The sequence below is a fragment of the Typopeltis vanoorti genome, chromosome 17, assembly GCF_054136105.1.
Source record: "Typopeltis vanoorti isolate ZY-2024b chromosome 17, IOZ_Tvanoo_1.0, whole genome shotgun sequence".
Classification (NCBI taxonomy): Eukaryota; Metazoa; Arthropoda; class Arachnida; order Uropygi; family Thelyphonidae; genus Typopeltis; species Typopeltis vanoorti.
Window position 1 is genome coordinate 57919276 of NC_143565.1, and position 72089 is coordinate 57991364.

General features: G+C 33.9%; 1 protein-coding gene across 1 annotated transcript; it reads right to left on the reverse strand.

Moving 5' to 3' along the window:
- Positions 1-5754: 5754 nt before the first annotated feature.
- LOC150097430 (uncharacterized) lies at positions 5755-49262 on the reverse strand. Its single transcript, XM_090406913.1, has 9 exons — positions 48730-49262; positions 14762-14894; positions 11914-12026; positions 10583-10728; positions 8729-8901; positions 8527-8631; positions 8027-8126; positions 5928-5997; positions 5755-5821 (listed from the first exon to the last, which is right to left on the reverse strand). The coding sequence occupies exons 1-9, from the start codon at positions 49260-49262 to the stop codon at positions 5755-5757; spliced, it is 1440 nt and encodes a 479-aa protein (XP_090263039.1).
- Positions 49263-72089: the final 22827 nt, after the last annotated feature.

Genomic DNA, 72089 nt, shown 5'->3' on the forward strand with positions numbered 1-72089 from the left:
AGACAAACTAATCTCTGCACAAAACAACATGAAACAAACCTGGCACCAGATTAATGAGACGCTAGATTTTGTTCCCGACACCACCGCCTCCGAAACCATAAAACACAGCTTCATGAAAGACGCAAAACCTATCTAACAACTAGCAAATGACTTTAACCAATACTTTGCAGACTCCATCCAAGAACTGCACAGATATATTCCCCCAATCACAAAATGAGACCCTCTACTTGGACCACAATCAAAACAGACATTATGGTTTCCAACCATAAAAGAAGCAGAACTTCTCTCTGCAATACATCAAATCAAACCAAACAAAGGCCCAGGAATTGCTGGCATTAGACCTAAAGATATAAAGCAACATGCAACTAGTTTAAGTCCTATCCTACTAAACTTAATAAATAAAATATTTAAAACAGGACAGATACCAAGTATGCTAAAGACCGCCATAATCACACTCATATACAAACATGGAAAAAGAAATTTAATCAGCAATTACATATACCCATGACAACATTACCAATTATCAATCAAATTATGAAGCGGATCATACTGAAGAAACTCACAGCATACACTGAGATCTTTCATATCATCCCCAAAACACAATATGGTTTTCAGAAAAATAAGGGAACAACATCTCTCTTGGAGACTTTACAGACGTAATTAATACCGCCTTAGACAAAAGCAAACTTGTCATGGTAGTCTTTATTGATCTAACTAAAGCATTCGATACACTTACTTTTCTGAGGCACAACATGCCTCAGAAAAGCTGAGGCATGTTGGAGTAGACGGGCCTCTTCATAGGTGGTTTACAAACTACCTTCAAAATAGGAAGCATATCACACGTATCGGGTCAAACCGAAGCAGAGAGCTACCAGTAACCTGTGGAGTACCACAGGGAGCTGTACTCTCCCCAACTGTAGTCAACATTTACATCCACAATATTAATCAACTACCACTCAAAGGTAAGAAATTCCAATACGCAGATGATACAGCAATAATATCCATCCATAATAACGCAAGCATAGCCCAGACAAATATTGAACATGACATAAATCTCATCATAGACTAGCTCACGAAAACCTCCATACACCTAAACTCAGAAAAGACCAAATTAATGATATTCAGAAATCCAATGACTCGATTAGTTGATAACAAATATATAACCATCCAACATCCACTTTCCAACATAAAAAACACACAGAACAGCAAAACCACTACAATCACTCAGGTTGAAACAATACGATACCTTGGAATTTACTTCGATGCAGATATGAACTGGAATAGCCACATAAACCATCTACACAACAATCTCCGAACAATAAGTGGCAAACTCTACAGGTTAAAAGACATAGTTTCCATACGCCTAAAAACACTAATATACAAAGCACTATGCCAAAATATACTAAGATACGCTCTAACAACGTATGATTTCTGTGCACCCTACAAATTAAATAGATTAATGTCGCTACAGTACAAAATGATAAAACTTACCTTTTGGGAACAAAGAAAAAATAACGACCTTATAAACATTGCAATGTCAGAACATAAAATACTGAATAGCAAAACATTTATGTCACTATGCAGCCTTGCTTAAACATTATTTCGATGCCAACTACAGGACAGTCAGAAATGCATATCGTATAACAAACCTCAGACTACTAATTATATCACATATAAATACAATAATCATTACGGAAAGGCCACGCGAAACTTCTACATCCCAGACATATAAACTAATTACCTTTTGAATATAGAAACCTTACAAACTATAATTGCCTGACAAGAGTTCTAAGGACATACTATGAACAAGAAACACGCACAATATATTCGTTCAAGCTTCCAGTTCAGTGACGCATCAATACATTCCAAGTTATTGTGTGTGTGTGTGTGTGTGTGTGTGTGTGTGTGTGTGTGTGTGTGTGTGTGTGTGTGTGTGTGTGTGTGTGTGTGTGTGTGTGTGTGAGTGAGAGAGAGAGAGAGAGAGAGAGAGAGAGAGCGAATTTCTCAATCATAGATTTCGTAGCTTCCCAACACAGCAAAAAAAAAACAAAACAATAAATAATAACCAACTGGTGTCATCCTCAGATAAGCTTACATATAAGCTTCGAGGATAAAAGCAGAGAAATTAGTTCTCATCCAAGATGTATCACATGTAAACCAAAGTATGTAATGTATATATTATATGTATACAAATGTATCTAATGTATGTATTATATGTAAACCAATGTATGTATTGTAAGTGTCATATGTAAACAAATGTAAGTAATGTATCAAATGTAATCAAATGTATGTAATAACTGTAACAAAAGTATGCAATATAAAGTGATTATATCCATTGATATTGTATATATATAGAGTGTAAAATTGCAAAGAAACATCTGTAATAATCATGATTATGAATAATATAATAATATATGTTGTAAACAGTTATTGTTATTATTATTATTTTTTAAAAAAACTTTATGTACGAGGAAGTATTTGTTATGCATAAGTGTCTTCATATAATGTATGTAATTTATCTGAGAAATAATAAAAATGTTAAAAAAATATATTATTATATTAAAGACATGGAATAGAATCACGTCTAGGACGGGAAGAACTTTCTTCACGACTTTTCAGGTGAAAGTGAGTTATTAGTTATTGTCAATTTATAGACATAAACTCATTACGACCAACAGTATTATATTAGTTTTATAACATGGTTGTACCTGCCCCATGAGTCTCACTGTCATTGCATGATCATAAGATAAGTAAATTGCCAAAATCGAAATTTCTGGAGAGTGCAAATAACGTATTAAAGATCCGTATAAAGTACATGGTAAATAAATAAATAACACGCCATTTATAAAAAAGAAAAAACAATGAACGCTAATCCAGTTGTTGAAACGTGTGAGAGTTAATCAAAAATAATGCAATTTCGATGTAAGCATAATGCAAAAATTACAAAGTGCTTGCTTAAAATCATCATGTATATTATGTATTTATACACGTCTAAATTTCGTTTCGCCGGTATGGTGTCAATTATGTCTCGTACGATAAATGGCTCGGATCTTTCAAGCTTTATAGAGGAGTTTAGAGCATTATAATGAAAATAATATACGAATGAAACATGATGGGAATATATAAAAGATTCAACAGTTCAGCTCAGAAAACAGCTAAGTCATACTGATGCTGATTTGGAATGGCAAATGACCTATTTGGAAGACTATTAGGAAAATAACAAACTGTGAATGATGCAACATGAACGATACATTGTTAAATTAGCCGCTATTTGTTGGCTTAGTTTTCCAAGGCGGTTTCCGTTAAAAACTACAAAAATTAGAAAAATATAATAAAAATAGAAAACAAATTCTAGTCAGTCATATCCTAATCTATATACGGTTTGCAACCTTTCTACGGTAGGAGTTACATTAAAAAAAAATTTCCAGCATCTGAAACAGTGCTCTTTTGTATCACGAAAGTATTTGACTTCCTTTAGCTGATATTGCCATTGAAAGAACTTAAATTCAAAGTTATTCATCCCCACCATTACACATTCTATCGTGCTCAAGTAGGCATCGCCTTTTCTGTCCTTCGAAACTCATTACCTGGAGTTAATTTTTGCATAAAGATGAAGAAAAATGGACAAGGATGTGTAAAAAAAGTTTGTATGCCAATTGTAAAAAAGAGTTTGTAAAAGCAAGAAAACAACTATGTAGCAAGCAGTAACAAAAGTGTGTATTTCTGATCATACTAATGTTCATCTAATTTCTTAATAAATTTAATTCCTTTTACTTTTTCATTACTTTATGTGAGAAGGTAAATTAAGTATAAATAGTTAAGTTGGTTTTTAAGTCATTTTTTAAATTTTTTATAATACTGTGTTATTAGTATAGACAATTTATACTTACGCAGAAACTCTCCAGAAAGCATGCGTAGACTCCGAATCCCACGACATCTGTAAAAAAAAGTAAATCTTAAAACAACATATTAGCTCTGCTTTAATCAATTGCAAGATTCCCAAAATCAACAAAAAATTAAGTATGGTAGATTATTATGTAGTTTACAAGTTCAGCTTCCAATCAGAATGCAACAACTGTTACACATTAGTTCCATCATTCGTTCTCTCAAGCTTCGCTTAATTGAACACTTTCGACATTGTAATATTCCCATATTTATCTGCCTTCCACCACAAAGAAATAACACACACACACACACACACACACACACACACACACACACACACACACACACACACACACACACACACACACACACACACACACACACACACACACACACACACACACACACACACACACACACACACACACACACACACACACACACACACACACACACAAACGAAATCACCGAAAGAGTTTTCTACTCAAATATCCGTGTATGCAATACAATCTAAACAAACCCCTGAAATCGAAAAGGATATCATAATGGATTTCCAACAAAACTATCCAAATTACGTTGTTCTGAATCGCTAGCAATACGAACAACCCCATGTGCCATAAAAGACCTTATTTAATATCCACCTGTTAGCAACAAAACAAAATAAATTACTTCTCTATATTTCCAAACTAGCCCAATTCCCGAATACATTCCAACCAACCGAACATTCCTAAACAATTTTCACAAAGTGGCCAAGAGGCTGGTTCACAGTTGGTTTTCTGCTTTACTCATCTAATGATCTCTTAAGGTAATGAAACGGCCAGCAACCATCATGTTTGTTGCTGGTTTCCTGAGTATATAGTAAGATTTTAATTATCACTTCTTTCAAAACCCAAAGTTGACAAATTTATCATTTCGGTTTTAAAACTCTTGCCTATTTTCTGCACTTTTTGCTTTCATGTACCAATCCTTTAAACTGCATACCGTCTCGTCTCTAATCAAGTCTTTAGCCAAAGTTTTCACTATCGTTCTTTCAAGACACACGCATCTTAATTAACACTCTTCATTTTAAACTTTATTACATTCAAATTTTAAGGCTAGTCGTTAAAACAAGGGTTTACTTTATTGCCAAAAACAGTTCACCTTCTTCTTTCTTATTTTAACCATTTTAGGAGCAGCATGATTTTCAGTAATATAAAGTACTAATAAAGTTCATTTCAGTTATGTAAATGACAATAATTTGTAATTGCTCGACTGCCAACTCTTCAGGTACCACTGTTGTTTACAATCATGCAAAGAGAGAAATTGGGGCAGCTGGATGCGTCTCCGTTCCCATTACCTTATGCGGTCGTAACAGAGCAATGAGCGATAACTGGGAAATAGAGTAAGGGCAGAGTGATGTTGGTTGCCTGAAAAATATGATTGTCGACGAAGTAAAGCCGTTATTCTGTTGAAAGTAGTGGAGAACTTAGGGTAGGAATGATTAAAGGTGTATGACCACTCTAACACCTACTAGATCTCAATCCTAAAGAGCATCTTTGGTTAGGTATAAGAACGAGATATTTGCAAAAGGAGGCTTACTGTCAGCATATCTAACTGAAATTCAGGAATTTATCGTTTTCCTCCGTTGTACTGTACCTAAGGAATATTTCTGAAACTTGTCTAATTAACGTGATAATGTTCTGCTGAGGCTGTTCTACAGTTGTGCAGTTGTCTGGCATACTAATGGCAAATAATATTTCTAATAACATGGCCATTCAAACGTGCATACATAAGCATCGAAATGATTGGCTCTGATGGTTATCATCAGTGTCAGCCTCAGCTGAAATGCTATATTCTAACGCGCATCAATATTAACTATTACTATCAATACTATTTGCTCATACTTACATTTTCAGTTTCTTGCTCTTCTTTCACAGTGTAGCTGAACTTTTCTTCCCTATAAGAAATCAAGCTATTCATTTAAATATTTATAAAATGAAGTAAGATGAGCTCTAACCCCATTGACGTGTAAGGTAATACACAATACTAATAAATCTACTTACTCGCATGGTTCATTGCAGTGGTTAGGACAATCATCTAAATTCTTTGGATTCGGCTTACAGCGATTTTTACCTGAAAAGAAATGACTGAAATTTAGAAAATGCATTCACTGATTTGAATACAACTAAATTTAAATAAATAAATATATATATATATATATATATATTCAAAAATGTATTTGAATATATTTTAAAAATAATCATGTCTCATACTTAAAATAAGTAAACAGATATGATTATGGTCCGAGAACCATAGATGTGGAATATGCATATTGTACTGTTACAGAATTCTTTGGAAATATCTATATTTTCTTCTCACAAACGCAGAAAATTAGATGCATAGGACAAAGCAGCCAACCATTAAGAGTTGAATTACCATCTTTCAAGCGGGTTGTGAAACTCAAAGTTAGGACTATTGTTGTCTGAAAATTTAGAACCTGAATTAGTTGTATGGAAAAGCAGAAAAATAGTGTTATTATACAATTATTACTTAATACATTTGTGGAATTATCCTTTTGTAATTGTATTCAAAGTATTTATTACTTTTATTTTAACTTTTTTGGCTTAAACGTTTGAATTTTACCATATTCTTATATGATGAAATATTTATTAATACCTTCGTTGGTTGAAATAATCAATAATGGGAAGAAAATGCATGAAATAATGACTTTAAATACTATAGTGGAAATCTAGCACAACTAGCATCTATTGCGGAAAAGGAAATAAATCCCTTTGATACAGAACATGCTTGACCGACTTGGTTAACAATGAACACAACAGTCTTTCAAAACAAATTCAATGATAAACATAGCCTCAGTTCTAATCCCATACGTGTTTCTTTTTGTCTCCATTCTGCAAAATACACACCTACTTTTTAATAGTAAAAACATTCAACGTCCTCAACTACTAATTATTTACTTCCGTTTCAAATTTCGGGCTTGCTCTGGCGTATCATGCCAGAGATAAATTGTCCTGATTTTAAAATGCCACAGTATATCAAATTCAATTAGTACCATTCTAAACCATTCTGAAATCTTTGAATTCTTCTCCTTAAATGTTGATCTTCTTCAGTCCGTCATGCCTACCAGAGAAATTATCTTCCTCGGAGATTTTAATGTTTACACCACAAAGACCAGACTGCCCTTTGTCCAGGAGACATTACTCTTGGCAAATGAAATGGTTGTCACTTTCCTCCAACACTGCGCCTATCACTGTTTCCGCCTGGATGTCGACAAGTCTCTCATGCAAATTAGCAAAATAAGTGACTTCTGCAATAACTGGGTTGCTAGCTTTCTGATGGGATGTACATTGTTGGTGATTGTAAACGGTTCCTTATGTTCTTACTGTAAAATTAATACTGTGGTTCTCTAAGGCTTTGTTCTCTTATCCATTTTCTTCCATCTATATATCAACTTCTCTAGTCCAGATGACTACCAGTCTGATACAGTTTTGCTGATGAAAGCACTCCCTCCTGCTCACTTGACAAAAACCATGCGCCACATAACCACTACATCTAGTAGAGCATAAAACTATACCATTCCAAATTCCAATCTCGAAGCCATTCCTAAAGGGTGTTCGAACACCATTGTCAATTTCGTCACTAGTAAACCACAGTCCTGCGATATTTAATAACAAAATATAACCGTTTTCTTTAATTCCTACTTTTGAGAGCACCCAAATCTCCAGGAAGGATAAGATTTCTCTTTATGAAATTATTCTGACTTAAAAATCGTACACCGCCCAGCTGTTGAATATAACTCTCATGGATATATCAATACGGATGAGAACCGTATTCAAGCTGTTGAGAGGACCTTTGAATATTTTTCATCCTGAACAATATAAACTCGTGCGTGTGTTTTACGATCATTTTATCTGAATTGATGGAATAAAATTTCGCTTTTACTGAAGAAAAGTTTACTTTTCTGAACCAAAGATCACCTCAGACACCCAGAATCGCCAGAAAAAAAAGTGCATTTTATCACCGACTATAGTTTGATGTCGGCGATAAAATGTCGGCTGAAAGATGTCGGCTGTGAAAATTACCACATAACTACTTAGACCAATCTTGTTTCGCTTGTTATAGTTATTAAAGGATAGCTTACCATCAGGACAACGGTTTTCCGAATAAAGATAAAGACTTTCATCACTAACGCATCCACACTCTTCCAGAGCTTTTTGAAGGGCGCATCTTCTCAAGCAATCCTAAAAATTGAACAACAGAAATTTCTTTTAAGAATTTCGATTGCAACTTTAGACAAAATAAAAACGAACAGCAACAGCAAATTATATATGATAATATTTATAAAAAATCTTATCTTTATATAGTAACGATATATTTATAACAATTAACAATATTTCTGAACTCTACAATATTTGGTTCTAATAATTACAATATTTATAAACTGTTCATAAAATTTATAAAATAATAAATAAAATAATTAATAAATCATAAATAATAATATATAAATTATAATAAATAAATTTATAAAATAATAAATAAATTATTAATATAGAAATGGAGGCAGAAATATATTAGCAGCAGCAGTTTAAGTAATTATTTATGTATACAAATAGAAGAAAAAGTGGATCTTAATAAATTTACCTCATATGAGAGGGCGTTATCACCACCACCACCGATTTTCTTCGCCAAATGTAAATAGTCAGTGCAGTTAGAAGGATAGGGCCGAGGAAGTCGGATTTCTCTTATCTATTAAATATTCTTAATATCAGCCAAAACTGGAAAATAATTTAATTATTTTAATATCTGATATGTAAAAGAATTAAGAAAATTGTGGTACACTTACAGTCTGGACTGCGATCGTATACTTCTTCAGAGGTTTTATCACAAATCCATTTATAGATGGATTAGGAGCAGCATATGGTGAGTGGATTAGAACCACAGCTCCAATGTCGAGATATGGAATAAAATAGTCCCCTTTTGAAAACTGAATCCTCAAGTCTAAATACTGGTGTTTATCTGCATATAATTAAATAGGAATTCGTTAAAAATACCAAATGAGATTTATTTAATGGAATATATGAAAAACTGAACTGCATTAAAACTGGGATTTGGTGTGCAGTTAATTTTCTAATAGTGTTAAAGTTTCTATCGCGAATCTAATTTCGCAATTTCTTATAAGAATTACCAACATCCACGAAACCTTGGGGATGCGATATTATATTTAGAAGGGATAGGCGAGGCAGTTTAGCCCTAACTAACTTTTGGTGACTGCGAGGCAGCCAACTCCATCCCTTAGCTAATCAAAGAAGCTGTTCCATGACTACTCGGATTACTGCAACCTCGTAGGTCCCCCATTCCTTTATTATTATTATTATTCGTGACACCTCCAAGGAGTCCGAAGACTCATCGCGGGAGGACAGCCACTATACAACTGTCTCCACCACTACTACCAATAATCTCCATCAACGCCATCTACCGCCCACCACTACAACTAGTATTTTTTGTCTGTAAATTGTGTGTGTTCTGAACGGCCGATTTGTCTGTATGTGGGATGAAAAACCCGAGTTTCCGGGAGAAAAAACCCTGCTACCTCCGTATGAGATCGGCTAACTCACCTTCAATTGAAAACGTCCCCATAACGATTCCTCCCGTCAAGACGAGAATCGAACTTAGGCCTATTCCAATCGAAGGGGGCAATGTACCGTCGTTCTTTCAATTGCGCTACGGAGGCCTTTATACTATTGCCTGACACAGTGTGAGTTCCAGTGGAGTTTGTTGACTTTCGGGATGAAAAATCCCATATGATTACCCTATATTAATCCATGCGAGCGATATTGTATAACTTAGGAACGGGTTGAAGAAAGGCTAAGAAAAAGTTCTTCCGTCGGCGACTAGAATCCAGTTTACAGCTGTGCATCTTCGAGAGGCTTAGCACTATATAATCAAACGTCATTGCAACAGGGCTGTGCAGCAGTTCGTTCGTAATCATTTTGTGCCAAACTTATTTTAACGAATCAGAAATAGTGGATATAACTTTAATTAATTGCACTAAGAAATAATTTAAAAGTATAGATCCGACCACAAATATAATTCGCCTTTTTTAGAAGTTTAATAGAGACATGCGCATTAGTATTTAGTTTTCTAAATGGTATTCTCTAAACAGAAAAATAGAATTCTATTTAGTATTCTTTTTAGTTTTCACTTTCATGTGTGAAGTTGCCATTTAAATAATATTCGCTTTATGGTTTTTTTTTTCTTTGTTACTTATTTTTCTATTTTTTTCAAACTTTTAACCTGAAACTGCTTCCCAATATATATTAGGTATTAAGGGCATTATCATTGTATGTTATTATACTTTTATAATTGCATATGATTATTGAAATGTCTCCGTAAATTTTAGGCATTTACATCCTCTACAACAAGCCAATGTGAGCGCTTTTATGGTAAAAGTTGCCAGGTATCACTAATAGTTTCTTGATCTCATTTTTTCTATTGTTAATGCATCCTCTTAGGGAAAAATTCTACAGCCTCAGTGGATGTCAGTGAGGTAGACAACATCCGTTCAGCACAGTAAACATTGAGGATCAACGACTTATTATCTTGTGCATAAGATATTTTAGTTTAGGTTAACAAGTTAAACACTGATGTGTAATTATACCAATAACGATAACAAATTGAATAACGGGTGCAAACTCACCTCGTTTAAACATTATTCTCTTTTCGGACGATAGTTTGACAGAAAACTTATCCAATGTTGTACTGTTCAGTTTTGAAAATAAAGTGACGCATTTCCTCAATCCTTGAGCAACTCCCATGAACACTACCATGTCTTTCAGATATAGACTTAAAATAAAAAAAAGAAATTCAAGCTTAACAATAGCTCGAATATGTTTTAAATACAAAAAAAATCTAACTTTCATAAAATCAGTAATGTAGTCTGAATGTGGCTTTAAAATAGTGATTCTAGAACTAGAATACCTTTCTCTAAGATATTTAGTTAAAATGTAATAGTGAATATTTAATTACACAAAATATGTATTTAAAAAGTACATGAAGAGCCAAAGGCTTCAATTCGGCGACATGAACTTATTTAAGTTAAGGGATATTACATCCCATATTGTTTCTTAGCCGAATCAGAAACTCAAAGAGTTTCATGCCGAATATAGAAACTATATTAAGTTCGGCGATTCCAAGCGTAAGCAAATACCTGGATAGTGCATCACCTGACCCATTTGGTAGTGCAAGCTGAGGCAACTCATAGCAAGGGTGGAGCAAGATCCAATCACTATTCTTGGTATTTAAAAGTTGTTAGAATAGTGATCAGAGCTTGCCCGGAGACAGGCAAAAACCTACCTCCACTTGGAGGTAGGTTTTTGCCTGTCTCTGAGTGGGGCCAACGCTGAGATTATGGCTCTGCTTGGTGGTGGGGTGAGCCTGCCACTGGGTAGAGCTAATGCTGAGAAGTTCTTCTCGGTGACGGGGTGAGCCTGTCATCGAGTGGAACAACGCTGAGTTGGGCGATCTTTCGGGATCGTCTTATTCTTAGAGCCCGCTTCACCTATACATAAGTTTGAAACCGGTCTGGGTAGTGACCTTTTCTCATAATGTATACAGCTCCTAGGAGCTAAGTTCACATTATAAGTGGATACTAAGAATAGTGATCGGAACTTGCTCCACCCTTGCTATGAGTTGCCTCAGCTTGCACTACCAAATGGGTCAGGTGCTACACTATCCAGGCATTTGCTTACGCTTGGAATCGCCGAACTTTATATATTTTCTATATTCGGCTAAGAAACAATATGGGATGTAATATCCCTTAACTTAAATATGTATTTACATTTATAGTTGCTGTGTTGGGGACATACACGGTAAGTGCATTTAACTAATTCAAACCAAACTTATGGCGAGTTATATCAGTATTGCATTTAGTTTGCTTTTATGCTTCGGATTCAATTAGAAATCCATTAGAATTGTAATACTTTAATTACAATAGAATTATGAAAGCAAAAATGAACATAAAATTCTTACTGGCATGTTTTTTCTTCTGGATAAATAAAGCAATAGTTTATCATTTTACTCTCTCCTAGTCCAAATTGGTCTGCTTCTTCATACGTAATGTATGTGGAGTGCTTCTCTGGAAACTAAAACGAACAGCAAATTTAAATAAAATAAATAAATAAATATAGTAAAAGTTGTTAAATGTTTTCTTTATTATCATAATTATGGGGAAATTCTGATCTCCTCTAATTCTTGAAAGATACTTTAAATCGTATCGAATATCATAAAAGTTAGCTGAAAGTATCGGCATCCAATAATTTAGCTAATTTTTGAAGATGATATTTAAAAAAATTGGAAAGTTGGAATCGGTTCTGATGTGAATACGTGCTCTTATATGCATTCGACTTAAGCAAGGTTCTAATCCTATTAATACCTTGCGAGGGCTAATGGTAAGGTGATCTCAAAACCCTGTCCTGGAGACTAAACACGGAAATATTTGAAGACCACTTCAGACCTCTAATAAGCAGGATCGAGGGCACACACACACACACACACACACACACACACACACACACACACACACACACACACACACACACACACACACACACACACACACACACACACACACACACACACACACACACACACACACACACACACACACACACACACACACACACACACCTGGCCCAACGACCCAATAATTTTCACAAGTATTCATGCCAAGTCGGATATGATCAAAATACAGAGACTGTTGGTTCTGAAACTATCTACTCGGCCAACACCTTTTCTTTTCTTTTCTTTTTCTTTTTTTTTTTTGATTCATCGTTTTTAAATAGTTTAAAAAAGGAATAAGCCAAATTCAAGAATTCAAGCTTATTCCAGATTTTTAATTTCACCGTTTTTTAATAAAACGTGATATTTCAGGGTAAATTCCTGATTAATGGTGGTAAAACCCTTCGTTAATATCAATTAATTAAAGACTAAATGACATAGTTTCCTGTCTTTACTACAAAGGAATTTATAAGAGTGTTATTTAACTAAAAAATAAAATAAAATAAAGATTAAAAATAATATTTTATTTAAATTTTATTTTTAATGTGAATAAAATTTTATTTAGATTGATTAAGAAATTTTTGCTGTTTGAAATCTTATTACATGTAGATCGTAGATCATTTTGCATACACACCTCTTTTATTATCGAAATAAGATATTTCTAGTGACACCTTACTTCTTTATTATTTTTTTTTTAAATGAAATAAAATAAAATGATTTCTGGTTCATTTCTGGAAGCCCGTTTTATAAACTAATTAAAAAAAAAAAACACCTCATATTTACCAGTTTGAATACCCGGAGATATTTTAATCCCTTCATTCCACTTTCAGCTTTCAGAAATAATTTTACTAGAACTAACAAAATATTTTGTAGCTGAATAGAGCTTGCTAACTTTCCAATAAATTTCGAAATTAGTTACAGTTGCTTGCAAGGAATATATTAAAAAAAAATACGGTCTCACAGTCTCCACCTTCCTTATATACTCAGCTGATGCAATTATCATTTAGTCTTCCACCACTGTGCTTCATCTTCTTCTGCCCGACTGCAATCTTTTATCTATGCTACATATTTAGTTGCAATCATCATCAGAGATCGAAATATAGACGTTTCTACATCATTCTTCCTTTATGACACAGTATTATTATTTTTCCTGATTTTAACTATTTCGGTAATATGTATTTATTGCTTTTATATTTATTTATAGATACAATTAGGAATTATAGACACATACAATTAGAAATTATAGACTAATTAACAAAAGAATATTTTAATGTTTTCCAAATATCTCAGTCTGAAACTAACAGACTATCCTCAGTGGCTACATAGGAACAGTTTTTTACAAGGTGGAATACCAACCATTGATCATTATCATTCAAAAGTAGAATGAGCCGCGTGATGTTACACTGCTAAGCATTAAAGAGAGGTAAATTTCATCAGAGTGATGAATAAATTATAGGTATTAATTCACAATTTCTTATAACAATCTTAATTTATAAATTTTATAAATTCAATTAAAAATAACATTAGACTAATGTAAGAATTAAAGGTCTTAATTAAAAAAAAAATTAATGCGTTATCATGAATCGAAATGACTGTATATCCTTGCCAAAAATATGGGAAAGTTTAATCTGGATAACACATTAATATTTTTTTCTTTTTAATCGAGACCTTTAATTCTTACATTAGTCTAATGTTATCTTTAATTGAATTTATAAATTAAGATTGTTATATTAAATTGTGAATTAATACCAATAATTCATCACTCTGATGAAATTTACCTCTCTTTAATGCTTAGCAATGTAACATCACGCTGCTCGTTCAACGTTTGAATGATCAATTGCTGGTACCCTGTAAAAAAATTGTTCCTATGTAGCCACTGAGGATAGTCTGTTAGTTTCAGACTGAAATATTTGGCAAACAATAAAATATTCTTGTGTTAACGTGTCTATAATTCCTAATTTAATGTCACAAGTGTCTCTCAAGAGTAAAATTATAGATACAATGTTATTTAAAGAAAATGAATAGGTAATTCGTATTTTTGTTCTTGTCCATGAATAAGAAAAAACCTCGGTTAAAGAATTAGGTGCTTAATTTAATCATTTCACCTGCAAAACAGCTTTAGCTCACCAAACTTGCTTCAACAAGGAATTGATAAATAGGATAGGCTGCTCTGGAGGAAATTCAGAAAATTTATGTAATTTTTCCTTTTATGCAAATATAACGATATGTTTATTTCAATGGTGTTATAGTTTTCATAATAAGGCAAACAAAAAAATCTTAGAATACAATCGTAGCTATTGCTAAACGGCATTAATCTTACCATAAGTGATTTTTCTGTCATATACTTTTTACCAGCTGTGCAGTATTGGGGAAACGTGTCACAGAACAATGAGATATTCGAAACAGAGCTACATTTTGTAGGAAATTGATCGCAATATGTCCATCTGTTAATTCTGAAAGAAAACAGAGTAAATACTAAACGGGCATTCTTAAGTTTAGTGAAATGTTCCGCTTTTTATTATTATTGTTTTTTTTTTTTTGTCTTTTTTGGTAGTAATAAATCAGTGAAAATATATTATGGCAAAAAAGGTATACTAATTTAGTTTTGAATGAAATATGTCAAAAATACACCATATAAAGTGCGAATTTTATTTATATCTAAAGGAATAAGAACTTTCAAAGATTAGCTGGTTTACAATTTATCAGTGAAGCAATACCCATTATAATAAAGAAAAAAAAATGCTTACCCATTCATATTGCAGATGGTGACAGCAGGTGGTGAAATCTCTTTTTCATATTTCACATTTGTCTCCTGGACTTCGGGATATTCATAATACAAAGTTAAAAATCTCGTTGTTTGATAAATAAAACCTGATAGGCATACAAGCAAAATGAAAATTTTGAAACACTTTCGACAACCACCTTTAGACTTGACTATCTGTGGCACTGCAGTGAAAACTGACTCCTTGTAGAGAGCGGATGCATATTCTTTCGTTGTCATCTTTGGACAATGAACTTCGTCAGGAGTTTTAATATCTTGCATTATAGAATCTCTGAAAATATACAAGATATTTAATATTTCGTTTCTTAAAAGTTCTAGTGAATTACAAAAAATGCATACAACGTTTATTGTTCAAAAAGTCGTTTGTGCAATTACCATAACTTTGTTACCATAATTTCATATTAGATATTCAGTAGAATTTGAATTCTGCTACGACAGCACTGATAAGTGCAATATTAAATTAATCTTTTACCTCAGCGTAAGTCTATAACTTTTTCTCTTTCTTTTTGTAGTGAAGAATTGCATTATGAGAACGTTTTAGAATATACAGTACGTTCCGCATTTATTAAAAATTTTATTTTGCTGTGCTAATGAATTATGGTACTTCTACTCCGCTTTGAAAGCCATTTAAAGTTGATTATTTAAGTTAAAACGATATAGGAATTCCAACTATACCGGATATTAACTATATTGCATTCCGACTACTGTTTACTGGAGCATATCACAGTCACAATCCACTTTCATCAAAATAAAACTTATATCAAAGACGACTACAAGTTCTAAGTGATAAGCTCACGCACTCCCCCCCATCCCGGACACACACTACAGACAATACATACCAAACAGTGAAGAGAAAGTATATGACATGACTATATCCTTTTTATTTGTTTGTTGTTTTCAAATAAAATGATAAGTATTGAATTGTCGTATTTACATTTTCATCAAATTTGTGCGAATTTAAATTCGTTTCAAGTTAGTATCCATTTTCATCAATTATAAAATATTTATAATTGATGAAAATGTTTATACGTAAATGTAGAAAAAAATAGTTTATACAGAAATTTTATAATTATATGTAAATATATTAGTACTACTCTCTTTTGTGAATATGATGCCTTGTTTCCAATAGATTACATTAGCTCTGTACGTACAGTCAAGAATGAAATCATTGGTTACCGATCATCTGTCACGATAAAGTAACGCCTGACAGTTTTAAAATTATTTACACATAGTTTGTTTAGACAGTTTATAGAGATATATTATATGTACTTCAGATGATGTTTTCTGTGGTACCGTTTGCCTAAAATTAGGACTCACCTTCGATATTATCTTCTTATTTTTTTAATTCATAAACATGACTTAGAAAGACAGCTACGCCTAGCCTTATCAAAAATGTGATAGGCAAATAAAATCATAAATAATTAATTACCCAGTGATGACTCAATTATAAAAATTATAACAATCAATTACAAATATATTTATCTATAAAATATATGGTCCGCACGGTTAGCCAATTGGCTATGCGCTTCGCAACCATATGGGAAAGGAGTGTTCTGGGTTCGATTTCCGTCGCCGACGTGAGGAGCTTAAAGATCTTTCTCAGACATAGCCAAGTTAACCGGTCTTGGGCGTGGACAGCAGGGTTTTACTTACCAGTTTATCTGGAGTTTTTCCTCCCTCAAGCAGGCAAACCGGTCCCGTGAACACACGCAGATGCAGCCAGAGAATATACCGGGAGGCATAGGGCTAGTCACCTCATCCTCGGGAGGGGTACGACTTAGAAGGGCTTAAAATAGCTCTGTAACAGGCCAGAGGCATAACACATAGATGGGAGAAGAAGAAGATAAAATATATAATTTTTATTACACAATTCCCATTTCTTCCAAATTCATCGTCATGAATGAAATTCTATCAAATTTTAAATATGGCCTTACATAACAATTTTTGGACCACTTCTGAAATATTTCGTCATCTTCCTGAAAACTAAATACTGTTTTTTCTTTACTATTTTCAAAGTGAGAGTAGTTTTATTATCAGTTATCTATCTTATAAAGTTTGAAGACTGGTAAGAACTACTTTCGATATTAGTGGTTTCTTATTATAAAGTTCATCAACATACGTTTATGTAAAGTCTTATAATTATCCAGTAGACGCGTTACATTTTTCAATAACATACTTTCCATATATCATAATTACTACCATTAGATAATTTAAATCCATTCCTCAGGCAGACTACATAATCAAATGGTTACCAGGCCATTCATTAATATACTTCAGTTATATTTATAACTTCGAACTGTTCGTTTGATATGCTGTATATGCAACATACCTTTTTCTTTCTCAACTCAAATCAAACCTGTATGTTTTTAGCTGGAGTCTCTCTAAATTGCAAAAATCAACTCTACTTTTAAATTATTCACATTATTGTATGTAGAAATAGTCAGATACATCACAATGTATTATTGGAAATAGTCTTCCATAATACATGACTTACAAAAAACACTTTTGGTGTTATTTGTAATTAATACAACTTCTAAAATTAACGTATTTAGAATTATCTAATTAGCCCTTTTTAAAACTAAAAGTATAATTTTTGTGAAATATTAGCATTATTTTTTTAAATTTTGCTCCCGCCCACGAAACGTATTAGGTTTGACTAATTGTTTTTCTATTTTAGTATTTTTGATAATACGTAAATCCAACTCTTGAGACCGAACATGGTACTTTATAAACCACTTCAATCCTTCAATAAGGCGTGTCGGTTTTCTCACACGTGGCAATGAAATTTATCTTCATTTAAAGACACGCCCACAGCGGGATTCGAACTTGTAGCCCATTCGTTATAGAGCAGCTACGCTAACCATTCAGCCAACTTTGCTGACGAATTTATCCTCAGCGAAGTTTTTACTAAATTAAAATTGAAATACCATATTATATTTTGGTTTATTCATTCTCATTTAATGTAATCTTTCATGTATTCTTTTTTTCATGCAATATTTTTTTTTCATCGATATTATACTGACCCACAATGATATTGGCTACAATGGTAATGAGAATTCTGTAGAGGCACTGAATTCTTAAATTCTATTTTGAAGTCTTTTGACTTGTCAGCATTTTTAAAATTTAGGTCTATCATCTTTATTTATTTGATACAAATTTTTATTTATAATTACTTGGTTCCTGAGTGAATACATACACCACTTCAGTTGGAGATTTACGCATATTCCTTTCAAAAATTTATTAATGCAGAAATAACTACATTTCACCGATAACGAATTCTGTATAAACTTGAATATACATATATTGATTGGCTAGACGTTCTGAGGTATTTAATACAATGAAATACAATATGTTCCACTTCCAGTAAATATATATAAATTAATAATATTGTTTTAAAATAATAACTTCTCTCTTCTAAAAATACAGCACCATATGTCTTTTAATTATTTTTTTAAATATAAATATATCAATGAGATAGTTCCATTACTTAATAAAATTTTGCTATTCTGTGAAATCAAGAATGATATGAAACCTAATTTCAGAAAATCTTTACTTGTTTCCAAATATTTTTATCTTTTAGGTACTAGATCAACTGCGTAGACACATATAAGACCTCTTTCTTGTTTGATATGTCTTGCTGTCATCTCGTTTGATATTTTAAGTTCGGATTTCCTTCTGTCCCTATTTTTTTCACCCAGATATCTTATATAATACTTTCTAGGCACCTCAGCTATAAACACCAATTAGTGCATCTTATGCTCAAGAAAAACTTTTAAGATAAGAGTTTTTTAAGTCAAGGTGAGTTTATCTATTCTAATACTGCGTTGGTGGATTTTTTCCCCCCAGAAAGTCTTGATTTTCCTTCACGATAAACCGAACAGAAGAACAAACGTAAATGAAATACATAACACGACTTACCTCAAGATGTAGTTATTTAATGTATTTCATCCAAACTATCAGTCAGATCAAACAAAGTTGACTCTCTGTTACACCTTTTTGTATGGTTCCACGAAAATTGATCGAAAAAACAGTTAATCGAAAGACAATTCATCAAACGACAATTCGTATAAAATGCAATTCATCTTAAAAAACAATTCACTGAAAATTGTAACTAAAATTTCACTAAATTGATCCAACCAAAGCGGAATTGTTAATATCATTTCGAAAGTTTTTTTCGAAAATGTTATGATATAAGTGATACATTTAGAACAAAAACTGAACCGTGCAGACAGCTTCTTGTATCGACAACTTTTACTAATTCCGCTAAGTCAGAAAGTTATTGTAATACATAATTTTGACACGTTATTTTTTGACACGTATATAGCTGAAATGAAAACTGGAGTGGTTCGACATTTTCTTGTAAAAGTTTAATAGCGAATCTGATTCAGATTCGATTTGAAACTTTTATTCATCCTATAATAATTCTAATCCCATTATAATTATTGTGGGATGAATAAAATTCATCCAATAATAATTGCTGTATTGAAGTCGCATATTAATACTAGTAATAATAATAATAATAATAATAATAATAATAATAATGGAGCCTGCGTAGGTTGGACATTTCCTCCCGGAAACAGGCAAATTAGTCCCATGAACAGACATGATATTAGTTATCGGGCAAGAAAGACAATAAGAAAAAATATTGTTCTATAATTATTCCCTATTAAAGTAGCATTGCTTTCTCACTCTGTACGGTTCAGCATTGTTCTAAATGGATCACTTTTATTATAACATTTTCGGAAAGTTAAAATTTTCGGCGAATTGTTTTTTCTACGAATTGCATTTTACGAATTGTCGTTCGTTGAATTGTTCATTCGATTAATTGCATTTTCGTCGAATTGTTGTTGATTAAATTCTTTATTCGATTAATTGCCTTTTCGATGAACTCTCCGGATAGCTTTTGTACACTTTAGCATTTTCAAAATTCTATTTGCTGTTCTTCTTTCCAATTGTTTTCGTTACATATCACAGACATGATTGCATACTGATTGTTTAATTTGTTTTACACCTTTTTTGTCATACGTAATTCCTAATTTTGCTTTCAGTTTTTACCAAACCTGTCTTTATGGTAAAAAGGTATTTAAGATTTTCCGCACAGAAGTTCATTTAAAGCTAAATGTATACGGTTATGTTTCAATGTAATTATGAATATAAGTGTTATTCTACACATAAATTTGATTTTATGAACACCATTTGATCCTATTGGTTAGTTCAGCAGTTTCTTGTATCGACAAGAGTCGAGAGAAAGTGCTTTAATATCAATTTTTGCAGAAAAAACTCAAACTGCTCTTAACAGCATACTCTAATATCTTAATATCCTAATATCATATTCGTATCTTCAAGAAATAAGAGTCAGCAATTTAAGCAAATAAGATTAAAAAATAAAGAAAGAAGGAGAAAATAGTTTAACTTGAAATTCTTCCCTAATTTCATTAATGTTTAAGCGATATTTGTTAACATAATCTGAATCATATTGAAGAATTAATCATGAGTTTTACACCGCATTCTTTCGTTATTAGCATTCTGCAACATTGCTCGAAGAAACAAATTCCCTACAAGAAGTAATGCCACTATCAGCTAAGGCAAATAATCACTGATAACTTACGTTGGCAGACAATCTCCATCGCGTTTCTGTGGATTTTCATCCATTTCTGTGGTACTATTGGCTTCTATCATGAGTTTACTGCTTTCGAAACTTGCTCATTTTGAACTTGCTCAATTCATGCTAGCTACTGTTACGTTCATCTCTCATACAGGAAATGCTTCGTTCGGAAATGAATTATATAATATAAGAGTAGTCATCAACTAATGGAAAAAAGCATAAATATTTCATGATTTTCTGTCCATCTTTATGATGTGTCAACACACGAAAAAAAGACAAATGATATGAGCGGTACAATTAGGAGACTTGGCCCTCTTTTTCAAGTAATTAGCGTTTCTGTGTTTTATATTTTACACCTTTCCCAAACTTTAACGAAGATTGCACAAAATTTGAAGTTGCGAGTTCGCAACTCGAGTTACAGAAAAGGATTACTTTTCAAATTCTAATAATACATTCAACAACTTTAGTAACACTAATCTTTAAAGTATTTACGATTCCATATAGATAGGTAGACTTACATGGAAAGATGAAATGCTTATGTAACATACCAAAGGTATAATTTACTACTCACATACATAGAATCTCTTTCCAAACTCCTTTAAAATTCGGAATTTATTAACAGTTTGTTTCATCGTTACAGTTCTTATATACAAAGTATAAGACACAAATTTTCCTATTGTAGTTTTGCGTGTCCAATCCAAATTAGTGCATTGTTTTGTAATAATCATACTATGAAAGTGATATACCCTCTCGGAAATATGCCGCATAATTTCCCCGAGTGGTGATCTCATAATGGGTGATAATATTCATCTCCCACTTAAAAACAATCACGAAAATTAATGTCTACGGCGCTAGTCGAATCCATAGCCAGTTCTCAAGAATAATTCTCAAGAAAGCAGTTTCGGAAATCATGTCAAATTATTCTTGACAATTAAAATTTTAAGTAGAAAAGCTACAAAAATTGGTAACAAAATGATTTACTGGTTTTAGGACGTGTTGCATGGAGAATTCGAACCGTGTATAATAACGTCACTCAATTAGATTACACGCTAAACTGACTATGATGCCAAAAAGGAACACACACACACACACACACACACACACACACACACACACACACACACACACACACACACACACACACACACACACACACACACACACACACACACACACAGTTTACTTTTTCCCCTCTTTAATATTTGCTTGCTTGATAGCAATACAGCATAGTATTCCAATTCTTCCTACAAATGCACTGTATATATCAACATACCTTTCACTTTGAACTACTATTTAATGAGTTTAGCATTCACAGAACTTCAAGTAGCAGGTCGATGTGCTAGTCAAGGCTGATACAAATGCTGAATTTATCATACTTTCCTGTTTATAAGAAGACACATGTTGTTAGCCGATGCACAAAATTTCCCAGAACAATACAGGAAGTAAATTTTTCGGGAAGTTAAATAAATAGAAATAACATGGCTGAGCTTGCATAAGTGATCTTGAAGAGTTAATTCTTAGTTATTACATTAGAGCTTCTTAAACTTTTTCCACTCGCGACCCCCTTTTCGTCCGAGAAATTTTTACGCGACCCCGGGTATATAGGTATATAAAATAGGTATACAAAGCAAACATTTACTGATGATAAATCATAAAGAAATTTATTTTAAAGCAGTTCTTTGGTATAAATATAATTTTACCATTTACATAAAGAATTACAATACAATAGTCTCGAATCTGAGACGAGGTGTTTCTGGCAGCGTTCGTTGGTTGCGTAGCGTGACGGCATGCGCAGTGCAAAGTGCGCATGTTGTGCCTTCAAACCAAGGCTGCAGTGAACTTGCGCGTTGTTAGTTTAATTTTTGTTTAATTAGTTTAAGTTTAATTTTTGGTCGTTGCGCACTCAGAAACATTTTACTGCTGCCAAATGTTTCGCGACCCCATTTGGGGTCGCAACCTAAGTTTAAGAAGCTCTGACTTAGATAATATCGACTCATTAATAATCAACATCTATTCGCCATCTGGGTACAGAGCAAAATCAGCAAAATTACAACAGTTTTAATAAATACAATTTGAAGGAATACCCAGAAATATTTTAATTACCAAAACCATAATGTTTTTTTAGTATAATTTAGTATTAATAGAGATATCACTCATAGAAACTAGTCTTAGCTGACATTTATTGTAGATATATAGAACCAGCATATATTTCAAATCTAAATTTGGATAAGCATCATTATTAAATTTTAGAAATGCATAAGGTGAGAACATTTAAAAAATCTTACCTGTAAAAATCAGATTACAACACTTTTCACAGTTGTAAAATGTGATTACATTTGCATTGGTAAAAAAAAAAAAAAATTAAAACTACTGATGATGTGGCTTTTATATTTTCCTGTGGTGTGCAGAAAATATTACTTAAACTGCTTTTAATATAATCAGAGCAATTCCTAGTATTAATCTAATTAAACTTAATTTCTAGGATATTGTGTCTACTATAGTGCATATGTGTTTGTGGTAGTTGTCGATAATGACATTTTACGATGCATTTGTCATGAAATCTGGAGAACGTTTCTTCAGTAATTAAGAGAATTAACGAAAGAGTTCCCTAAGAGTGAATCTCAAATACACATCGAAGCAGAATGTCTCGTTAGCCTTGTTAAGTTATTAGCTTCGTGGCTTGCAGCTGGAGGATTATTTCTTATTAATAAAAGTTTTTTATATGCTGTTGTGGGTGCAATTATTACCTACAGTATGGTTGTCCAGATGAATCTCACTGTGACAGCTTCTCTACAACTTTGAAAATGTACAGATTTCACTTGGGTGCAATGGCATACGTACACATCAAGTGTTTTGAACACCAAATAGTTTGTTGTTCGTGCAAACTATAGGAATATGCGAGTTTTTACTTTCATAACTTCGAACAGATAAAGTACTGTATTTGATTCAAGAACAGAAACTGATATTTTCCTCTGACTAGTTGAAAGTGTATAGGTAGAACAAAGCTAAGAAGCGGTGTGAAATGATATGTGACACTAGGATTCTTAAAATAATTAGTATTATAATAAGCCAAAAGGCTATTTTACCGGCGACATAAGTTAAGTTTAAAGGGAGATGGCAAATCCCGTTTTATTTTATAGCCTGGTACGAAACTCGGATCGAAATCCATCGAATCCATAGAGTTTCATGCCGAAAAAACTATTGGCGAGCCCAAGTGTAAGTGATCACTTGGGTAGTACAACACTAGGGCAACTCCAAGCAAAGGTGGAGCAAGCTCCGTCACTAACCTTAATATTCTCTCATAATGTAAAACACAGCTCCTAAGAGATGTATATATATTGTTTTACATTATGAGAAGAGGTCACTACCCAGACTGGTTTCAACCTTTTTTGAGGTCTCATCAGTGAGTAGGTAGACCTGGAATATCAAGGTTATATAGTGACCTCTTCTCATATATAACTTATATATGAGAAGTATATATATATATATATATATATATATATATATATATATATATATATATATATATATATATATATATATATATATATACCTTGATATTCCAGGTCTACCTACTCACTGATGAGACCTCAAAAATGGTTGAAACCGGTCTGGGTAGTGACCTCTTCTCATAATGTAAAACAATGTATATACATCTCTTAGGAGCTGTGTTTTACATTATGAGAGAATATTAAGGTTCGTGACGGAGCTTGCACCACCTTTGCTTGGAGTTGCCCTGGTGTTGTACTACCCAAGTGATCACTTATACTTGGGCTCGTCGATAGTTTTTTTCAGCATGAAACTCTACGGATTCGATGGATTTCGATCCGAGTTTCGTACCCGGCTATAAAATAACACGGGATTTACCATCTCCCTTTAAACTTATAATTAGTATTATATGCTGTTAAAAGTATAAGTGAACTACTACTACTATTTAAATGTAGTAATGTTGGAGGTTTAATGGATTTTTTACAACACTCAGAAAGGATTAAAAAGAATTTAATACTTCCTATATTTCGTCCTAGTCACTAGGACATCTACGGGGATTACAAAAATAACTAATGTAACATAACACAAATACCATACAATACTAAGCCCAACCACATGGGTGATACTCCTATCTAGGTGGAGCGCCATCTAAGGGCGGTTGTAGGTGGCCTGGAATATAAAGTAGGATCTCTGGTGATGAGCGTTTCCCAAATTTTCGAAAGCTTAATGCAACCGTATTTATTAAGATTTGGTTGATTTCTAAGAGCTGCTGCTGCTTCCAAGAATAGTCTCTCTTTCTTGAATTTGCTGTGATGGAGAATGGTGGTTTTCTTCCATGATACTCTGTGGGTGGTGTCCAAGACATGGTCAGCCAAGCCTGAATGACCATAGTTGTGTTTACAGATGTAAGACTTGTGTTCCACTAGGCAGATGGACGCTGATCTGCCTGTCTGTCCAAAGTACGCCAGCTTACAGGAACAGGGTACTTTGTAAACTCCAGGCAGAGAGAGAGGAGGGAGCTGATCTCTTGTAGAACGGATAAGGGTAGCAAGTTTGCGGTGGGGTTTATATGCTGTGTGTAGGTTGTACTTTTTTAGAATCTTGGCTAATTTTTCGGATGTGCCACGGATGTAGGGTATGGTGATGGCATTTTTAAATTCTTGTTAATAAGGACTAGGAATGGGCGAGGAACTAATTTTTTTTTGATACTGTGATCGCTGTAGCCATTGGAGAGGAAAGTGTTGTGTATGTAGTTAAGCTCAGTAGAGAGGGCGGTTCCACTGGAACAAAGATTGTGGGCTCTCTTGGTAAGAGTTTTAATAATGCCATATTGTTGAGAGGGGTGGTGGTGTGAGAATTTGTGAATGTATCTGCCTGTGTGTGTGGGTTTTCTGTATACAGTGAAGGCAAGTGTATCATTAGGCAGGCGTGTGACTAAGGTGTCTAGGAAGGGTAAACAATTGTTCTTTTCCTTTTCCTAGATGGGACTTTAGTGTCATCCACGTGGTTGGGCTTAGTATTGTATGATATTTGTGTTATGTTACATTAGTTATTTTTGTAATCCCCGTAGATGTCCTAGTGACTAGGACGAAATATAGGAAGTATTAAATTCTTTTTAATCCTTTCTGAGTGTTGTAAAAAATCCATTAAACCTCCAACATTATGTCTTCACAGCACTTAAGCCTCTATACACGAATATTTAAATATAGAAATATGCAGAATATATTGTTTGAAACTTTAGTCTTCTCCTACTATAAATTTATATATAATTTACCCAGCATACAAAGAGAAAAGAGAAGGCCGGGGCCGGGTATAACTCCCCCCCCCAAAAAAAAAGATATTAGATGGATAATGCTCTCTCTCTCTCTCTCTCTCTCTCTCTCTCTCTCTCTATATATATATATATATATATATATATATATATATATATATATATATATATATATATAATTGATTTTTTATAAATTATCAATAATTATGATAAACCAATTGATTTTATCTATAATATTTATAAATTATAGATAAAATCAACTGATTAAGAATATCGTATTTTTCAGGTAATAAGGACAATAAGAATGAAAATACCCTGATATTTCTTTGTTTTCAGGTGTTACATGCACATCTCGCTCATGTGAGTTCCTGCTAAACTTTAATGGTCACACATTTAGTAATGATGAAGTTATCGTATATACTTGTTAAGAGCTTTGTGACATTTTGTAGCGGGTAACAGATTAAGCAACGTATTTGTCTAGAATCAGTACACCATTTAATAATTAAGTGCTACTATTCTATAAAGCAGATACAACGTTATTATTAATAATAATAAATGTCATTTAGCATACTACACACTCTGGAATGAATAATGCATATATTTTCATTAAGCTGCATTTCATCATTTTGCCGTGCTCGCATAAAAATTATTATTACATGAACCAACCTCTGAAACTCATTTGAGACCCGCATGGAATGTTTATCATCATTTATCATACGCATAACTTATTTAATAAATTCTCGACGTAGAACTACGTAGTTATTTTTGAAATACCAAAATATTATAGTTGGGATTTGATTTCACCTGATACGAGTTAATAATGGTTGTTTCGGTATTTTTTTTTTTTTTAGAAAAATATTATTATTATGATAGATGTGTGGCACTAAGTTATGAACTGATAATAATAAAGTCAATTGCTGACATATTTATGGTCGGAGAGCAATGCCAATTTGAAGCCTCTAAACTGATGTGTTGTTCACTTAATTACTGTTTGCAATGAATTTTATTTGTTCATTCAGTACTGTGGTACATAGTTTAGCAAGAAAACAAATATATTAGTTTCTCCACAAACATAAAACCGCCTTTGAACATATTTTGGCTTTGAACATATTTTGAACATATTTACGTGTGAATCCTCGTATAAATATGAATTTCTGTATTTCGTAGTTTATGCGATTGCTATCCTAGATAGACATCAGCCCCATGGCGCAAGAATACAGGTCTCATTTGACATAATAAAAAGTAAATTTCATAGAACATTTTCTGTTTCTAAAAAATTACTGAGTATCGCACATTTGAAATTGGGGATATATATTAGTAAATAAGCGTTCTGAAAAGTTTGCCAAAATCTGTGAGGCATTTAAGTAACGAAAGAACAAACATATGTTACGATGTGTCCATAATAGGTTAGGTTAAGAAATTCAGTTTGCTTTCACTTCGCTACTGAAGAACTCTCTAAATAATACGAAAATGAAGATAATTTCATGAATATTTGTAGTGAAATTTTCATAAAGAAATTTCTTTTCGCTCATCATAAAAATATTTCAATAACATAGGCATATACCATTTCTCATTTTTGTTGCAATAACAGCATAAAACTGTATTTTTGAATACATGCTATATTATTAATGTGATGTTAATTTTTTTTTTCTTTTGGAAAACTCAGAAATAATGCAGAAAATCAATAGTCACTTTCAACACCTGGAAGTTTATCAGTCAATCAGTGACTATCAATACAGATCGCAGCATTGATCTTGATATACAGCATTTACTTGCCAACATTACCCATCAGCTGAGTCAAGCTATGGAAATTTTCAGAGAAATTCAGGTGGTCTCTCTATACGGTCCATAATATTTAATTGGGGTTTGTTACCGTTGAAATTTAGTTATCCTTAGTCCGCAAGAGAATGATAGAGAGAAAGAGAGAGAGATTAGGGTTGAGGAAGAGTGTGAAACTTAGAATGTCAGGTGGTACAACTAGTAAAAAAGTACACAGCGTTGTTACTGCAGTGTTGATATGTCTCAGCCCCACTTTTGTTTGAAATACGTTGACTATAGGCATGCTTCTGTCGTGTAGAATACGCTTAGGATTCACATAGGATATGGTAATATGATAACAGATCAGGTGAAGCACAGGCGTTTGAGCACACATGATGGAGTACCAGCAGAACCAGACGGCGCTTTGGTATTTAAGGTATGCAGCATAACTTTCATGTATGTTGCGCGAAAGACGAAAGGAGGCATGATGTGAACTCTTCGTGGTACATTACAAAGTAATTTTCTGTGGACTTGTTATAATTGAAAGCGTAAGAGGAGAAGAATGTTGTCAAGCAGTGCTTGTTTTAATATAATATGCTCTGCACTATGCCATCTGGATACATGAGAGAGAGAGAGTGTTGGAACCATTGAAAATTGAAAATGTGGATGTGAATATCATACCATATTTTATTACCCATTCATTATTTAAAAAGAAATAAAAAAAAATATTGTATACTCTTTATTCGTGATTTTCGTTATTTGCCAGGTCAAACATATGTGATATACTCACAATGCCGATTAACAGGATGTCTTTATGAAACTTCATTATTATTAAACAAAAAAGAGATAATATACTTAAAGAGAAGAACTGAAAATCGCTCCTGCGTAGGAGGGTCCAGTGCCATAGCAAGTCAGCGAGCATAGAGGAAGAAAAAAAAATATATATTTTTTTTTAATGTAACTTCGTCGTATTTAATATTATGCCGTTATTATACTTAATGAATAATCGAGTCATACTGGTTCGACAAGGCCGTATATAACTGTGTTCCTCAGAGACACAACATGAAATAAGAAAAACTATGTATATGAAGATTTAATAGCTAGTATTCTAAATAAAATCCAAATAAGACAAATAAGATCAGAGCAAGGAAATCGACTCTTGTTACAAATACAGACGCATATCGAGTGCAGTTCTGTTGGCATCGATGGCGTCCATTGTACTAGTGCATCTGTAGGAAAAACAATTTGGAACTGTTTAACTCTTCCAATGAAAAAAAAAAAATGGTTGCACATCTGATTCATGCCTTCCATGTATTCGAGAAGATAGTGTAATGTTGTGAACGTAGTGTAGGTTTATTTTCTGGCCAACATTTTCTCTTATTTTCCTCATCAATGTTTAATATCGTGCCAAAGTATTCACTCAAACAATCCGACAAAAATGCATTTAAGAGTAATTAATGATAATGAATACTTGTATTGACTTAGCCTATGTGGGAAACAAATACCAAAAGTGAGAATAACGTTCGATTCTGAGCTTTTTCATCGAATGTTTCTATCTTTCTTTCTTTTTTTGTTCGTTTCACTTGTTAGTGTTACTGTTACAAGGTTGACTGTGATGAACATTCTGGTTTTAAATGACAACAAGGACAAGTTCGATCCAGAGCATTTTAGGATGCTCATAGTCAAAGTGCGGAAGCAACACTCCAGTAAGCATGCAGTTCGAGAGACAAGATAAGATTTCCAGAAGGCGATTTCTTACTACAGTCTCCAGTACTACTGCTTCTACAAGTGACGCACAAGAAATATCTGAGTACCAGCTGGAAAGTTTTATTTGTGCCATTGATTCTGTCGGGCAGCTATGTCAATCTAAATGAAACTAAGGGAATAACAGAAGAAAAATGGTTTAGTTTGCAGTTTCTTTAATTTGTTTGCTCTGCATACAATATTAGCAAATATTTTGCCTGTAAATGAAAATATTCACTGAAACAGAAGTGTGCTATTTGCTATCAGAAGTGCTATATTATTAGTTGGGCACTGCGCTTTCTACAGAAAATTAGCAGCCTTAAAGGAGCCTTCGTTTGTTTGTAAACTGCAATATTTTTATATGAAATAAAAGCTATCACTTGAGAAAAAACAAACAAAAAAAACTATGCTTCGAAATATATCCAAGGATTTTCTACTTCTGTACATTTTTAGCTTCATTTATATCCAGTAGCCGATTATCCAATTATTTAATTGGTTCTTATTGCAATGAATGAAAACTGCTCTATTTGGCACTATTGCCACTGTATATTTCTTGATGATATGCAGTTGTGATACATTTCTTCCAGTGCTCTACGTCTATACAGTGATGATCGTAAAACATCACATTATCAGCTTCATCACTTACATCAGAGATCTGCATCAAGATGAAACAATATTGATTACCGATCACATGCTTAAATCAGATGGATTTATTTTCGTGTTGTTAAACTTATTGATGTTATTGATTCTGTGTTTACCATCATTATGTCTTTGTAGTGCAGCTGAACTATGATTGAATATTATATTATGCCATCATTTAGTTATTTTGAGAATGTTTACATTCATGTGATAGTTGATTTTCATCATGACGTCGATACAGCATTGAGTGTGAACGATAGCATAAAACCTTCTATTTTAGAGGTAGAAGGATTCATAAAGAAGATCTTGAGAGAATAAGGACAACTGCAGTTACACGCAGAAAGTATTTTTAGTCTTGTCCAAGTGGTGCCATGGCAGTTAACTGTAGCTGCATTCATTACGATTAAACTTCTTTTTTTTCTTTCGCTGTGATCGGAGTTATAATCACTTATAACTTTCTGATGTCCCACTGAATTCTTTAGTAGCTGCTTCGCTGATATTTCGAGGTTATAGAAACATTTCTGATCTCGCGGCGATATTAAGAAACTGAGTAAATAGAGAAAAAAGTGTGTGTGTGTGTGTGTGTGTGTGTGTGTGTGTGTGTGTGTGTGTGTGAGAGAGAGAGAGAGAGAGAGAGAGATCCCAAATTACCTGAGATGTATAGAACTTATTAGTCTAATATAACACACTCTTGGATTGCATAATTTATACGTTGTACAACATTCTATGTAAAACTCACTGAGTCGACTGTTAGTAACGCATTTTATTATGTATTTTCAACGTGTTATTACCAAGCTTGGTTCCCATAACATAAAATAAAAATGATATTCAATAATTAAAAAAAAATGGTTGTTTTTAAATGAATTCCATTTTATTTATTTATTTTTACTTAAAAACATTACTAGAAAAAAACGTTCATCTTTATGTCATCCCTGTATTTTACTGAACAAGATTTTTATAAAATCGTCCTTGATATCACTGTTAATATGAACCAAAAATGTTCTCTTTCAACAGGAAGTTATTTGACTCCACACCATTTATTTAGACTTTAAAGCTATTTGAAATGTGCACAAAATTATCACAAATCCACGTAATAAATTGTGCAGGTAATGTTCACAAATGGGTTTTCTCAGATATTTCAATATTACTTGATGTTACGATTTCCTCCACTTGCTTTGCGAAAGCGGAGAGTTAACAACAATATTTAAATTTAGAAAATGATTTTTACATTCTTCTCTACACGAAGTGTATTGGTCATTTGAAATCATGTTCACATGAGTCAGTTATGAAGTAGAGTAAAGATAATTCACTATCGCAAAGAAAACGGCCATCTTCCTGTATGAACAACGACTTTGACGAATACCAATCATTTCCTTTTTCCCAATTTAAAAAATTACTTATTAACTCATTGTACTTTATTTCCAAATTGCTGATGGTGTGAAGTTGGCTGTCTCTTTCAATATAATAAACTAAAAACATATTTTTTTTAAAGATCAAATATATCAAATTGTACTTAGCATGCATGTACTTAGCTTGTAAGTACATACACGTTTCAGTTTGCTTTAAAGAAAAGTAGCATCTCTATAACACATTCAGAAAAACAAAAACATATGAAGGACGTCAGCCGTTTCAAATACTGTATATAGTGTTATTAATACTTATAAGGACATTAATGAAATTTTCCCCTTGTTTGGAAACTTCGATTTTTTCGTAGAAAATAATCAAATAAGAGGAGAATAGATGCGATTATATATAAATATATGTATGTTAAAGATACCAAGAAATTTTATACTTGGTTTCAATTCTTTTCCTAAGTAAGCAAAACAAAGTTTTGCACGTAAAATATGTTATACATTATGCATTGCATTATGCACACCCGAAAGGGGGGGTGCTTTGCATTATGGGATACATACTAAGGCATATATATAATATATACACGCACGGACTCTGAAATTATCAAATTAGAAAAGAATAGAAAAGAATTACAGGGACATAGGTATTACTTTTTATCGTCGTTCGACATGTGGAGTGAACAAAGGGAATTTTTAAGGAAAGATCTTTGTGAATGAGTGTGGAGTATAGATGGGAACAGGTTCTTCAGTGTAGCTTATTCTTTCTAATAGCTCCACGGAGTAATTATGATTATTCTCATTAAAATAAATTACTTTACTTGCAATCCATGTTAAAATCACATACAGTATCAGTTATTTATTTGAACCATAGATGGCTCTAAAATTTTAAATTATATAGCATAGTTTTAATGCCTTTAGCAGACCACTGATTTGAATTGGATTAATGGGCTAGTAAACGCGATTACTAAGCGTTTACTAGCCTGTCCGAATTTATCTTCAGCCAGCATGAACAAAGCTGACTCCTGCAACTTAAAGAAAAGCAATGAAGCGCCAAATCGTCCGCAAAAGAGAATACTTTTGCGGAAATCAAGTGCTGTTAATAGCGAGCTTGAAAACCAAAGTACTGCATAGGAAATGTGTATGATCTGTTGGTGAACAACAAATCCCACAGAGACTTCCAGATCCACCTCACAAAAACAGGTGGTCTCAGATCCAGCCTGAACAATGTACACTTTAAACCTTATTCAAAGTCTTCAAATTCCCACCTGCATTTCTTCACACAATTCTCCAAACTTCAGCCTCTCGAAACACTACCCATCTCGACTTCCCCAGATACACACTCTTCTACACGATAGCTCTGACCTACTATTCTAAAGAGAATTCAACTTTGAATTTCCCGACTATGATCTTCTTCCACTGAAAGTCACTCTGCCACACTGGGTCAAATTACGTTTGTTGTTAATATTGCTCTCTCAATGTCATCATCGTCATTCCTCTAGTTTGTCCTGCAGACTTATGTGGCAGAACTGACTCCTATTCTGTGTCGCCGCTTTGCTCTCTTACTCCAATTGTATCTACTCTACACTTTAAAAATTAACTCATATATAACCTATTCCCCAAACAGGATAGCAAATCTCACCAAGGTACCACCCAATTTCTCCCACTCAGTCCTCTTCAAAGTAATGTAGAGAACCACCAATACTTAATTACTACGCTATCTTGAAATTACTCAACTAATAAACGACCATCAATACGAATTCCGCCAATTCTGTTCAACAGAAGCTCTACCTCACTTATTTCTCCGATCTTTTGATAAGTAGCATGGTAAGGTTGGGCGAATTCCAAGTGCTTGCGCTTGATATCTTCAAGGCTTTCGACAGGGTCTAGCACCAGGGCCTATTATGTAAGCTCCATCATTCGGTCTGGCTTGTAAACTTCCAAACTAGGTTGTCTGATTTTTCACTGGACGTACATTACGTGTAATGGTGGATGGTTCTCTGTCCACCTATGTAGCAAATGCTAGTGTCTGACAAGGTTTGTCATCTCCTTCACTCTCTTTCTTTTATATAGAAATGACCTGCTCCAGTTGACCATCAATCATATACACAATTTAGGTCGACAGTACACTATATTCCTCCTTATTATTTGACAAATGTTGCACTAAAGAAACCACTACAACGCGCAGAGCAACTACAACTAAATTCGGATCTCTACACCATTCTTGGATGGGGCTAGGATAACCTTCCCAATTTTAATATCTGGAAAAAAGTTTTGCCTTATTTCCTAAAAAAACGATCCATATTGTCCCAACCTTACCTCTGACAACACCCAAATCTCTAAGGAAGATGAGCTTTCTCTGCTTGGGATTACCATGACATTAGGACTCTCCTGACATAAATACATTACAACCATTGCTACTTCAACATCCAAAAAAAATTAGGCTCCTCTTTGTTTCAAGGCATTACTTTACATCTGAATAGCTATTAACCCAGTACAATTTACAAATTATCTAATACATTAGCATGTGAGCAATACCTAATGTATTGCTCACATATCTGGGGATTTTACCGCTAAAAGCTTCCTAAAAATTCTCGATGTCTATTATATTATTATATTATTGCGATAGGCAGATGGTTTGGGTTATTTTGTTTTTATTTGGGGTTATTTTACAGTTTGCTGCCCACAGTTGCATTCTTTATAGGAAATGGAGAAATTTCTTTACTGAGAGTGCTGCACGCCACTTCTAGATATAAATTAACTAAATGTCAAAACAAACGTCCGCTAAGAAGAAATGCTCATCATCGTTTTCTAATTCACCAGAATCTGGTTCATACATTTCATATATTCATAACAGCAGAAGTTCTATGATAGTAGAGTTCATTATTTTCTCCAGGAAAGTCTTTGTGTTGCCCGGGATTTCTTTTGTATGTCGTAATCGCTTATGGATACCTAATTTGTTCATCGCAACACTGTATGTGTTACAGAACGATTATCATGAAGTCTCGCAGCATAATCTTTGAAACTGCATTTTTCAGTTACATCTATCCATGCAGTTGAATTCGGTCAGATTAAATTACATTGATATTGTCCAACTGGTTGATGATACACATGGTATCATCAACATTCCAGGATGATCTTTATGTAGTATACTGTAAGTGTGATTGATATCTGTTTTGTAACAACTAGACGTATTCATTTCATCCAAAGACGATTATTGATTATCGCTATGAACATATTAGTCTTGGTTATTTTGTTGCATCTAGTGCGAATGATCTCAGTAGACCTTTTTCTTTCGCAGAAGAAAAATTTAAAAGGCAGATCAACACAGAGAAAATGTAGAACGCATATATGGTCATGTCCAAATGTTGCCATGTCACTTTATATCTTTTTTTTTCTTTTTTTTTTTTTTGAAAGTGACACCAGAATGGTGTCACTTTCAAAGAATTCAAAATCTGAATTGGACATCGATCTAAACATTTTATCACGTTATGTACACTAGTAGTCATCAGTCATTTCCTGTTCCAATTTCTGATTACCAGATTTTGCACGGTAATCGATTATTCTGATCTTCCGGATTGGATATCCAACATTATGACAAGACTATTTTGCTAAGTTAATAAAGAAATCCTGTTATATATTGGGATATTCCGAATTTCTAGATTAGTGACTTCAGAATATCATTTTCTGTACTTGAAACTAAGCATAATCTGCTAATAGATGGCGAAGAGGATGAATACATTTCCTATCATATGAACATTGACAATCCTGACAAGAGTGAAAGAAGAGAACACATGCAGCTTTCATGAATTTATTTGCTGTATATTATTCCTTACTTGAAACCATTTTAATTTATTTCGAGTAAATAATTTAGGGTGTGCTTTGTGGTGCGGATTTGAGCAAATATAATTCAAAAGTGAAATTATGAGTTAACATCGATATGTACTGAATTGTTGACTGATGGTGTTTGTTGAAGGATGAGTGTCGTTGAAAAGTGAAAATTTCACTATTGATTTACAGCCATTTATGCATTACTTCTGCATCGCAAAAATTAAAAGAACAATTAAATATTGAATTAGGAGAAATAATTTAATTTGATTAAGGCAGTTCTAAAATTTCGATTGGTGTGTTTTAACATAATCAGTTATTTCATGCTGGAAATTCTTTAGTAGATGAATTTGCTAATAGCAGATAACAAGCAATGTTCAGTGCTGTTTGACAGAACATTGAGAGAGAGAGAGATATCTTCAGTATTAAATCCAGCATTATTTCAAAGCTGAATGTAGAAACTATGAAAGTTTCGTACGAAATTTGACCAGAGAGAGCTTACGGGAATACATTCGCCGGCATTTACAAGTTGCCCTAGCGCGGACCTTATAGGAGACATGATCGCTTGCACAAGCGTCCATATATTCGCATTCTATTGGTCCATTTTGATAAGGTTTCACTCGCCTGACAGCTGTTTCGAACTGGTAGGTTCTCCTCAGAGACCTGGTCTCTGAGGAGACTGGTTTTCCATATTTTCAGTGAAAAATGCTTTAGCTGATACTGAGGTGGTTTTATATTTCCTCATTTCATGGAGAGTTAAGACGTATTGTATGCCTGCACAGCAATGAGGGAAAAGCGCACCTGCATAGAATAGCTCTGTGTGTGCTGATGATGTATCTTCTGTTAGATGTGGTTACGTTCATATTGCAGAATTAATTTATGCTGCTGATGACGTGCTTTCTTCGATGGTTTTGCTTTGGCATGCCGTAAATGTAATCGAAACCTGTTTTAAAATTACCAGAGCTATTCTCAGTGCGCATAGATTTAATATCTGGAATTTAGTATTGACTGGGATAACTTTACCTTGTGATTGCTGATTTTGTAGCGGCATCGTACATCGTGTCTGGTGTGAATGACTTTAGGATGCCTTGTTGGAAGTAGAAAAAAATTATAAAGAAGATCAGATCCCTGTGAGCTACAAGTGCTAATGTAAGCAGAAGTTATTACCTCTTTTAGCCAAGTGTTATCTTTGCATTTTTACTCTATGCTAGTTCCTTCCTGTTGACAAAAGATTAATATTGAGTATTAAGGTTGTTGTAATCACTTAAAACATTCTGATTATTCAATTAAATCCCATAATTGCAGATTGTTAAAATTTATAAATTCTGAATATTTTGCTACTTCTTAAACATATTTTAGTAAGGTGATACCAAATATGTTTGGCACACGCAATGAATTCAATGTGCACACTATAAGCATTAAAACTATGTTTGCCATACTTCTGTCAGACTTTTTTTTTTTTAAAGTCCAACATCTTCATTGTATTATTAACTACTACATTCTGAATGTCACCTCTGTAGAGTGTGTATTACATTTCCTGTTTAGAACGTATATCTAATTGTGCGTATATCTTTTTTGCATTATTATTTCTGTTATTCAAAAACGTTAAGAATTTTGAATTTCTCTATCTGTCAGTCCTCATAATTACTCGGTTATGACATCATTGGATTTGTAGAGATGCGCTGAACAGAGTCAGGGGAGATGAGAGGTGGAAGAATAATCTGTCTGGCAATAATATAAAACATGAGGCAGGAATTAGATTTCTTCTCACTAAAAGAGGAAGAAAATAACGATTATGATACAAACCAGTAAATGAAAGAATAATTTGCAGATGACATGCTCATTATTGAAGCAAATGAAACTAGAAAGAACAGTACTAAAGTTAAGTGAGCAGGGGGAGAGATAAGGGTTCATAATGTTCATAGCCGACCTGGTTAGCCGAGTGGTTATCGTATCCGCTCTCCAGATAAAAGGCTGCGGGTTCGAATCCCGCCGTGGATGCGCCATGAATGTTTTTGATTGTCTGTGAAAACACTAGTGCTGGTGGTGGTAGAGGACGTTGGTGAAGTTGCGGTTCGTTGTAGTTGGTGAATTGAGTAGTGGAGACAGAATTATAGAGTAGATACCCTCAATCGATGAGTCTTTGGAATCTCCGAAGGTGTGGTGTCATGTAATAATAATAATGAACATCGATAAAACCAAAACAGTGATATTGGGAAAGAAGGGGATGAAAAATACAAATAAAAAATTAATAGGCAAGAGCTGGAAGAGGTTAGGAACGTCACACACATTGGCGCCCCCAGGGAGGGGCCTAGGGGCCCTGGCTCCCCTAAAAGAAAGAGGAGAAAAGACTAGAAAAATTTCCAAAAATCTTTTCCGAATTAAAATTCTTTTTTTTTTTAAATTTATGTTGTGTCGCTTCTTCTATTTCTATACTACTTATGAATTAGTAGTCACATAAGGTGGGAATACCTCTGGCTCTCGAGAATCACGGCCGTTGTGAACAAGGTGAACGAAGTGGTGTTCGGGCGATACTTTGTTTGCCCGAGCAGGCCAGAGATCACGGGTATCATGTATTGGCGATCACTGCAGATGCTCAGTCATAGGTCGTATGCAATGCGTAGTGTATATTCTCAAATCGTCTACTCAACTCGGCCCCCCCCCCCCAAGATTAAATCATGAGTGCTCGTCCCCCCCATATTAAATCTTGAGTTCTCGGCCCCCTCCAAGATTAAATTCTGAGTGAGCCACTGGTCACACACATTAGCCGATTAAGACTGTTAAAGAAATTGACAAATATAATTACCATTTCTGGCATAACCAGAAGTATTGAGAGTGAATTAAAATTAAAGATGGCCACACTTAAAAATCCCAGAGAATAATAATTTTCTCTGGCCATGAAAATAAAGGAAACTATGTAATATTTATTATATTAATATATAATGGACTTTTCACGCATCCGTAAACCCTACACGAAGCTGTACTGTGTATAACGTATTATTGTCATTTCAGAGCAGTTGATTTAAACGATAGTAAATACTGCGCAGCTCTGTGGTCCGCAATGCAGTCCATCGGATCATCACTGTCATACTAGGAATCATAAAACTGTTTTGTAAATTGAATGACATTTCTTTTCTATATTTGCAACATCCCACCCATCGTAGTTCACTGTAACAGCACTTCAAAAATTGTGGATTATTGTGTATGTGCTGGCCGAGTGTTTAGCGTGTCCGCTCTCCAGTCAAGAGGTTGCGGGTTCGAATCCTGCCGTGGGCATGGATGTTTGTGATTGTCTGTGAAAAAACTAGTGGTGTCGGTCGGCAGTAGATGGTGTTGGTGTAGTTGCGGTCAATTGGTGGATTGTGAGTGGTGGAAGCAGATCTGTAAAATAGATGCCTTCCCTCGATGAGTCTTTGGACTCCCTGGAGGTGACAAATAATAATAATCATAATAATTATTATTACGTGACACCTGCAAGGAGTCCAAGGACCCATTGCTCTGGGGGTGGCACTGTACTACTTTATTCTTCAACTACACACAAAGACACTACCGCCGTCTACTGGCCGTCTTCAACAACACTAGTACTTTTCGTCTGTAATTACGTGTTTTCATGGCCTATTTGACTGTACGTGGGATGAAAAACCCAAGCTTTTTTTGGGAGAAAAAAAAACTGCTGCCTGTTGTATCATGTATGTAATCATAACATGAAATTACATAGCTTTCCATTTAAAAATAAAAGTTAAAAATTATTAGTTAAAAACTTATTAGTATTAAGGTATTAAAGTCGTGAATTTAAGTTCTTAATCACGAGGTGATATATTCACGAGTTTTAAGACCTTAAACTCGTGAATATATTATAGTACTGGAAAGATAACATCCTGTGTCTGCATTATAATGACTTGATATACAGTACAATCATTCTGCTGTTTGAATAATTGGAGAGAGAGAGAGAGAGAGAGAGAGAGAGAGAGAGAGAGAGAGAGAGAGAGAGAGAGAGAGCAATGAAATAAAGGACCAAACTCCCAAAAAGAAGACTGAAAATGAGATGAAAGTCTTCACATTCTCGAAAGAACTTTGAATAAGCGAATTTAAAATCTAATTCTCTTAAACTCGTGAATTTAAGAAATGATAGCTATGAATCCAACCAGCTACTTTAAGAAAGAAAAATACAAAAAGTAAAATAATAATAATAATAAATAGATAAAAAGAACAAGAAAATTAAAACTTAACGATCCTTGTATATCATGTTTTTTTCAATTTAAATTCCAATTTATTTCTTCACTTTTGAGATTGAATTTTACTGATTGTTCTTCCATGCCTATTTCCTATAGATTATTTCTGAAGCACGTCTTAAGTAACGTCACCAAAATGATACATTTGTGGTCTTGTCTTCTCCCTAGTGGTCATTATGTACCAGACTTGACTTGCCTGAATATCACGGATTCGGATCCGGGATATTATTATTATTATTATTATTATTATAGGTTAAGAGATTGAGTGGGAGACACAGAAAATTCAAAAATGATATCTTTATTTACAAATAATTAATATTAGTGCAGATTTCAGGTATTCACTTAACAATGTGTGTAAAATGTTTATGTTTCGCAAGCGTTATATAAAAATTTCCATTATGAAGAAACTACATCCTGAAGAGAAGACGACACACAAACTTAACAACAAAGTAAAAGAACTTAACAGTACAAAAATGTCTTTTATTCTCTTCAGGATCACAGGATTTCATGAGAATACACAAAATAGAACAGCTAACTTCAAACCTATAAAGTACGGTTTCTTCTGCTCTCAATACTGTCCATTAAAATATAATACTTAACTCATGCCTGTTTTTCTTCTAAAACAAGGAAACAAATTGTGTACAACTTTTATTAAGTGCAAACGTATTTCTTCTTTCCTATCTTCTGCACAATAGCAGTTCCTTTCTTATTTCCTTGAAATATAAAGATAATTTTGAAGTTCCCTTTTAACTTGTTGGAAACTTCTTCCTTATATCTAAAGAAAAAAAAATCAATCTCTTTTGGGTTTACAGCACTTAACTAGAATACGTTTGCTGCATAACGTATCAAAAGGAATTGTCCGCTGCTTCGAGAGAAATAATATCACTTTTATCTATGCTATAACTTAGTCTCATATATACAGAAATTCATCCGTTCATTTGGGATAACTGTTTGCTTCCCTCATAACTGTTTTTTTTCCGCCTTTATTTTTTTGCTTTAAGAATTCCTTAAACTCATTTTCACCGCAAAGCTTACAACTTTTTAGAGCTTCAAATCTGTTCTAATGAACGCCACAGCTGTTCTATTATACTATGTGTAGTGCACTAATTCAACTTCCCCTTCCAAAGTACAATCTTCGATCAAGGACATTACTACTGCATAGGTAGGTGAGATGAAAGGCTCTTGTAAATAAGACTGCATTTCGTCATTATCGTGAAAACGTCGTCGTAAAGTTCAATATTTTCTTCTCTCAAGTTTACGTTACAGAAATAAAAAATAAATTAGAGATGAGTCCTTTTTAAATAAATGTCGCAATCAAGCAATACAAAGACTTCTTATATAAGTCTTTCTCATTACAATAAATAATGCATTTTTTGCTATACATTTAGAAAATGTTTACATAAATATTAAATAAATAAAAAGTTATCCTTTATTTTTATTTATTTAATAACAATTGGTCGCCGCTAAAAAATAATCCGAAAATAATCTGAAAAAAAAATCTAATTTAAGATAATCTGATATCGCTAAATAGTAGATGCTTAATCATCACCGTCATCACCATACCGAAAATAAGCTTTCCTTATGTTATTTTCATCCATGAAAGTTACTAAACTCATAGAACATTAGCATCGTACTTGGCTAAGAGTTTTTAATAATTTTATGCATACATTTTTCGCATTTAACATAATGCGAAAGAAATCTTCTTTATGTGACCAAACAAGAAAAATTTCCCACCCTTTTCAAGCATCCAATAAGCGTTGCCGTGGTCTCAAACAAAGAGCTTAAATTCTTCTGCTTAAGACAATTACGAAAATTCATGGCTGAGCCTAAATTTGAACCCACAGCCAATTTATTACAGAGAAGATACACTAATCAGTTAGCTAACTTGGCCTCTCTCTCTCTCTCTCTCACACACACAAATAACACGTCATTCGCCTTGGTAAAGTCCGCTTTACGATATTTGAATTCTTCCATTGGTATAAGTGATCCCAAATTTAATTTAACTCAAAAGCAATTGCATTTTATTTACCAGCGTAGGACAAGTTTGGATGTATTCTAGTGGCTGCATTGTGGTAAGGTAAAATTATTTTTAAAAAAATCATTAAATTTGTATGACAAATTCACTGAATTAATAAACTGTTGTGCTATTTATACGTCATTTTTTGTCCAAATATAAAAGCTATAAATTTCGAAAGCTATAAATTTATAAATAAAATGCCAGCAAAATATTTCTGTTCATCAACAACAAAGTTTTTATTTATTAAATTTCAACATTCAAAATTAATTTATAGACACTAAAATATAATATGGAATTTTAAAATAAGACAATGCTGCTTGAACGGTATGAATCTAACTTCTTTTTCTAAGCCACAGAAGATGCATACAGAACTGACTTGAACTATACAACTCTAAAATCGACTATATGAAAGTTAGATGTAAATATGAAAGGTTCAGATGCCACTCGAACCAAGTCCATAAAGCCAAATATTACAAAATGAAAGATTTTATATTCATGGTTAAAAGTTTTACAGGATAATAACTGTAACTACTGACGTAAATTGCTTTCTTAGTGAAACAGAGTAACATTCGAAAACTAAAGGAATCTCAAAATCGTCAAAAAGCAACTTAAATGGATTTAAGACCTATTAATTTCTTTTCAGCTTCAATAGAAATTGTGGATATAATAATTTCATTCTGTTAACTTCAATCATTAAATTAAATCTTATGCTATACAACGTCATTAGAACACTCATGAAGCAGAACGTGACAGAAAACGACCAACTCCATATTTACTCCCAGTTGTATACTGGGCACTATGAACAAGATGTTGATTAGATAAGGAGAAGTGATGAAGTCATTGAGCTGCAGTAAATAAGTGTAAGTGACGTGTTTGAGCGGAAGTAGATACAAGACGTCATTGAATTGAAGTAGAGAAATGACGTCATTTTTGAGATTTAGTTTCGTGCCGTTATTGTAGTGGGCATCTGTGATGTATTTGCGTCGTGCCTGCATGGGTAGTGTGAGCTCTCTTTTTTTGTTCATTTGCATTGGTGCATTATGGGAAATTGTCCGCGTATGAAATTCTTCGTGATGGTTAGAGTATGGAACTTAATAATTAGGCTCTGACCATTAGATACGCTGTATCTAATGGTCAGAGCATGGAATTCTGGGATATGCCCTGATGCCGCCATCTGTCGGTGATGTGTGGTGAGCATTTAGTTCGAGTGTGACATTATGTGTAATGATTAGAGTATGGAATCCTGGAATTTTCCTGGGGATCACATCTCTCTATGATGTCACATTATATCTTTTGGTTCGAGTGTGGAATTCTGCGTAATGGTAAGAGCATGGAATTCTGAGAGGTGGTCTATTGAGTCCAGTTGTCTATGACGTCACATTTTTTCTTTTGGTTCGAGGATGGAATTTGGGGTAATGGTTAGAGCGTGAAATACTGGAATTTGTGCCCTGGTGTCGCCATCTGTCAGTGAAGTAAGGAGATCCTTTGGTTCGAGTGTGGCATTATGTGTAATGATTAGAGATTACAATTTTGGGAAGATATTTGGTCACGAATTGGGGATTTTGGCTTGATTTTGATGTTGTCATGTATTGGGATCTTTGGCCTGATTGTGGAACTATGATTGAATAGTTTTCTATAGGCGGCAGCACTATTTTCCCAATAAAAGGTGTGGTATTTCATTCCTAATTTTGACTATGGAAATTTTTCTAAAATAACTACTGGATATCAGTGGTGTCCCCACCCACGCACGGTTCCTTACGCCCCTACGCACCCACACCCATGCACGCAGCATGCACACACACACACACACACACACCTTTTTTTCCCTGCATTAATTTTCACAGTAGTGTGAACAGATGGCAGTACGAATTTCTTATTTAAGTTGGTATTTCATCCCTAGTTTAGACTATAGGAATTTTTAGTTTAGTGTCAAGAGATATCATCACAATTTTTTTCATTCACATTTTCTTGTCAATAGGTAGCAGTAGACATTTTTCTAAATATTTAATTAGTGGATATTAATGTTCCCCCACTTTTTTGTTTGTTCCCTGCATTAATTTTACATTAGGGATTACACATATCAGAACCGTTTCGTATTTTACTGTGTGTGTGTGTGTGTGTGTGTGTGTATGGTATTTCATATCAACATCTGATAAGAACAGACAGGGATGACAGTGATGTTCCATCCCCAATTTATCCTACTACTATTTGGTTCTTAGAGACAGAATTGTATTAAGGGATAAAGGTATGGATTTATATATAAATTTATAAACAGAATAAGTAAGTAAAAAATCTTAAATATTTTTGCATGCATAATTAAACAGAAATCTCTATGGTTCCAATAATCTTTTTTATATATATAAACTCAAGCAATATTTTGATCTTTGTTAAAGATTCTGCTTAAAGATTCCTTTGTAACTAAATATGAACAAGCGATCCTGTTTAGATGTCATTTTATAGATCTTAAAATTTAATTACCAGTTTTCCTCATTAAATATTAACTTTTTTTTACCATAACTAAACAAAATTGCACTAAGGTATAAAATTATGGATTTATGTATAAACTTCTAGACAGAATAGTGTAATTTGTGAAACTTGTGAAATATTTTTAGGAAATTTTTTCGAATTATTCTCTGTGAATATAGATATAAATAATATTTCAGCAAACTAAAATATGCAATTGTAAACCTAAATGAACAAAGTTTGGTGTGTTTGGAATGTTTTCCATATTTAAGTTACACTAAGGGATTCAGTGCCGAGATGTTAAAGTAACTGCAGAATTTGTTAATTTCATAGCTCATTCTGAAAAAGCAGTTGTTGAAATAGACAAAGTTTTTGACAAGGTTTCAATTATAAAAATAATACTGCAAGATTTAAAAGTAAAATTGAGAAAAACAAGCAATCTGATTGAAGAAATATAGAAGCATATCAGAAGCCCACATCGAATTTTGTTAATTTACTGGTTGCAGTATTCAAAATGATGAAAACAAAATGGCATTGAATGTCAAAAAGTGAATTCAGTTGTGAATTGCTCGGAGTTATATGAACTGATAAAAATGACACTTTTTTTTTAAAAAAGAAAGTTCATTCCTCTGAAAAATATGAATGCTAAAATTAAAGTGAATAAATATTTATTTGATGGTAAACATTTAATTTCTCTTTACAGTTTTTTTTATGGTCGACATTGATGTTGTATAGTGTTTTCAAGAAATATGGTAACCCTACTTTCAGACAGTTGTTAAGTTTAAAGTCTTAAATTCGTGAAAGTAGTCCACTCTATGAAGAATCCTACTGATTAATCTGTTGCAAAAATGCTGAAGTGTTAGCACTCGTGTCGATATATTAATTTTGAAAAATTAATCCATTATTAGAATTATGCTTAAGATATCATATTGGCAATGGTCCATTAATACACAGTAAACGATTATTGGAAACATAAAGATTTCTGTTTAATTATGCATATGAAACATATTTACGAGTGAAAATTTTTAAGTCATAGTGTCATCTGTTCACACTACAGTGTGAAATTAACAGAACAGGATAACGGTGACTTTTACTAAAAAGAAAACGAAAACGCAGAACCCAATCCCTAGTTTGTCTCATTTCCTTTAGTCAATATTCACTAATGCAAAAGATAAATACGACAGCCTAAAGGATAATCTTTAGAAGTTGTGACAGAGGAATTAAGTTGAAACTTATAGTACGAGACGTAATATTCAGTTGAAATAATAATAAATAATTTTTTTTGTTGTAAAAGTACGTAACATAGTAAGGATGAAGAGAATAAAAAACATTTAAATATAGATTAAAAAAAAAACTAAATTTCAGAAATGACTAGCATTATAGATGCACAATTTCTTTATGATGAAGACTGAAATTTTTATTTTAAATGGAATTATTGTCAGAGATACCATGACAAAAACGTGTTGTAGGTGGAATCAATTACCTGATAAGTTAATAAACAGAGATCTTGTTAAAAAACAGAAATGGTTAATTAAATGAACCACCAACTGAAATGGGACATTGGTTCCCTTTCTCTGGAAAAACTAAAGATTGGATAATACAGTCAAGAAGCAAATATCAAATATTACTCACCAAAGGTAGAGAAAAATAGGTAATATTTTCTAAATTAATAGACAGACCTCTTATTGATATGAACAATATTGATTGACCAAATGTGAAGATATAATTAATATCTTATGTTACTGGAAACATAAGAAAGGATTTTGTGCTAATATCAACGTTCAAAAATATATTTATTGTTTTAAAAAAATAAAACCGTATGCATTAATTTTACTACAGAAAAAGTTCCCTCGACAGGGCCAGAGATGAATAAGCTTTTCCCGAGTGATGTCCCAAAGTAGGATAACATCAGTTCAATATCACATCCACAAGCATGCAAAAACATACCCATTAGTCATCTGTGCAAATGTTACATTTTGAAGGAAATGGACAAGACTAGAGTGCATTTCTCAGTTTGCTGCAATCATTCTTTCAGGCCAGAGAGATTGTCTTTGTGTGTGTGTGTGTGTGTGTGTGTGTGTGTGTGTGTGTGTGTGTGTGTGTGTGCGTGCGTGCATGTATTCAGTAAAGTAATATAATTAGTGAGCCGCAAAAGCCTTTGAAAATTTCTTTCTTCAGGAAAATAGCAAGAGACAAAACGCTTCACATAACTCTAAACGGATGGAAACCCTTTATTATTTTGGAAGATAGATACATCATGATGTGGTTATCGAGAAGCACATAGCAAAGATTATGCCGCTGATGGTGTGATATCCTCGGATACTTACAAAAAAGAGCAGATTACGAATTGGACATAGGAGACTGTAATATTCTGAAATGTCAAGATGGTGAACTAATCATCGATGAAACACGAGATGGTGTAAGTAAAGTTTTCTCTATCAGCTGCAAAGATGCTGAGCGATTTTCACCAAAAATGTATGACATTGATAATCGCTTACTATTTTTGGAAACTGAATTCCAGCTATAAGACTAAGGGAGAATTATAGCTACACATCTAAACTCTTCCATGGTTAAAATTAGACTTTCAAGCCTTTATAGAATTCGATAAAGATTCATTATTTTGGGATACTTACGAATACTATTTGAAGACTGCTTGTGTATATCTGGCGACAAAGGAATATACGGAACCGTTATTCAGGCATGGTGTCGTTTCGCCACTAACGCCGTATAAATTTTATGGATCTGTGCTTCCTATGATATCCATTCTTAAGATTCTTTTGTGTGACCAGCTATTTTGATGTACTGTTACCGAAAAAAAAAAGTTAGTGACAAACATTTTTATTATTAAACTCATTGAAAAATGTTAAGAGTGTAAATCAAAACTTGTGAAATATTTGTAGGAAATTACGTTTCGAATTATTCTCTGTGAATGTAGTTGTCACTTGTGCATATTTGGTGACAAAGGAATTTTTAAGCAGAATCTTTAACAAAGATCAAAATACTGCTTTAGTTACCATATTTTTCCGTGTATAAGATGTCCCCATGTGTAAAACAAACCCTACTTTTTCGAACTCAAAATTAAGAAATCAATATTTTAAACATAAAACAGAACACATTTGATATATTTAAGTTAAGGGATATTACATCCCATATCGTTTCTTAGCCGAATAAGAAACTCAAAGAGTTTCATGCCGAACATAGTAGAAACTATATAAAGTTCGGCGATTCCAAGCGTAAGCAAATACCTGGATACTGCAGCAACTGACCCTTAAGGTAATGCAAGCTGAGGCAACTCATGTCAAAGGTGGAGCAAGCTCCGATCACTATTCTTGATATTTATCCATAATGTGAACTTAGCTCCTAGGAGCAGTATTTATGTTCTACATTATGAGAGCTACCCAGACCGGTTTCAACCTTATGTATAGGTGAAGCGGGCTCTAAAAATAAGACGATCCCAAAAGATCGCCCAACTCAGCGTTGTTCCACTCGATGACAGGCTCACCCCGTCACCAAGAAGAACTTCTCAGCATTGGCCCTACCCAGTGGCAGGCTCACCCCACCACCAAGCAGAGCCATAATATGAGCGGTGGCCCCACTCAGAGACAGGCAAAAACCTACTTCTAAGTGGAGCCTCTCAAAGCCAGATCCGCCCTGCACCGGTTTCCACCCTCACTCGGGTCTCATCAGTGAGTAGGTAGAATGGGAGTTCATGTCTTTCATCATCGGCCTTTGGAGTATAAAGATTGCTGAGGGTGGTCAGCAGGTAGTAATAGGGGAAGTTAAAGAAAGGTAGAGTAGGATAGTAGGAGGTAAAAAGAGGCCTGTCAACCTGTTTAGCAGTATAACCCAGAGGTTGTGGCTAAAAGGTCTGTAAAACATAATCTCCTTACACCTGTTTGAAACAACACTTAAAATTTACACTTCACTTTACCCGAAAAACATAACTTTAGATTACATTAATCCAGGTGTCTGGAGACTTCATCTCGTAACCCCTAAAAAAAAAGAAAAATGTTTCTTAAAATTTGGAATTTAGATTATTCTTAAACTATGCCTTACAACTGAAAAAAAAATAATAAAAAAAACTGCGATAGCAGGATCCGTATTGAGGTGGACTTTATCAACCAGAAAACCGAGAGTTGGGGAAAGAGCCCGGCCCGAGTGATGCAGCCTACAAGGAGCTGCACCGCCTCGACGTAAGCCTTCGCAGCCCGGGTTCTCAGGTCTACCCCCTCCTTTGTGGACTGATAATCATAAACCTGTTGGGGAAAGCGATTTTTTTACCCCCTCCTGCGTGAACTAACTCAACTTTCCTATCTGTCGTAACCTTTGGAAGTATTTACGTCCAACCCAGTCAGTGTCTTCTTTGATCTCTGATTCTGTTAACTTTCTCAAAGTTCTTCAGAAGTACTTACTCTCGACCTCTGTCAGGCCCAGATGACCCGTTACCTGGTTGGGCACGGCCGTGGCTATGTCCTTGATATAGATATCCTTCCATTTCATACTTATAATTCCTTTCCGAAGGAGGAACGTTGGCCCATCTTCTCTGTATATTGTTAAGAATTAACTATCTGCGGATTCGATGGGTCCTCTCCATTTCTTTATTATTGCAAACCCATTTTTAAACATATTTTCACCCATAACTAGTTTGATTTCTTCTACAAAAAATTCTTCAGCCTCTTCCTGTATTGTTGTTTTGGTCTCCATTTCATCAGCTTCTGATTCTTCCGATGAGGTTGTGTTACCTAGTTTTGATTTTTTAATGTTTCCTTCTTCAGGGCTTCGTGACCGCTTTTGTGTACCTTCTTCTGTAGTAGTTTCCATTTCTTCCTCCGTTTCGCATTCTTCCTCTGTTTTGTTTTCCTTCTCTATATCTAAAGTGGTAGTTTCTTGTTGGTTGCGTTCCTTTATTTCTTCCACTGCGGTTTCTGTGGTGGTGGCTTGATCCTTGGCTGATTCTTCTTCCTCTGTTCTTTCTTTGCTGGTCGTTTCTGCATTCTTAGTTGCGGGCGCTTCCTTCTTATTGCGTTTTTGATTCCCTGTTGCTATTGTGTTATGTGCAGCCTGCAGGGTTGGGAAGTCTTCCCGTTCTGTGTCATTAATATTTACTGCTGGTGTTACTGTGGCTGGTGTGATAGCACCTCCCATCCTTTCTGCCTGGTTTCTGGATGGGCAGGTGTCTGCTTTGTGATGTATGGTGCCACATTTAAGGCAAGGTGCCTCACACTGTGGTAGGGCATGTCCTGCCGCCATGCAGTTCCTGCATTTGTTCTTGGGGCAGTCTTTACCTAGATGTTCCAGAGAACCGCACTTATAACACTGTTTCTTAACTCCAGGGTAGTTAACTACTACCCTGGCAGAGCCTTAAAAGACAAAATTGGGGACTTCGGCCTTCATTTCCATACGGAAAGTTACCTCTCCAGTCTTCCAGTCGGGGAAGTCTGTATCGTTAGCGATTTTTACGTCGCGTACGACTCCCCATTTCGAAAACACTTTGTTGATTATTTCGGTTCCCCCCTCCAGATATTCTACAGGGAACCTCTCTATTCTTATTGTCTTGAAAACACTTCCTACTACAAAGGGAAAAAAATTTTTACCTTGACATTCTAGTCCTTTACTTAACTTGTTCCTGGTTTCCACATTCTTTATTACTACCTGGAACCTGCCTGCTCCATAAGGGGTAAAGCCAACTATATTTTCTGCCCCTATTGCTTCTCTAAGAGCTTTCGCCAACATCCTCTTCGGTGTGTCGGCGTCCGCTTCGATGCCAAGGGTTCTGACTCACGGTGAAAAAGAAATCATGATTTAGAGAAAAAAAAACTAAGTCCCAGAAAGGAAGAACCTTCAGAACCAGGGCTAAGCGTTCCCTGTTTGCCGAAATCTCCTGCTAGACTAGCTAGAGGCGGAAGACTGCAAACAGGCACAAGGCAAAATTAGACAACAGTAAGAAAAAAAAAAGATTGCAAACGATCTTACCACTAGGATCAGGGACTGATATCTGGAACATGGAGCTCTTTCTCAGGGTTGCTGAAAAATAGGAACTTCTGGCGATCAGTAGGTAGACATCAGTGAGTGGGTAGACCTAGTTAATATATCAAGTTTGTAGCGAACAGAACTTACAACCTTTTTATGAGTATTGCCGAGAGGTGTCCTAATAAAATATTAGATATATGAAGAGCCAAAAAGGCTTCAATTCGGCGACATATGACATGTTTAAGTTAAGGGATATTACATCCCATATCGTTTCTTAGCCGAATAAGAAACTCAAAGAGTTTCATGCCGAATATAGTAGAAACTATATAAAGTTCGGCGATTCCAAGCGTAAGCAAATACCTGGATACTGCAGCAACTGACACTTAAGGTAGTGCAAGCTGAGGCAACTCATGTCAAAGGTGGAGCAAGCTCCGATCATCAAAGGTGGAGCAAGCTCCGATCACTATTCTTGATATTTACCCATAATGTGAACTTAGCTCCTAGTAGCTGTATTTCTGTTCTGCATTATGAGAGAAGGTCACTACCCAGACCGGTTTCAATGTTATGAATAAGTAAAGCCATCTCTAAAAATTCGGACGAACCCTAGGCCACTCAATTGTGGGCGAAAGACCGTCCATCTCAGCGTTGGCTCCACTCAGTGATGGCCTTCCACCCACAAGCCACCACCGAGCAGAACCGCTCAAATTCCGAAGAAAAACATTCACCGACAAAACCCCTCAGCGGGCCGTGCCGGAGAACACATACCCCCGAGATTCACATTGCTCCCTTAAGGCAAAAACCTTAAGAGAGCGAACTCATAATAGCCCCCACCGGTTTCAGCCTTTTTTGAGGCTTCATCAATGAGTAGCTAGACCTAGTTAATATCAGGTTTGTAGCGAACAGAACTTACAACCCTTCTATGAGTATTGCCGAGAGGTGTCCTAATAAAATATTAGATATAATATGAAGAGCCAAAGGCTTCAATTCGGCGACATATGACATGTTTAAGTTAAGGGATATTAACTAGGTCTACCTACTCACTGATGAGACCTCAATAAAGGTTGAAACCGGTCTGGGTAGTGACCCTCTCTCATAATGTAGAACAGAAATAGCTCCTAGGAGCTAAGTTCACATTATGGGTAAATATCAAGAATAGTGATCGGAACTTGCTCCACCTTTGACATGAGTTGCCTCAGCTTCCACTACCTTAAGGGTCGGTTGCTGCAGTATCCAGGTATTTGCTTACGCTTGGAATCGCCGAACTTTATATAGTTTCTACTATATTCGGCATGAAACTCTTTGAGTTTCTTATTCGGCTAAGAAACGATATGGGATGTAATATCGCTTAACTTAAACATGTCATATGTCGCCGAATTGAAGCCTTTGGCTCTTCATATATCTAACATTTGATATATATTTTTAAATATTGAAAACATATTTAGTAATAAGGTAATATTTTTAATATTATGATATGACTCTTATGCATCACTCTCAGTTCCGGGCATATCATTTTCTTCATTACTATTAGTTCCAGACATATCACTTTCTTGAACCGCTACTGCATTACTGCTGTCTTTTGAGTCACTGTCTCTCTCTCTCTCTCTCTCTCTCTCTCTCTCTCTCTCTCTCTCTCTCTCTCTCTCTCTCTCTCTCTCTCTATATATATATATATATATATATATATATATATATATATATATATATATATATATATATATATATATATATATATATATATATATATATATATATATGAAATCATCCACAGTTCCATTCATGGCATTGCTGATTCCACATTTCTTGAAGGACATCACAACGACCTCTTGCATTACTCCATTCCATGAGTTTAGGTCCATATATGCATACTTCAGCAATGGTTGGTTTTTTCACTCTTCCCATCAGTGTCAACTTATTATTTATTGCATTTATTTCTTCCGTTCTTCTTTCATCAGAGCTTTGAAGGGCTTTTTGTAGAAATATCTAGTGGCTATAGCTGACGGTATCCGGAGAGTTCATCGAAAAGGCAATTCATCGAAAGACAATTCATCGAAAAGGCAATTCAACGAATGAACAATTCATCGAACGACAATTCGTCGCAAATGCAATTCATCGAAAAAACAGTTCACCGAAAATTTTAAATTTTCGAAAATGTTATAAGAAAATTGATCCAATTAGAACAAAACCTGAACCGTGAATAAGGAGATTACAATGCTACTTTCATAGGGAAAAATTATAGAACAATATGGTTCTTATAGTCTTTCTTGTCCGATAACTGTTTCATGTCTGTTCATGGGACTGATTTGCCTGTTTCCGAAGAAAAGCCCAGCCGTATCTATATTATGCCTGCTAACTTACCTTTAGCAAAACAGGACTGATAAAAAGTATGCGTAAATGGGATCCAACTACCCAGGTCTTTCTAACTAAATGGCTTCGTTTTTACCGATTGAGCTATGCGAGCTTCATTATTATTATTGTTGCTAATAGTAATATGCGTCTTCAATACAGCAATTATTATGGGATGAATTTTACTCAGATTCGCTATTTGAAACTTTCACAAGAAAATGTCGAACCGTTCCAGTTTTCAGTTCAGCTATATTCGGGGTGACAAAGAAATAATGTGTCAAATTATGTACTTTATTACAAAAACTCTCTGACTTAAATGACTTAGTAGAAGTTGTTGGTACAAGAAGCTGTCTGCATGGTTCAGTTTTTGTTCTAAATGGATTACTTTTACCATAACATTATCGAAAATTTAAAATTTTCGGTGAATTGTTTTTCGATGAATTGCATTTTCGACGAATTGTCTTTCGATGAATTGTTCATTCGATGAATTGCCTTTTCGATGAATTGTCTTTCGATGAACTCGCTTTTCGATGAATTTTCCTGTAACCATAGCTGACCTGTAAATCCAACAGAATAACTGCTAGCTGTGTTTGCAAATCCACTGCAACCTTTTTTGTCTTTTCTGTTAAATATGCTCGGAACTGATCAAACACGAGCACTAGCCTCCTTGAGAGGCCTTCAGATCTTCTGGACCAAATCTTTGCAAACCAAATAGCCATGATCTCTTCATTTATCCAGCCATTCTCATGAACTTGGACAAGAATGACAAGTGGATATGGTCTCTTTAGGATACGTTTTCCTCTTAAAATAAGCATAAGAGGCAGTTTCATACCATACCATCTGACAGAGTTAACAAAGGTTAGTGGTTGGCAGAAGCTGTTTGCGGAGGTACTTGTAGTTTCACCACGGTAACCATGGGTATCTAAACTGGTCACCCTCATGTATAAGGCCATCCCCAATTTTTGGTCTAAAAATTTTAGAAAAAAGTATGGTCTTATACACGGAAAAACATGGTATATATGTAAAAACGATTATTGGAAACATAGATTTCTGGTTAATTAATTCATCCAAAAAATAATTAACCTTTTTTACTCACATATTCTGTTTAGAAGTTGATATATAAATCCATAATTTTACCCCTTAATGCAATTCTGTCACTAAGAACCAAATAGGAGTAGGGTAAAAGGGAGGGATGGACCACGCACGCATGCGCCCACGCACGCACGCACGCACGCACGCATGCACGCACGCACACACACACACATTAAAAATACCAAATTCTACATTCATTTGTTATCCCTACTGTGATTTTAATGCAGGAAACGAAAGGAAAAAAACACAGTGGAGGAATACTAATATCGATAATCAGTTATTCAGAAAAATGTCTACTGTACCTATTGACAAGAAAATATGAATGAAAAAAAAAATGTGGTGACATCTCTTGACACTAAACTAGAAATTCCTGTAATCCAAATTGGGGATAAAATGATAAATTAAAACACACTTAAAATACCAAATTCGTACTGCCATCTGTTCATACTAGTGTGAAATTAATGCAGGGAACGGAGAAAAAAAAATTGCAAGTGTGTGTGTGTGGGGGGGGGAGGAACACAGGAGTAGGAGAAACCACTGACATTCAGTAATTCATTATTTTAGAAAAATGTCTACTGCTATCTATTGACAAGAAAATGTGAATGTAAAAAAATATGATGACATCTCTTGACACTAAACTAAAAATTCCTATAGTCTACATTAGGGATGAAATTCCACATACACTTAAAATACCAAATTCGTACTGCCATCTGTTCACACTAGTGTGAAATTAATGCAGGAACGAAAAAAAGTGAGTATATGTTGGGAGGGGGGTGATGGGGGACACCACTGATATTCAGTAGTTAATTATTTTAAAAAAATTCCCATAATCAAAATTAGAAATCAAATACCACACACTTATATTGGAAAATTCCAGTTGCATCCTATAGACAAATATTCAACCAGAGTTCCACAATCTAGCCAAAGACCCCAATATGTGATCAAATATCCTCCGAGAGTTCCAATCTCTAATTATAACTCATAATTCCACACTCGAACCAAAGGCTCACCTCACTTTACTGACAGATGGCAGCACCAGGGCACATCCTAGAATTTCATGCTCTGACCATTACCCAGAATTCCACACTCAAACCAAAAGACACAATGTAACATCACAGATAGATGCGTCACCCTCTAGGGGGAATTCCAAGGATTCCATCTTCTAACATAATACACCAATGCAACAAACAAAAAAGGGCACTCACAGATGTTATGCATCCAGGATACAGATGACATCACAGATGCCCACCCTCGATGGAAATTCCAAGGATTCCATACTCTATCCATCACCCAGAATTCCATACACGAACAATTACTCATAATGCACAAGTGGAAAGATACAAGAAGAGAGAGAGCTCACAAAACGCATGCATGCAATACAAATTATGTCACAGATGCCCACCTCAATAACACGAATCTACATCTCAAATATGGCGTCACTTATCTACTTCAGCTCAATTACGTCAGGTATCTACTTTAACTCATTGGCATCATTTATTTACTTTCGCTCAATGATGTCACTTATCATCTTCAGCTCAATCACGTCACCTCTCCTTATCTACATCTTGATCTTGTTCATGGTGACCGGTATACCACTATTTCCCACAAATATGGAAACTGTTAAGAAGGATACGGTCTCTTAAATGAAGGAAACAAATAACAATTTATTTTTATAATAGTTAAAAGTCAGTTTTCTATTAAGAAAATGTACACCCAAACTTATTACTGATGGAGAATTTTTGAAATATTGACATATTCATAATATGACTCTGATTGATGATTCAGTTCATCGACGAGTAGGAAATTCAATATCATAAGTGAGCCGATAAATTCGAGTTGTTTTATTAATTTTTGCTTAGAAGAAAATAAGGACATAACAATAACCAGTCAAACGCTGGAATGTGTAAATAAAACAAATAAAACACAACTAAAAGTAAATCTGTTGAATAGTTATTATGTTTGACTTCGTTAAAATAACGTCCAGATACAGCGAAAAGATTGAACAGAACAAAGGGATTAAAATATGGTTTTCGGTAAAAGGTGCCGTTTAGAATACATATTTTGCAAATGGACTAACATGTTGAAGTGAAATATGCCTAGTAATGTGAAGAATGCTAGAGCAAAGGAAGAAATTTACTTTCTTTTAAAATTAAGCACTTTGCATATATCAAATTTCTCGCCCCTGCTTAATTGGATTTTATTATAAAGCTTCTGCGGAGGGAGAGAGAAGATGAAACATTTTCACATTTGAGACGCACTACGTCGCTTTATCATTACACACACACACACACACACACATTATAAATAAATAAATAAATATATACATATATTTGAAACCAGACTGATAATGTTTTCAATTGATTAACAGAATTTCTGACTAACAACAGCAGCTACTTGCTCTCTCAGAGAGCATACATGAAGACAAAATCAATCTTGTTACATCTACGAGAGATTTCAACATTCTGTACGAGAATCACGTATAACACAAAATAATATATGTGTTACCAATTGACTTAATATTGACTTAATATTTATTGACCTAATATTCTACAGAATGTAACGACAGCTGGCCGCGAAATTACACGAAGCAAATCAACTCCATACATTTTTTTTTTATTCTAAAAACCAGTTTTAGAGTAGAATTCTAGAAAATGTCAGTTTCTAATTTTGCTCTCCGATCAATCTTTTTTAATGTCTGGAAAACAATGTCCACCAAATTAAAGTAATAATGGAGACTGTCACGGAAACAAGCTCCTAGATTACTAAAATGGCGAAGAGCCATTTTAACCATTGCTCAAAATTCAAGGCAGAGTTTTTTAGGATTAGATAGTAATGGCACACACACACACACACACACACACACACACACACACACACACACACACACACACACACACACACACACACACACACACACACACACACACACACACACACACACACACACACACACACACACACACACACACACACACACACACACACACACTATAAAGCTTCTGCGCAGAGGATGAAAGTTTTTCACATTTGAGAGCCACCCTTCCTTCTATCACAAGCTATCATTCAAAATATCAATGAAAAAGTAAATTAATGGTTCAATATCATGATTCATAAACTGAAATGAAATAATTTATCATTTAATAATAAAAGATACTAGTAATAAAAAGTAACAATTCTTCATTGTGATATATCTGTTTTTATATCTTATTTTTCTACCTAAGAATAACACATTCAGATATTCGACCAGTGAATATATGATACTACTACTACTACTACTACTACTACTACTACTACTACTACTACCGGAAAGATAACATCTAGCGTTTGACTTTATAATGATTGATATAACAAACCATTCGCAATAATGGCCACCGTAAACAGAGTCAAAATAAAATCAAAGATTCTCGTTGAACTTTGACTAGAAAATTTGGAATCAAATTTTCGTTAACTCATGATTCATCAAATGATATCTGGAACTGCCATGAAACAAAATAATTCCCAGGCTGGTTAGCCCAGTTAGTGTATCCGCTCTCCAACCATAAGACTGTGAATTCGCATTGTGCATTAGACTGTGCATTCTCGCATGAGCATGAATTTTTTTGATTGTCATTAGGTTGGAAAAAGCATTACATCTCTCTGTGTAAGACCAGCGAACTTATTGTAGGTCTGAAATGACTAGAAAAATTTCCATGTTTGGTCTCGAAAGGGATGTTTTCGGGCTATGTTAAAATAAACAGAAATTGCTAAAAGGATATTATATATAAAATTGACAAAATAGAAAAAAAGAAAGTTAGCCCACCCAGGTACAAATGCACTATAGGTTTACAAAGAACGTGTCATGGGTGCGAATGGCATAAAAAAATAAACATAAATTGGGAGTATGTGAAATTATACTTTTATATCATTTTTTTCCAACATAAAAATTCCAATTTATTTCAGATTTTGATATTGAATTTAATTCGCAATTTTTCCCCTAAGGAATAAATATTTGTATTCGAAAAAAAAAAACATTTTAAAATAAAATAAACAGTGAAGCGAAAATATATTTGGCAATATGTACGCTGTCGGAACGAGAGAAGATATTTACTTTTTTAGATAATTTATTTTAACATCATAATACTTTGTCTTAATTCATCTTTCATCTTTGTTTTAATTTTACATAATATCAAACTAAAGTCGATTATAATCAAAAATTAAAAGCTTATTAGATACATATTAATACCTTCATAATGTTTTAGCTGTGAAGATTCTGAAATTGAAAGTAAGACAAATTAAGATAGACTGTACAGGACAGGGAAACAATCTTTATGTATGTGCACAGCAATGAAAATCGTCATTTTCTTCACCTTCAAATAAAGAAATGCTGATATAGCTATAACTCGCCTCGAAGATACTTGATGTCAAATGATTTTTTACATTCAACATGCGCGAAACGTTTGGTGGTTAAATAGTGATACAAATGAAATTTGAGGAATTTAGATGAACTGCATCACAGACTACCGAGATACATCTCGAAAGATCTGTATATTCGCTTTTAATAACGAGATTAATAATGATAGTTACATGATTTATATGAAAAAATAACAGTAGGATATTTTTCTAACATATGTGGCATTACCTTTTACGATTATCATTTGTATTATTCTAAATATTTGTACACATCCATCTCTTGTATTATGTTTTCATTTGCACTACTTCTTCAGTGGTAATATAAAAAAATCTATTTAAATTAAATTTTCAGTAACAATCTGCTTTACTAAAATAAAATTTAAAAATATATTCGAATACTTGAAAAATAAAATTTGAGGAACTGAGATGCGTAGATTTATGTGTTAAATATATTTAGCACAAAAAGAATTATCTTCAACATTTAGCAGAAAAAGAATTATCTCAATTATTTATGTTACAAGTATTAATAACTATGTGTGATTTATTATATATGTTTATTTATGTCTATGGATGTTCCATGTAAATTCAAGAAAATAAATATTTGTTGCACATAACCATTTTGTCCTCAAAAATTTGCTTTTCGGTTATTTATAATCAAATTTATTCACTGTCTTGTTTTGTTGATGATTTTCTGCAATTTTGTTAATATTCTTCAGAAATACTATTTTCAGATGATACATTTCAAATTACATTCAAGACTTTTTTTATGAGAGAATCTTAGCACTTTTTAATTAATGTTCTTTAGATGGTATCCAATAATTTTATGCAGACGAAACGTATACGTACGAACTTAGCTATTCAAACAGCATGCAAATGATACATTTTCACACAGAGAAAAAAAAGCTGGTTTCTTTGCAGTAGTAGCAGCAGATAACATATTATGCAGCTTGAAGAATCACAATCTTTGCTTACGCTAATTTTGACGCGCATGTATTCCATGAATATCGAGCTGAAGTTTGTTAATGAAAGGAATTAGTTGCAATTATCAAACGACTCTCCTGAATATATTTTTTGTATACCCGTTGAATAAATTCAGGCTTCTGTCAGAAATAACGATTAAAGAAACCACTCAATTTAAACTGATTATGGAAAAAATATGGGAGAATAATATTTAATAAAGTTCATATTTCCGATACTAAATACATTTATGTAGTTTATTTATAGTTTATTTCTGATACGTTTATTAATGAAATATTCATCAAACTATGAGCAAAACCTGCACCTAGTAAACATGCAACGCCAGCTAGCTGATCGGCTGAGCCAACAATTATTTCCCATAGCTATCAGAGAGGTGTTCAGTGATCTGATAACTTTGAATTTACTGTGTAATTTTTTTTTAAAGTTATAGTGCCGATAATGACGGCCCCTGATAGTAAGAAGTACCGACAGTATTCGCAAGAATATTTAAAATTTGGATTTATATTATCATTTACCAATGAAACAATGCCTATGTGCCCATTATGTGAAAGGACTTTCAGTAATCATGCGATAAAGCCTGCAAAGATGAAAGACCATCTCGAAAGGGTTCACTCTGATTAGAAAAACAAAGATCTTAATTTTTTTAAGGCAATGAAAGGAAAGATCATAAAACGACCAAATATGAAGACATTTTTAAAAGCGCCTGCCAGTGGAGATTATGAGGAGGACTGAAGGCATCATACAGTATCTCTCTTAATATAGCAAAGAATGGAAAACCGCATACCATTGATAACATTTATTTAACATGACGGGGGGGGGATCCATGAGGGATCAAGGATTCAATGAAGGGGTCGATGGTCGAAAACGTTTGCCAACCTCTGCTCTAAACCCACTCCAAATTTATTTATAAAACTGATCCAGTCTCTAACAAATATGCGTTCCCACATTAACCTTACCTCAAAATAGAATTTACAATACGAAATAGAAATTAAACCTCCCTAGCGGCTGTGGATTAAACAGAGAAACCAAATTGCACTTCTTATCCATGTTATTCAATACGTGTTACAGAATCGTTTCCAGATTTAGCTGGACGTCTTGGCCGGTAGGGGTGTTAAAATAAAATTATAATATATTTCAGCATTATTATTATTACGTGACACCTCAAAGAATTCAACGACTCATCACGGAGGCGGGGGGTCACTCTTCTCTAGTCCGCTGTACACATCTAACCTTCCCCCGTACTCTTAATTCTACAAATACGCACAACGCCACTACCGCCATCTACCGCTCTTCACTAACAACACTAGTATTTTATGTCTGTAAATTACGTGTTCTCATGGCCGATTTGCTTGTACACGGGATGAAAAACCAAAGCTTTCGGAGGGAGGGAGGAAAACGCTGCTACCTGCTCCTGCTATATATGAATCATAATATGAAATTAGATAGCTTTCCGTTTATTAATAAAATATATTAGTATTAAGGAGAAGAAAATTGTGAATGAAAGAAAATGCATTATGAAGAAACTAAATCCTAAAGAGAGGAAGACCCGGAAACTTAACAACAGAGTTAAAGATCGCAAACATCACGCAAAGATCAGAGGATTTTATGAGAATACATAAAATAAAACAGCTAACCTCAAACTTATAAAGTTCAGTTTCTTCGGCTCTCAATAATGGCCATTAAAATATAATTGTTTAACTCGTACCTGTTTTCTTCTAAAACAAGGAAACAATATGTGCACGACTTTTCTTAATAGAGAACGTATTTCGTCTTTCCAATCTTCTGCACAACACTCATTTACTTTTCCTATTTCCTTGAAGTATGAAAATAATTTTAAAGTCCCTTTTTACTCGTGAAACCTTTTCCTTATTCTTAAACAAAAAAAAAAAAAACCCAAAAAAAACAACAATTCATGTCTTTCGGGCTTAACTAGGATTCGTTTGCTGCATAAAGTATCAAAAGAAACTGTCCTTTGCTTCGGGAGAAACTAGATCACTTTTATCTGTCCCACAATATAAAAGAAATTCATCCGTTTATTTTGGGATAACTGTTTCCCTCATAACCCTCATTTCCTTTTTTCTTCTCTGGCTCAAGAATTTCTATAAATTCTCCTCTACCCTGAGCTTCCGACTTTTTAGAATGTCATCTCTGCTCTAATCAACGCCACAGCTCGTCTCTAATTCTACTTCGCTCCTGAAGTACAATCTTCGCGCACGCGCATTACGACTGCCTTATGGAGTAACAGGTTAGCCGTGAGATGAAAATCTCTTCTTGAAAACAAGACTGCAGTTCTTCATTATCGTGAAAACGACCTCGTAAAGTTCAATATTGTCTTGTCTCAAGTTTATGAAAAAAAAACAAAAACAAATTACAAATGAGTCCTTTTTGCGAATAAGGTCACAATCGAACAGTTTCGACGTATACAAAGGCTTCTTGTAGAAACATTTCTCATTACAATAAACAATGCATTTTGTGCTACACATGTAGAAAACGCTTTTTACTTACCAAAAGTTATCCTTTCTTGTTATTTATTTAATCGAAATCGTCCTCGCCGCTAAAAAATAATGTAAGATAATCCGATATCGCTAAATAGTAGATATCCAACATATGTTTGATCGTCGTGGACGTTATTCGCATCCATGAAAGTTCCTAAACTAATAAAACATTTGCGTCCTACTTGGTTAAGAGTTTTCGATTTTTTGAAATTATTTTAGTTTTCGCGCTTAACATAACGCAGAAATTCGTGACCAAACATGAAAATTTTTCAAGCCTTTTCAGGTTTCCACTGAGGTTTGCTGTAGGCTCACAAAAGGAGCTTAAAATCATCTGCTTAAGACAATCACGAAACTCGCTCTAAAGCTGAGGTCGGATTCGAACCGGCAGCCCATTTATTAGGGAGAAGATACGCTAATCGCTTGGCGGACTTGGCCGGTCTCTCTCTCCTTCTCTCTTACTAATACAACGTCATTCGCCTTTGTAAAGTCCGCTTTATTTCGCAACATTCCGTCTACGATATTTGAATTCTTCCACAGGTAAATAGAAGCGATCCCAAATTTAATTTAATTCAAAAGCAATTGCGTTTTGTTTACCCAAACCATCACGACCAGAAAGCCACGGGTATTGTTCAATTAGTGGAAGACATGAACTCGTGGAAATAAAAATAAAAAACCGCAACCTTGAACACAGTTTCATTTTTTTATTTTTTATTTTTTTTGACGTCAATTTTAGAGCCTAATGATTATTGAGGAGTGCTCTGCCTCACGTTTTTATTCAAACGTCAAGAGCAGGTATTTATTGTATAAACTGCACAATCAGTCGTTAAAAATCCAACGAAGTTGCAACCGCAATTCAGGTTCCACGCGACGACAGACGATTAGACGATAACAGAGTTACGACATCACCTCTATATGAAAGAAAAATGAACGAAAATGGACAAGTTGGAAGATGTTATCCATTGGTTTGCTTATTTCTGGAAACTTCATTAATTTGAACTCAAATATTCGAAATAAAAGGTAGGTGGGGTGGTTTCCTTTGTGTCCGTTTTAAGGGATGTGGCAGTTATGCTGGTTAAAGATCGGCAGTGGGATAAGTATGTGTTACAATCTTAGTTCTCATCCCATGGTGCGCGCTTTCCATCTTCAGTGATTAACTATCACCTCACATTGACAGAAAAAAACATTTTCGTCTACATTCAACTCTGCAGATCAAGTCGCTTTAGTCAGATGTGCTTACATTCGTCTTAGCAAGCTAATTGCAGCTAATGATGATGTATTTTCTTTAATAATGCTTTTTCTGTGGTGTGCTGGAAGTATCACTGGAACTTGTTTGAAATCATAGAACGATTTAAAACTACCCACTGGAGTTTTATGAATTCCATATTAGTTATATGCATCTGATTACTCATTTTCATCTTGTCGTCATTCACCTCTGCTGGTCTGAATGATCTCAAAACCGCTTTCCTTAAGGAAACTGGTGAATTCACTAAAAAGATTCCCCGAAGCAAGACTCAAGCAAAGATTGAAGTAGAATGCCTCTCGGTCTTCTTCAACTTTTACCGGGGTAGTGTACAGGCGGTGGCTTCGTTGCTATCAACAAAGGCTTTATATTTACCACTATCGGGATTACAGCATGCTGATTGTGCAGCTCAATCCTACGGCAGCAGATTCCCTAAAATTTTGAATCTATGAAGGTGTAAGTTATCATTCGATATTCGTGGAGTACAGTGAATATTCTAGTGGCTGTACTGTAGTAAGGCAAAATTATTTAAAAACCATCACTAAATTTGTATCACAAATTCACTGAATTAATAAACTGTAGTTATGGTATTTATACGTTATTTCATTTTTTGTCCAGATGTAAATGTTATAAATTTCGAAGAGACACATGTTTTTTTACCTTCGTTAGCTTGATATAACTTGATCTCATATTCTCGGTTTAAAAAAGATGGACACCAAATATCTTTACTTGTTTCCCGTTGTCGAAAAGGATAAGAATAAAGAGTAAATGCCATTTTTTAAAATACAGTTATCTACCTGGAAATTACGAAGAATAAGTAACTGCACTACTCTTCTTCGTTACAGATAATATGCTGTGTAGAACTCAGATAACTGTGCTGTTGATAGACGGCATGCTTTTATTTCAAGGTTTCTGTCATTGTGAAAGCACCAGCGAATGTGCTGTTTAATCTTCGTTTACATTCAAACGTTAAAAATGCATGCATATGAGTCATAGGCACCGTCTTCTCACTCTTGATATATATGACAAATCAAGGTTTGGCTCTTCGGCAACATTCACTTTATCGAGACATTCAGAGTTACTCTGTCAATAATTTTATAACAGGCTCATGGATATTTATTTCAAGTAAATAACTGATATAAATTATGAATTAATTTCAAGTAAATAACTGATATAAATTATGAATTAATTTCAATAAATAACATACAATATATCACAAATAAATTTGAAATAAATAGTTGCTTAAAACGTATTTCTTCATGCATTTTCCAGGTGTTCGGCATTTAACTAGCACAACCGGTGCAGAAAGCAAATATTACAATTGTTGTATTGAAATTCTTCACGAAATGTGTGTATGAAATTTTACATAATTGTCAACAATTTTTGAAAATTATTAATAACAGTTGTTAGTAAGTTTATGAAACGAGATGCATATAAAAGATATTTTAGATACAACCATTATATTAAAAAAAGGTAGTGGCATCATATGCATGGTTAAAACTTCAATATGATCTGTTTCATCCTGCACTATCATTTTATGATATAAGTCTTATAAACAATACTCATGTAAATGGATTTTGATGAGCATTCTCTATAAACTTTAAAGATTCTTTTTGAATTCTTTCTTTATATTCTACAGTTTATTTTTTTTACCCAATCGCCAATCGTTAAGGTAATTACTGTAGTGCAGTGATTTTTAATTGACAACGGATCAAAATAATATTGATTTCATCTCGAAAGAAAATCACAATCAAGCTTTCTTAAATTGTTTTCAAAAGATAGAAAAAAAATGAATCAACTCAAAGAAACGAAAACTTTACATTAAAGACTTCATAGAGTAAATACTGTATTAATGTAATGTACCCATTAACAAATTAAATTACATAAACCATAGACATCAGTTAATAACATAATACGTTTATTTGTTTAATAATATTAATAACAGTTAATGTTGATTTTGGGTAATAAAACTGTTGGTTGGTAAAATTAAAAACGTATTAGGGGATAATTTGAGATCGGGTTCCGAGATTTCGACTACCTTGGGGCCTCCACAGGGTTTAATCTGGCACTATTGGGAGATAAGAGAATTTACCAAGAAGTTCCCAAGGAATAAGTTTCAACACAGATTAAAGTTGAATGATCTTCAGTATTGTTCAGATTTTGCCATGACGGTTTACAGTTGGTAGCCTTATTATTCTTAATAAGGATTTCATATTTACCACTATCAGGGTCATAATCGCTTAAAATATGTTAATTGTGCAGCTAAATCCTTCAGCCGAAGCTTTCCTGAAATTTTTGAACTATGAAGGTCTTGGGTGGAGATTTGATACAGCTCAACAAGTAGATATGAAATAAGTGTTATATTGGAAATTATTTCTAATGTGCACATGAAATCTTACATGAATTTAATATGAATATTATGAATTGTGAATATAACAAAATTATTTGGAATACCACAAATTATCAAAGCTGTATTAAAGCTGTTTTGTCGGTCATCATCTGATTATATAAATGTCTTATTGATTATTATATAAATTAAAATATCACCTGTGCAGATTCTTATTTAAATTTAGCTGCTTACTGCTAATTAGCAGTAATAATTAAAAAAAATTATGGACCTAAAATTGACTAACAAATTGAGCATTACCCAGAGGAAAATGGAAAGAGCATTGTTTAAGCTAGGGTGAGAGAGATTAAATCAGCTATTAAAAAATCTAAATGGAAATGGCAGGACATATTGCATGAAGTAACACTCACTCAAAAATGGACAAAATTGATCTCTGAATGGCATCCCCGAGATGGAAACAAAGATACAAGTATACCAACAAACTGTAGCAGGATGAAATTAAAGGAATAACTAGAACTCAGTGGCAAAGACAAAGCTTAAAATAGGGGCTTAAAATTTTCTGTCCATTTCTTCTAGCAGTGGACAGAAAATGGTGAAGGAGGAAGAGAACATATCATTAAAATTTGTGGACTATCGTTTTATACCTTTTCTTGGGGTTTGAAATGGATATTTTCCACATCAATTGTAAGCACTCTTATAAGCAGTTTTACAAAAGGAATGTCTTTTATCTATTGATAACTTATTTCATAATTTGTTAAATTTATACCTGGGATAGCTTCTGTATTGTTTTAATATATAATTTCAAGAGGAGGTTTGAAATCCCAGTAGGAGTTCAAGTTCTTGTGTGATGACCATTGCATTTTTGAGCTTCCAATAATTACTAAATAAAGCAGTTGTTTCAAATATTTTTCCACTTGTCTGCCCCTTTTAAACCATTTCTATAAATTGTATCCCTTGTTTTTGAAATAGCTGTTTTTAAATACTGACACTTTTGTTCAGTGCCTATCTTAATGTAACGCACTTAATTATACTCAGTCAATAACTGAACTAATAACGCGTCAATAACGTCTGAAGTCAATAACGCGTGCCCCCGGTTGGGAACCGATGATTTAGAGAAACATAATAATCGGTTTTTAACCTAGTGAGATGGAATGTTGCAAAAAAGAAGAAGCATTACCTGTTTCTTAAATTGGAGAAACTTACTGCAAATAGAGCAGAAAAGCCAACATATGCAATTCCAGAATTCCAATCAGCTGAGGACCGCAAGAGTACAAAAATGAGTGGGACATTGTAAAATTATCTAGGTCATTTTATATAATGAGTATGTGTATAGAAAATTAGACTCCTTTAAAAATTGCTGCGATTGCACCACAGATGTAAATTATTTGCATACCATCTACGGAAAACGTTCTTATAAAAAATTTATTTATTTTTGTCGTCCATTACAAGACTATTAATATTATAATCACAGAAAGCAGGCTGTTTTCTCAAGTTCAATAAACCGCTATGATGCGAAAAGAATATATGGTCTTACATTAGACGAAATTTATGATCCTCTGAGGGTATAAGGCTAGCTGATGCGTGTTTGCTGAGGCAGAGGTGGGAGAGAGGGCGACGTGTATGTTGCTCCAGGTGCCAGCCGGTCGTGTATGGGGAGAGGAGATGTATCCGTGGGGCAGGAGAGAGAGAGAGAGAGAGAGAGAGAGAGAGAGAGAGAATATGAGGTGTGTAGAGAGAGATGAGATAGGATGATCTGTAATTGTGCCGGATGACAGCGGGTCATGTGAGAAGCAGATTGCAAATGATTTAGAAACAATATCTGCATACTTTGTGAATTTCTCTTCTTTGCTTTTCTGACAGCTTAACACGCCCATTCTTGGATGTCTGAGTGATAGAGGGATTGAGCGGTACCCACACTGTCTCCTCTGAACTGAGCTGATCGCAGATTTCTGAAAGTGACCACAGAGTAATAAACTGCGTCATATCACTTACGTAAGTCTAAAAACTCCGTCACGAGAGTATTACTTAGCTCTCTCTCTCTCTCTCCCTCCCTCTCTCTCTCTCTCTCTCTCTTTCTGTTTTGATCTCCTTGTCATAACTGAGGTAGCTTTGTCTACATGCTTCAAGAAGCAGAACCTGTTCAAAGTAGAGACTAAGCATTTGATAAGTAAAACGAATCGTGCTTTTTTTTTTCCAAAAAAAGCAAAATAAAAGTCAATATTTCTGATTAATAGGTTAATACATATAGGAATGAACTTATATATATATATATATATTCACTTGTTTCGCAAACACTGCTTGTGTGAGTTTCTTCCTCTTGTTATCATTTTTACTTTTCAAAAACATTTGTAAGTTTTTAGAAAATCAGCAATCACCAGTTAGTCATATTTTCTGACGAGGTTCTTAAATATTCAAAAATTCGTAGCATTAATTACGGTGACAAGAAAGAAGTTCATTGTATGCAGATTATTACGTAAACTTACACAAAAGTAATCTTAAGCTGAATTAATTATTACCTTCGATATATAGGAATTTCAAAAAGTATGGTACACGATTATCCTTTTGATTGTGGTATTTGTTATTTTAAACATGGTTCGTAATTTAAGAGCCAGGGTGCTACATGGATTCGTCCAGGTTATATGGTATGTCAATTCTTGAATACTTCTTTTAAAGTTCTGTTTGAATTTATCATTTTTGTTGAGAACTCCAACTGGAAATTATCTTTCATGAGTTCAACAAAACTATCCAACTATCCAACAACTGTTATTACAGACCTTCCTGGCATTAAAAATATAAATAAGAAAAGAAAAGATGTAGGATGTATTAATTTTGACAAAATTTCGATTACGTAAAGAAACGTTCCTGTGTACATATTAAATTTATTACTCGAAATCGGTTATATGTATGATAATTAATTCAGCTAAAGATTACTTTTACGATTACATAAAAGTATTCTTTTCTGTAATCATACATAGTATTTTGTGGTTAAATAGCAACCTGAATAGTGTAAACTTCTTTCTACAACGATAATCAATATTATGAATGAATATTTAACATTAACAAACTCTAATCATAAAGCAATAACAACTGATTTCACAAACTGCAAAGATACCTGTCATTTATTTTTAATGTTGAGTTCTTTCCTGCTCAATAATAAGAAAGAATTATAATTTTTATTTAATTTATTAAATGAAAATTTATTATATATAAATTATATATATTTATATATATAATTATATATATATATATATATATATTATATAAAATTATATATATTATATATAATTTATTAAATAAAAACAAATAAGATTAAATCATGAGCTATCATATACAAGAGAGATAAACCAAGGGGTCCGACAGGGATGTCCCCTCTCAGCAACTCTTTTTAATATCTACTTAAATGAAATAATAATAAAATAGAGTAAAAATTTACATCAAGGAATTAAACTTTCACCTACAGTTAACTTAAACACTCTCCTCTTTGCAGACGACCAAATAATAATTACAAATTCTGAAGATAACTTACAGAAAGCTATTTTAAATCTAAATGAGATATCCAAAGATTATGGTATGATAATATCAACGGAAAAATCAAAAACTATGACCTTTAAAGGACAAGATCCAGCAAGAACTAAAATAGTATTAGATAACAAGATCTTAGAACAGGTGAATTCATTTAACTACCTAGGATGTATGATCACTTATGAAAATGAAAAAGATATAAACATAAAAATTGCAAAATATTTAAAAATAACAGGAGTAATTAACTCTATATTTAAACCAAACCTAGTTCAAAAACAAACCAGGCTAAAAGCATACAATACATTAGCCCTACCGGTCTTAATGTATGGAAGCGAAATCTGGACAATAAAACAAAAAGACAAACAAAGATTAACAACAACAGAAATGAAGTTTATGAGAAAAACTGCAACGTATACCCTATTTGATCACAAAAGAAACGAAGATATTATGAAAGAATTAAACCAAAAACCAGTAATTGAAAAAATTAAAAAATATAAACATAGATGGATGGAACATGTTCAAAGAATGAAAACAGAAAGATTACCAAAACAAGCCTTCAAGTACAAGCCATTAGGAAAAAGAAAACCAAGACGTCCTCTTAAACTATTCAACGAGGACTTCTAAGGCCTGAACAGGCCATACTAGGCCTAAATCCTTGATACGTATGATGATGATGAATTATAATTTTTAAGAATTTTTCATTTACACAATTAATCCAACCTCTAAAATCCTCTGGCATTTAACATAATCAGTCATAGAAACCACGCGGTTGTTAGTTCCACAGAATCCTATTTTTAGAATAGGGACACAGTTAAGCAGAAATAGCATGTGTTTTTATTCTATCAGAGATAGTTAAAAATTACTTAAATCTACCAGAGTAGATCACAGGGGCTAACCCTTCGCCTGAGTAAAAACACACTTCTCCCTCTTCCGTAAGAACTCTTCTCTGTAACTGTTGCTTACGAGTACTTTTCCCGATCAATATGTATCATCACAGTAGAATCCGTGCAGCTGTTTTATGGTTAATTATAGGTAAATGTTTTATTGAAGGTGTTTCTTGTTTTTTAAAAAAAAGGTTTTGAGAGAAAAGACGATTTGTTTGTAACAATTCCATTTAATATCCTTACAGTGCCATATGAGAGATATCTTAACAAGTTGGTAAGGGATAAAATAATCAAAAATTATTTTTTTATTTTACGAGCATGTTGTTCTACATGCGCCCATCATCGATTTTAATTTCCAGAGCAATGTTGAAGTTTGGAAAATTAGTCGTCACTAGCGAGGCTTCTTGTTTTCTGACCAGAGTTTCTCAAATATTCAATCAATGATTAATTTACATGATCCACATAGGATAAACGTTTTTTCAACCATAATTAATATTATAATGAATGAATGAATATTTAACAAACACTAGTAAGAGAAAATGACAAATTTGCTTAGAAAGTTGATGTGTAACCTTCAAAGTCTTAATTAAAAAAATAATTTTTCTTCGGCGTGGACAGCGGGGTTTTTTCCACCAGTTTATCTTCGGATTTTCATCCCGCAAGCAGGCAAACTGGTCTCGTGAACACACACACACACGGATTACAGTCAGGAATACTGACCCATCCATAGGCCTGATTCGTCAGCTATGCCAGTCCAGAGCCTGGATAAAATTTGGGGGAGGGGGGGGGGGCTAAGTAGTATGGGTGATGCTTTGAACAAGATCAAGATCAAGATAAGATAAGGAATCGTGACGCTATTAGTTGACGTCAATGTGAGCGTGGCTTCTTGGGTTTGGAGTGTTAGGAATTACGCTGTGGGCATATGTATCAATGGCTTCAGTTGTTGTGTTTTGGTTCGCGTATGGGATTATGGGTAAAGGTAGAGAAAAGGAATCGTGTCGTGATTGGTGGGACACTTTAAACAAGATCTAGATCAAGATAAGATAAGGAATCATGACGTGTTTGTTTGTTGTTATGAGATGTAGATAAGTGATGTCATTTGTTATTTGTAAATATGTGACGTCATTTGTTAGTTGTAAATAAGTGACGTTATTGTTTTGAATGGAAAAGGGAGATATATTAGAGATAAGGAATCGTGTCGTGATTGGTGGACACTTTAAACAAGATCAAGATCAAGATAAGATAAGGAATCGTGTCGTGATTGGTGGACACTTTAAACAAGATCAAGATCAAGATAAGATAAGGAATCGTGACGTGAATGTTTGTTGTTGTCGGATGAATATCAGTGACGTCATTGTTAGTTGTAAATAAGTGACGTTGTTGTTTTGAATGGAAAAGGGAGATATATTAGAGATAAGGAATCGTATCGTGATTGGTGGACATTTTAAACAAGATCAAGATCAAGATAAGATAAGGAATCGTGACGCGAATGTTTGTTGTTGTTATTGAGTTTGGAATTTCGCTGAGGCCCCCTTCTGTCAGAAACATCACGTGGTGTGTTTGGTGATATTTAGAGATAAGAATTGTGATGTTATGTGTTTGGATATTCACAGTTTCGCGGTTTTCTGAATAATTAATTATATGCTATGTCACTCAAACATACAGTTTTTTTTCTTCTATAGATGGTTGTACTAATTTTCCAATACATTTTGAGGTATTTCTTTCCTGTTAAACGGTGGGATTCTTACAGTAAGTCGTGATGGCAGCAGTGTAATAAGCTATTCGAGCTTTTCTGAATAATTAATTATATACTTGAAATACCTGTCCTTAAACACACACACACACACACACACACATACACATTAGACATAAAAAATCGCTAATGTATCCATGTTGATACTCTAATATATACCCTATGATTATTCTTATGGATTATGTAAATGCTTTAACCTGAACTAGTTACTTTGTCCTTTAGATTACAGGCCGTAGATGCTGTGGTTTCGTCATTTGCAATATCCCCCAGCGAGCGGTTTTCTTCAAAGGGGATGATATGAGTCACATCCATAAATTGGGGTATTGTTCAAAAGGCAGCATTTCCTCAAGTTTGGATATTTCTCAAATAATTACATATGACTAAGGGATTAGTATCCACATGTTTGAATGACACATATCCTAAAATTATTCATTCTTCATTACCGTCAGAATTCATTGGTATAGTAAATTAATGCTTACATTTAATTTTAATTTAGGGTAATATCCGATTGGTTGTGTGTATTAATTCTTTCCCACTGTTGCCCAAGCTTGATGGGAAAGTCTATGCGCCATTTTGTTTAGGGTAAGTGTTATTACTAGTTTCAAATTCCGATTGCTGTTAGAGTATAGAATTCTGACAAGTGAAATTATTATTATTATTTTTTTCTTCAAATTGATTGGTTATTTTCTGTATTTTACTTTTAAAGGTCATATTCTAACAGAATAACCGAGCAAAATTAATATATATATATGAAGTGTATGTGAATTTATTTTCCAACACTGTATATTTCTCATTAAGTCTTATCTTAAATATATCTAACTTATCTGCTCGCTGTTTGTTGTACATAGGTGAGAAATCGTGTGTTTTGGTTCGAACTCTTGGTTTTCATTGGGAAATTACCAATATAACTATTAATTTTACCTTCGATTCCTTGTACTTTTAACCTATTTCTGTAAGTG

Coding starts and splice junctions, on each gene's coding strand:
- LOC150097430 (XM_090406913.1), bottom strand. CDS start 49,262: ATGGGAGGTGCTATCACACCAGCCACAGTAACACCAGCAGTAAATATT. Junction 12,027..14,761: donor TGACAGAAAAATCACTTATG/GTAAGATTAATG, acceptor TGTTCGTTTTAG/TTTCCAGAGAAGCACTCCAC. Junction 8,632..8,728: donor ATACGATCGCAGTCCAGACT/GTAAGTGTACCA, acceptor AATATTTAATAG/ATAAGAGAAATCCGACTTCC.